Source organism: Tasmannia lanceolata, unplaced genomic scaffold (assembly GCF_043159265.1).
Source record: "Tasmannia lanceolata isolate RefF3 unplaced genomic scaffold, GAP_Taslan_0.1 ptg000037l, whole genome shotgun sequence".
NCBI lineage: Eukaryota > Viridiplantae > Streptophyta > Magnoliopsida > Canellales > Winteraceae > Tasmannia > Tasmannia lanceolata.
Window position 1 is genome coordinate 9,189,308 of NW_027518714.1, and position 60,948 is coordinate 9,250,255.

A 60,948-nucleotide genomic window follows, 5' to 3' on the forward strand; every position below is an offset into this window, starting at 1 on the left:
AATGTGGTGTGGAGGTTATTTCCAATCACTTTCAAATGAAAGATATATAAAGGTGTCGCTGAAAAATTGCTCAATTATAGGAAAAAGATAAGACTTCATGATGCACTAGATATTCTTTTGTCTCTCTTTGGGCTGTCACACTTCATAAATGATAAGAGACTGATAAAAAAAATCATAACAATTGGGTCCAAAGTCTCATCACCGTCCCTTTGTTCGTGGATTTTTCAAGCACACTTATTGAAATAAAGAAATGTGCTGGGCGCTATGGGTCTGTTCACCTGGTTTCTGAGGTGTGGAAAAGAAAGGAAACGTACATTAGCTTTCCTCCGGTAGCAAATAGGAATATGCCTTTTTTTGTTGGATTCTCAACGAGGGAATGATTTTTTATTTATGAGTAAGCAAAGGCTTTTTGTAGGAAAAGTGTATCAAATGGTATTCTTGAAAATTAAATTTGTGACTTTTCATATTCGTTGGAACTTCAAAAATCATGACGTGGATAAATGACTAATGAATCTATTTAATTGTTCATATTAATAGATTCATGATACATATAACTATGTGAGCAACTCTTCATATTCCATGAACCTTTGGATTACTCATTAATGGTGACTATTGGATTTGAGTGCTCTCATTAATGGTGACTCTAGATTTAAGAAGTTTCAATGAATATGGAGATTAATGCATGACTCTTAGATTAAGTATTCATGCGTGACTTTTGAAATTCTATGATTCCATGAATATTCATATTGAATGGGTATGTTTCTTCAAGGAACCTGTATCTTTTCAAATGATCAAATGGTTTGAGTAGGGTATGAAAAATACTCCTTACATAGAATTTATTTTCAAAGAGAAATATCATTTGAACAAAAACTTATTTCACTTGTTTGATCGATCGGAGGTGGATATACGATCCATTGAAAAGAAGTGTAACTCTCTTGGATGTACAAGAAATTTGGGCTTGGTTGAATTCCGAAGATAGTGATGCCATAGTTGTCTTCCATTTGCACATGGGAGAGGCTTCAGCTATCTTCAAGAAGCGTTTACGCGCTTTAAGTCTTGGTTCTTTCTTGATGTTTTCTGGTAATATCTTATTTCATTTTGTGCACTTGTTCCGACAATTTTGCAGGGACCCCGTTAACCCCTATGAACTACATAATCAGCTATTTGTTAGGGTTATACTTGGCTATTTGCGAGCATCTTGGCCAATTTTTCTTTTGAACTTCCTGTAATGATTCATTTGATTCCTCAAGTTCTAAGTTCTCTTATTCACATTTATCCTCTTGCTCGGCACGGATCGGGTGGACTTGATTACGTTTGTCCGCCCATGATACTTTCTTTTTTTGAGATTCTTTTTTAGAACCCTTTGTGTTTGTTGGATCTTCTTCCTTGTCTAAGGAGGATTCAGATGAGGGAACCTCTTCATGAAATCATTAATATTTATAAAAATGACGTATAAAATGTAGAGTGCGTATGTGAGTTTTCTATTGAGTCATTTTCCGTCGCTGAAAGGCTCAATTTCGCTCGACGGAAATCACTCACACGACAGCTCGACTCGTTGTCCTCTCTCTCACGTGAAAAACAGGCAACCTCCTCATGTGAAAACCGGTAGGTGACCTCCTTCCCACTCAAAAACTCGAAAACCCTTTGCAACACTTCCCCCGGTCCCTTCAGCCGGCCCTTTTAAAGACAACAAAAATTGTCATTATTGTTCCGTCGTCTTTAAAAACTGCACAGTGATAGTTAACAAATGTTGACTCTATTTGTAAACTTTTTTTTGACAATTTCTTTTGGTTCGCCACCATCTATCTTTAGTACATGCTGAGCATATTTCTTTCCATTGTCAATCGCTTTCTTTCCAAGAAGATTTTTTATTTAAAATCATTTTCTTTATACCTCATGTTTTGTTTTGACAGAATGCGCTGTCTATAGCATGGGTGGGCCCTCTTTCTGCACCTCATGTTTTGATGTGGTGGGTCTACCATCTCCACCCAAACCATGCATAGGGTAGGGCCTACCATTTTACATCTCATGTTATTGATGGGATGGGGCCAATGCTTTACACCTCATGTTTTCTACAGGATGGGACCCGCCATTTTACACCTCGAGTTTTGGCGGGTGGGGTCACCATCTCTACCCAAACATATCCGCGTGAAAATACGTTGATAATTGGCCCAACCCACCTCGTCGTATATGTTGATAATTGGCTGTTTATTGGGTGAGTTCACACCCATATTCACACCGAAGACTCGTCTATATACACGGACAAAAACATATTTTTGGCATTTTCTGTGGTTTCTATTTCTATTCTACGGTAACATCATTGAAAAAGTTGAAATATAAAGAGGGTACGTATCTATCAAAGCTAGAAGTGTCAAATATGGGGTCTCAAACCCAACGAGATCGAGGACGCATTGTTTTGAAGGAGAGAATGGAAGGATGTGTGCATCAATCAGTCCTCTACAAAAACAAAATGATAAGAACAAGGAGAAAGGTCAATTCCCCTCATTGTTAATTCCCAGTTTTTGTATGAGACTCCTTAGCGTAGCGTCTCCGATGGACGACTATTTTTGATGTGCTAGATAGAAGAAAAAAAGAAAGGACAAAAAATCATTTTCATATCACATAGAAACTACCAGAAGAGGAGACTAATCTCAGTAGGAAGCTGATATGCCCACACTTTTTGTTTCGTTATGGCCAGCCCCTTTCTATTTTAAGAGCAATGTTTTTTTCTCTTCCAGCTAACGGTATCTATTTTAATCATTTGGTAGGCCCATTTTACTAGTGGTGATCAGGATTGTCCATCTTGATTCATGGAGTAGATGAAATGTCTATTTCGCTACAGCTCTAGCTAATTTTTCACCCTTGCCAAGTGTGATTTCTATGTTATGTATGTCCGTGCCTGTAGGCATATCAGTTGAAGTAGATTCTTCTTTTTATCAATAAAGATTTCTTTCCAAACTATACAAGCTTCTTCTAAAGCATACAGCTTTCCGGATGTATATGATGATATCTAGACAGATAAATCTTATACGAATTGCATGATGGCGTACCATATGAATAGATATATATAGGAATCCAAATTTGCCGAATCACTCATGTTATGATGTTATATATCCTAGGTCTCTTCGTCCTGTCATTTGGCTTATGTTCTTCATGTAGCATTCAGACCGAAGCTGGTGATTACTTATCTACGACCGATTGCTCATGTAAAGGGATGGGTATTAGTCTGGTAGCCATTCCTGGTTATCTCTTAGATATTGTGTCTGAGGATTCCAATGGAGACCTTCATACTCGATTGTAATTCTTATTCCTTTAAAACTTGGGTAGGGATCTTGCCTCACACTAGTTTGCCCACAAAAAGAAAGAGATTTCTATTTCACTCTGGACCATACATTTATGGTCACATGTCTAAAAGATGGCCCGTCCTGATCAATACCTACCCAACAGTTAGGATTTCACTATTCTCCCCTCATATTTTAAGCTTCTCGACTTGCCTGGCTTTTGACGTATTGTCTGAATGTAAGCTAGTGGGGGCAGTTCAAATATACAAAAATAAGTGTGCTGATAACAAAAGAAGAGAGTGCGCAGTTTGTGGGGTGAAGGTTCTGCAAGCACGCCCGCTATGGTAATGGCAGTACGCACGTGAAAATAAATCTCTAAGAAAAAGGTGAGAATTAAAGGTGAAAGGGTAGTTGCATCAATCCCAATGATATCCAAGGAAAATGATATCCACATGCTCTTGTTTTATTAATGGCACTCCTTTTTCTATCTATGTATCCAAATTACAAACAATTTTAGACGTGTAAAACAAATGGCGCACACATCAAATGATCCTAACCATAACCTGAAGAAGACCCAAGGTGGGCCCCACTAGATGGACATTCCAGATTGAACATATGAGGATTGGGTCCTACTTTCCATAGGGGTATTTCCGTCATTTAAATGAATCCACGGGAACTTCATCCATATCGTAATGTTAATGGATAAACCGCGCACACGCAAAGAATCATACCGCACCAAACCCATGCATTACTAAAATACCCTCGAAACATCATTCTAATCACGATATACAGCCACTGCCGTATACCGTAAATTCCTCCATATATACAGATTGAGTGCAGACAAGTACAAAAACGCCCAAGATTCATGGCAAGAAACCTCCATTTTTTCCTCTGCCGTCTCCTCTCTGAGAAACTCCCCTGAAACCTACGGTTTTGATTCAAATCTCTATCTCTTACTCTGCATTTCATTTTTTCTCTTCTTCTTCATCTCGATCTACTGATCTTCGTCATTAGACCGCTCTATCTCTCTCCGGCCGCCGTTAAATCGGCGAAAGATCGTTTTTCTACATAGATCTCCGCCTATGAGAGGCATATGTTGTTGAATTCTCGGATCTTTGATTCCGTGATGTTGAAATTGAAGCGGATTCTCTCTCTATGATTGTCTTTGCCGTTGGTGCTAGGGTTTCGGGGATTTGGAAGGAGTGAATGAGGGATCTGGTTCGATCTCTATGTTTTGTGAAGAATTCCAAGAGAATACGGAGGGATTGCGGGCTTGTGATCCGGAGCAGGAGTAGATGGGGGAAATGTGGCTGATTTCCTTTACAATCTAGATCTGATTTCTGTGATTTAGATTTCGATCGGATTGAAAAAGAAAGAACAAAAGTAGGAATTTGGACGGTTAGATCTTTAGAGATAGACGGAGAAATGCAGCAGCAAGATCAGAGGAAGAAGGTTAGGTTCATAGATCTTTCACTTTCTATTAATTTTTTCCCTTTTTTTTGTCGTCTAGGCAACAATATCTGTTCTTTCTTCCTTTATTTAGATGATAATATCTGTTTTTTTTTTTTTTTTATCTTCTTTCTTTTTTTGGTAGTTTAGACGATAAGATCTGTTTTTGTAGGGTTATAGTTTTGGAAATTTCTTACACTGTAGTTTTGAGTGTTGGGATTTATGGACCACCATAGCTGTCCGACTATAACTACTCTTTGCCAATTAAGAGCGATCAAAACCCCCAGCGAATTGCTGGCAGTGAGTTTCCTTTATTCTCTTTTTCATATTCTTTCTTTTCCTTATTCTCTTTTGGTGTTTTCTTTTCCCTTGTGGAAAAATCATGTTCTCAGTGGTTCACTTTCTTCTTCTTCTTTTTTATTTCCCGTAATTTTATGCCCAGCCGAATTGTTGGAAGGATTCCTTCTTCCATTGCAATTTTCTTTCTTTAACTTTGGACAATGGGATTGAAAGTTGGGACATTCCTTTGCTCTGGGTCGTTTTATTTATTTAAATTTTGGAAAGCGTTCTTGCAACAGATAAGTACTTATACATCTATAAGAGTATCTAGTTCCATGTCTGCGACTTCATAACCATGCATTATTTCACCAGTCATATTGCTGTAGAACCCAATTCTATTTCCAAAAGTGGTAGTTTTGCGATTTTTTTTGTACAAGAGATAGTTGCCTAAAAGCCGCCTGTTTGTCCATCTAGCAGTAATTAGAATTCGGGAGATGATTTTTCATCCCCCTCCCCCGTAGGATTAAGCTCCCCCCTTTTAACATGATTTGACGTCAAAAAAGACAAAGTGTTAAAGTAATTTCGGTTATCAAATTTCGGTCTATTCGGTTTGGTTATAACCGAACGAACGCCCCTATCAAAAAGTGTTAATGCCTGTCCACAATTCCGTTAAAAGGGGGGCGCATAATCCTATTGGCGCGGGGGGTGGGGTGGGGTGGGGGTGGAGGGGAGGAGAGGAAATCATCTCCCTTAGAATTATCTGGTCCTGAAGTTTTGAATTATGTCAGTACTGTTCGTACTGTTGCAGAAAAGCATTTTGCTCTGGTTGCTGTTTTGGTGACTTGTGTTGTATATCATGAATACGTATCTTTCTTTGAAAACTTCTCAACTGGATTCAATGTACTAGTTGGTTTGTTGTTCAAAGTGACATGACAGATTGGAATGAATCACTTTTTCGCCATTACAGTAGCAGGAAATTTTCCATTTATTATTAGTAATGACATTTACATATGAATTTTCAAAGACAAAAATACATTTGAATTCTTTTATTAATTGTACCTCAGTATGAAAATTATCTGCTACTGTTCTGCAGCCCGGAGAGGAAGGGGGGGAGTAGGGATCATGTGATTTGGGTTTAATCGATGATGCAATAAGTTGTCTCATTAACAAAATTTTACTATAAGTTAGCCTATGTTTTTTACACGGTGTGATCACCAAAATAAGTCTATCTGTGTGCTTTTATTTTAGCCTTTTTTCTCTTCTTGATCTTTGGTTCTTCCTTTTTGCCCTATTTAATTTTTTGTTTTGTCTTTAAATCACTTTGAAGTGTCTTATATCTACAGGAGTTTTTAAAATGAATTTTGGACATAGAAAAACCAAAAAACCTATTTTATCTTCATGAAATAAGCCTTATTCTGTTCATTTTTTATTCATATACTTGTTATTTTATTGGTGTAGCCATTAGTTTAATTGTTGGTATCTAATGATGTGTTAATTTGTTAATTTATTATTTTCTTGTTCTATAATAAGGAGAAAGAAAATCTATTAAATAAATATGGTTTCCTTGGGGAAACTAGCAAATAGAAATTAAACCTAGGTTTATCTATATTATTATTTAAAAATATCATAAGAAGTTCTCATTATGTATTCATTCTGAAATAAGTCCCATGTTTGTTTTTTCTCGTTCATATGGTTCAATTTTTGTTGCAATTGCTTGACATCAGCAGCTTCTGATTAGTCAGGCATAATCATGAAACCTGTATCGCTTTGATTATGTTTGCAGAGTCAAGCAGAGATGGACTTCTTCAGTGAATATGGAGATGCCAACCGATACAAAATTCAGGAGGTCATAGGGAAAGGAAGCTATGGCGTTGTGTGCTCAGCTATTGACACTCATACTGGAGAAAAGGTGGCAATAAAAAAGATACATGACATTTTTGAACATATCTCTGATGCGGCTCGAATTCTTCGTGAGATCAAGCTGCTCAGGCTTCTACGCCATCCAGACATCGTTGAAATCAAGCACATCATGTTGCCACCCTCAAGAAGGGATTTTAAGGATATTTATGTTGTTTTTGAGCTCATGGAGTCAGATCTCCACCAAGTCATTAAGGCTAATGATGACTTGACGAAGGAACATTATCAGTTTTTCCTTTATCAGCTGCTCCGTGCATTGAAATATATTCACACAGGTATGTTTGCTGCATATTTTTCTCATATATGTTGTTTAGGCATCATGGTAATGAACTATGAAATAGTTTTGAGGATATTTTATGTCCTTGCTTGAAGTTATTTTAATTTATGATGCATATTTCTTTTTATTCTTTCTTCCTTTTCTGAAGAGCTTTCTTCTTTTTGCGAAGAATATTTCTAACAGTTGGGATTGACTATCATGATCTGTGTTGTAGCTTCTCACTATGTGTTTATTATCGTTTCAATATAAGGCTTTCAGTTAATTTCTTCTCACTTAGTGGTATTTGTAATTGTTTATTGATGAAAATTTCTTTTCATCAACTCATATTTAGTTTTATTCAGAATAATATCCAGTCAAGATTCTTAATCCCCAGCCTTTTCTTTGGTAGTCTTTTGTATATGCATACTGGGTTGAATCCATTTTACTTCTTAAAGCGTCTTCCTTGAGATCCATGATTTTAGACACATGTTCTTATGAGAACATTTGCCTTTCTATTTTTTTTTTCAGTTTTTCTTCTTTTTTTATTTTTGTTTTGGTCATGCCCGAGTTGAAAGTCCTCAATTGGGCCCGAATTTTGGACGTGTAAAGCATTTGAAACTTACGTATTGAAGTTGACCATTTGTGTGCGTCTCATTATCTGTTTGTTAGTATCATCATAACATTTGAGGCTCTCACACTTACAACATGCCGTGAAAATACTTGTCTTTTATCCTGTGTCATTATTTTGATATGCAGTGTTAATAATCTTGAAGCCGACCCCAACTAGTTTGGGACAAAGGCTTTGTTGAGTTGAGTGTTAATAATCTTGAGTTGGATATTCAGAGTCTCGAGTAAAAATTCAAGTTTCTAGATGAATAACCCTTATATCTGGTCTCATGAGCATTTTTTGTTTTTTTAACCTTTTTTAAATTATAATAAAAATTCAGAATAACTTGGTTGTAATGGTGATGAATGAGAATCTGTTCCACTGCAGAATTATTGGGGAACAATTTCTTCAAATATGCTGAGCATTTCGATAATGCACTTCCTAATTTGGGTTGTGATACGTTCGTAATAAGAGAGCCACCTGCATGGGTTGTTGAAGCTTTCAGTCGATACTCGATTTAAATTTGAGTGTTCTACAAGATGTAGTCAAAATATCTAAAAATAGCGGTCTAGGGGATTGATCCTCAGCACCAGGGTGGTCACTCAACTACGAAAAAAAAAAACTGCTGAGTAAATGTGTTTTTAACAAATATGAACACACATGCGTGCGCGCACTTACACACACATATGTTAAAAACACAATTTACAATTTTTTATTTAACACATTTTACTTGTTGGGTATATGTAGAACTGCTGAGTAAATGTGTTTTTAACAAATATGAACACACATGCGCGCGCGCGCACTTACACACACATATGTTAAAAACACAATTTAGAATTTTTTATTTAACACATTTTACTTGTAGGGTATATGTAGAACACATTTATTTAGTGTGCGTGTGCGCGCACGGGCTGGCTGATGGGCGCGGGGTGTGGGCATGTGTGCGTTTACTCAACATTTTTTATTTAAAAGACATTTTAGCTATGATTTGGCCGACACTTTGAATTTACTGCAGACACACGTGTCGTGTTGTGTCCGACAAGACACACGTGTCGTGTTGTGTCCGACAAGACACCCGTGTCGACACTCCTTTAGACACTTTTAAGTGTATTGCTAGAAGTGTCAGCAACTTTGTATGTATGTACGTGTATGAGTGTGCCACTATTTCTAGATTCATACGGGTTTCCAGGTCAGATTCCTCGTATCTGTGTCAAAACTCGGCACACGAATCTGTGTCCAAAAATCATGATTATATGCACTTCTATTTTAGCCGTGTCACCGTTTCTAAATTTTGGGAGTTTGCTGTGTTTGACACTCCGTGTCCGTGTCGACACGCGACACTCGTCTGTGTCCACAAATCATAGCATTTTAGTTGTTGGGTATATATATGTAATTGGTCTATACACACTCGTACAAACACATAATATCTGTATGTTATTATGTGGAATGATCCATTGCTTCTTTGATGCATTGTACTACATGGTTCCTAGCTTTGTCATACACAGGGTTCCTACCTTGATATGAACCATTCACATGGTGGGCTCCACCTTGGATTGGCCACTACCCAAAGATCAACAATTTTAACTATTTCTTCAATACCCCTTTTGGCCAATGAATCTGGATCATTGCATCCTCATACTTCTTTCCTGCTTTCTTTTTGGATTTTGATTTGCTAGGATCAATGGATCGCAACAATTTTTGGGTTGTGATCCATGTAAGGTGAGATCTAATTCTTGAAAGAGTAAGATCAATCATAATTGGGTCCATATGTACAATAAATATTATGAAGCGTGGTAATACAATCATGCACAAATATGTTACTCGAGAAAAAGTGATTTTTTGTCCCTTTTTGTTATGGGCGGCATTTACTGCATCTGCCCTTAGCCTAGGCAAGTGCTAGAAACCTAAAATGGCATTTTGGACCTTGGATGCTAGGTTCCCAGGAGAGAAAGCTCCCATGCATATATGGATCCTAGGCCTATGGCTTTGAGTACAGTGGATGTACCGCTACCACCAGACACATTCATAAGCTGAATGTATATTTCTGATGGTAAAATCTGTAGTTGAGTGGGAAAACATGTTTTATAGGAATTCTTTACTCATTCCTCATGTGCTATGTAGCCAATGTGATGATTTGCATCATATAAGATTAGGAGCTTGTATGAATGCGGAATGCCCATAATATTAGGTATTTCCACTTATTGGTTTATTATAGAACATACTTTTACTGTTTTGCATATGTAGGACAAACTGACATGGATTGAATGCTTAGATTTAAGGCTGGCAATACCAGATCCCCTATAAAATTTTGACTGTTTTCTTTATTAATCTCAAGTTTGTATTTCATTGAAAAGATGAAACAGTTACTTGTATGGTTAATTTGTTGCGAAGTTCATTTGACCTGGTTTATGATACAAAATCTTAAGTTCCTATATTCTGTCCACTGTGGAGTCATGGTTAAATATAAATTTTGAATGTGTTTGTAGGCCGAACCGATGTTATTCAATCCTGGATTTTGAATTCTAGTTTTCCATGTTTCTTGTTTTAGTAATTCATTTCTGTGTTAGAACACATGCTAATGGCTATGGTAATATTTCCTGTTGTAGTATTAGATGGGTTCTTCTGTAGTTCTTTCTTGGTGCTTTGAAGAACTGTGTGGGTTTGTACTAATACCAGAGATTCTTGGCTGTAGCTAGTGTATATCATCGAGATTTAAAGCCCAAGAATATATTGGCAAATGCAAACTGCAAACTCAAAATTTGCGACTTTGGATTAGCAAGAGTTGCATTCAGCGATACCCCAACAACCATATTTTGGACGGTACGTATATATATTTTGAGAGCTGACCATTAATTTTTTTTGCCCTGCTAAACTGTTCTCGTTCCAGTGCATTATTTTTGAAGATATTTTTTCCTTATCATCTCTGGGATTCTTGCGCTATTTTTTCGTATCCCATTGTTAGCACAATGTTACATTTTTTTTGCACCTTTCTGAGGCACTTAAGATTTGCAGGACTACGTTGCAACAAGATGGTATAGAGCTCCGGAGCTTTGTGGATCATTTTTCTCTAAAGTATGTTTTAGCCCGCTCCTTGACTTGTACTGCATGCTACCTTTTATGTGTAGATCTATAGGAAGGTATATGATTACTTAGATTGAACACCGTTTCACTGTTACATTCATATTTGAAGTTTAGCTTATTACGATATGAATAATTACAGTAGGATACAATAAAAATCATTTTCTCCCTTTTACTTTTTGGTGTTCAATATCTTAGATAAGTCTCTGCTTTATGTTTTCCTGTCCTTCAACTTAGATGACTCGGTTGCTTTGAAGGAGAAGTGTGATCATGAAGTAAGGTTTTAAATTTTGGTTTCGGTTGGAAATTTCAGTGGAAATCCCTGTAAAATTGAAGAAACATATGCAAATGATAGAATTTGAAGATGAAACTGTCATGCCTCGACCCCACTGTAAATATTGTCCGGTTCTAGATTTTTTCCTACCCTCTCCAGTTTTGTTTTCCCACAGCACTAACCGTGTCCGACCCACTTCGTGGGGCCCTTCCCTTGGAGATGCTGAAAACGTGTCTACACATGGAGGAGGAGAATTCACATATGTAGCCCAGGAACTTTCTCTCTTTCCGATGTAGAATCTTACAGAAACTTTAGGAAATGCTAGAAGAAGCTCAAATACACACTTAGAAACCATGACACAAGCCAGACAACCATCCATAATGGTTTAAAAACATCAAACACTTGGTGATATGCACGGCCACACATGTCTGATAAAGTACATATCAAATTTCACATGCAATTCATATAAATATTTATACATAATACATGCTCCATATTTTGCATGCAATTCATATATATGTAATTATATAATGCATACTAATGTAGTATATCACTATTACACTTACGATTTTGGTTTACGCATTGCGGCCGTTTCAGTTTTGGTTTCTGTGGGGATGGAAACGAAAACATTTTGGTCGTTTCGTGTCGATTTTGGCAGAAATATAAAACCATGGCATAAAGTTGAGTCCATTTTTTTTTTTTTTTTTTCTGATTCGTGTTGGGAGGACTGTTTTGGTCATGGGGAATAAGTGTTGTTGTAACACTTCTTTGGCAATATCATAGTTTTGAAATTCTTTCGTGTCCGGGTCGACTCCCTTTTACCTTGACCGCGTTCCACATTGTGCTCTTGCATCTCTGAGAAGAAAGGGGGCAAATAAGACTTGTCTTCTAGTCAGACTTTCAATTTACTGGGAGTCTGATGCTGGGAACCTCCAATTAATTTTGGATCTGTTGACACAGTTGTCAATATCATGATAGGGAATGATAGTTTTAATTGCATAATTGCAATTTTTTTGGAGAAATATCAGCTTCATATTTCTCAGGAAGCAAATAATGCCTAGTGATTAAAAAAATGCTTGTTCAGGGAGGAATATTGATCTCTCCTGCAAGTTGAAATATCTTACAATTCAGGTAATTGTTTTTCTGTGTCGGGTGTTAAGTTTCTCTTGGGCTATTGCTATACACTGGAATTTGGTTTATGGTTTTCATAACATTATTTAATTGGTAAGGGGTTCTGGATCTGCAGTATACTCCTGCAATTGATATTTGGAGCATAGGCTGCATATTTGCTGAAGTATTAACTGGGAAGCCACTTTTTCCTGGTAAAAATGTTGTTCATCAACTGGATTTGATGACTGATCTGCTTGGCACACCTTCATTAGATACCATTTCTCGGGTATGGATTATTACTCTCTGGTAAACATTGGATCTTATCGATCAAGTTACCCTTGCACTTTTCAAACAATAATTTTAGTGTCTATCTCTATACTTTTTTCTGAATCCAGGTCCGGAATGAAAAGGCAAGGAGATACTTGAGCACCATGAGAAAGAAACAGCCTGTCCCATTTGCTCAGAAGTTTCCAAATGCAGATCCTTCTGCACTTAAACTTTTGGAAAGGTTGTTAGCATTCGACCCTAAGGATCGGCCTACTGCTGAAGAGGTATGCCTGTGAGTTACAGGGAATACGAATTCTTAGGTGTTTTGACAATATGTATTTGTCAATTTGTCATTGATCTGAAATTCCAAATTCTCACTCTGTTATGGTGGAAGCATGCTGGTTATTTGACTGGAAATAAGAAACGTTGTGAGTAGCTAAATCTGTTCACAAACTGCATTCTCAAAGTGTCTCACCTGCACATTTTTATGTTTTTGTTGTTGTGTCGTACGTTCTACCGATTTGGTTTGCTTTACTGTTTTCACCCGCGGGATGATACCAGTCCTAGATTTCCTGGATGATATATGGTGCAATCCTAGCAGTCTAATATCTTGACAGAATGCTTTCATATCGTCTATGTGGCTGGTGATGTTATTAATCCTGTAGAAATTTGTGTTCGGTTTATCAGGCATTGGCTGATCCTTACTTCAAAGGCCTGTCCAAAGTGGAGAGAGAACCATCTTGTCAGCCTATCACAAAGATGGAGTTTGAGTTTGAGAGGCGGAGAGTGACAAAAGAAGACATTCGAGAACTTATTTTCCGGGAAATATTGGAATACCATCCTCAACTGCTTAAAGATTACCTTAACGGAACTGAAAGGACAAATTTCCTCTATCCAAGGTTTTAATTGCTGCCTATTTACCATTCAAAAAAAATAAAAATAAAATTGCTGCCTATTTTTTTTTTTTTTTTTGGCTTCTTGTGTTATTCAAATTTTTTTTTTTCCTTCTGAGAAAATTGATGTTTTCTGCTTATTTGTTCCTATCCAGTGCCATTGATCAATTCAGGAAGCAGTTTGCTCATCTTGAGGAAAATGGTGGTAAAAGTGCTCCAGTCATTCCATTGGAGAGAAAGCATGTCTCACTTCCAAGGTTTTGATGAGTTCATTTTCTATCAGTTCATTATCCATTTTTATTATTTTCTAGTGTAATTGTGAAATCACCAGTTAGTTGGAATCATCTCTCGCAATGGTGCATGCACTTTAGATGTACTACATGATACAACTTGTTTAATAAATACCACATACATATTTGTGCAATTGTGCAGTGGTCCATACACCCATTATCCAAGTATGTATACGCACACTACACATGGTTATTTGCATCCACTCTCAAACTGCATCCATATGCATATTTCTGCAAATTTGCATCAGTTTTCAAGTATGTATATGCAGTACATACCCAAAACACATATGTTCATGAAGTACTGGCACTGCATCCAGATGCACACATACATCCACCAAACACATCATGGTATTTAGTTTTTGCACTTCTGTACATAATACTTGCAAACTTATGTGCACATGATGCTTCAACAAAAATTAAATTCCTCCAAAATAAATAAAAAATCTGTGCACCTGCTGTGTAAATATTGCTGGCATATGTACTTAGGGTTTAGGTCTGCTGTGTAAATATTGCTGGACATGACCTTCCCATCCTACAGCACTGAAACAGGAGCACCAAAAATGCATGGCTTTTCAACTCAATAATCTTTTGGTCGAAAAATGACAATTACCTTCTAATAATTTATGTACTTTTTAAGCAGTGATGTCATATCCTAGAACATTGGATACAGTGCTGTCATATCCAAGTCATGAATAATTAAAGAAGACATGGATGACTGCATTTTGTCCTACTCATAACACAGATATTTAAGGAAACCATGATAAAGCTGTGGGGGAAAGTTGGTTATAAGTTATAACCATAAACATTATCTATGCAACTTTAAATGATGCATGCACACAATTGCACAAGAGCACAGGAGTGTGCAGTGGCAAATAGCTGTTATGCTGCTTGATTCTACGTGTCCCGGAATCAATGTGTATGAATGTTTGTGTTTTGGTGCTCATATGATATACGATCACTTAGCTACGAGTGCCTTGCCTATGACTCATGCTACGTAGTTGAAATTCTCGGTAAAGATTTACCCATTCAGGGTTGTTCTAGTTTTCAATTCTTGGCTAATGAGTTGGCAGATGGTTTAGCAGAGGGGTTGTGAGAGTGACTCCTTGTATTGGTAGCGCTTTCTTTCTTTCTCTCTTTTCCCTTGGGGCTACCTGAGCCCCTTTATTGTGTTTTGAATTCTTCCTTTGCTCTAAATAATATTCACTGCTGCCCATAAAATAAATTTAAACCAAAACTATCTGATATTTGGTAAAATATCGGACACCACAAAATCCATTGTATTGCATGTTATTCTGAGACTCATATCAGATGATATGCTATGTTTTTTTTTTGGATTAACAGTGTCATATCCTGGAAGGTACTCCCACTTTGTTGTTTTTATTTTCCAATTGACAAGCGTAAGACACATGGGGTATTGTCTCAGTTCTGGCTGATACTTACATTTCATGCAAGCTGCTGTTTCTTTTGTGGATCTTCGGAGATCAGGATTGGAAATGTAGTGTCCCCGATTGGTGCTTTAGATGTATTACATCCTTGATTTGGTTAGTAGAGTGCCGAAATGGTGCTTGAGTGTTTTACGTTCTTGATTTCTAAATAAAGTGTGGGTTAGTGTAGATAATGATGCATTAGGGTTACATTCTTTGATTATGAATGGTGATTACATTCTTGATTATGAGCGTTGGGCTCACTTGGGGATTTCATTTCAACCACGAGAGGACTGTCAGGCTGACAACGTTGCAAAATTTCTTCTTTACCATGGATAGGATTGGTTCTTCAAAAAAAAAAAGGATTAGTTCTTCAAGCTCCCACACATCCTTATTTTCACATTTATAATATATGCAATACAATTGGCTGTGTAGAAGCATGCACATAGGTTACACATACAATTTTGATTTGCTCAATCTTAAATCATATTTCTTTGGCTGAATATTTTGCAGATCCACAGTTGTCCATTCAGATACAATCCCACCAAAGGACCAACCAACTTTGGCTTCTTGTAAAGATCGGCAAATCCGAGATGAGGCATTTAAGAACAGAGATACAGATGCGTTGTCTGGGAATCTATCGAGGACTTCACAGACATCACATAGGATCCCACTAGGTATAGAACACACCACAACCTGATTTGCCAGAGTTCTATTATATGTTTATACTAGTATCATTGCCAATCTCAATCCAATTTGAAATTATTTCATGTTCAGCTAAACCTGGAAAAGTTGTGGGACCAGTTATGCCCTATGAAAATGGAACCATCAAAGATGTTTATGACCCGAGAAGATTGACAAGGAATGCAGTACTCCCCGCTCAAGCCATTTCACCTGCATACCATTTCCGCAGGAACCCGGCAAAGCCAGAAAGGTCCGAGACAGATTCAACACGGAGCGATTTGTCATCACAACCCAAGCCCACACAATGTGGGGCAGCCAAATTGGCACAAGACATAGCCATTGACATTAAGGCTTCTTCATTTTATGTATCCCAGGCGACCAAGGTCAACGGAGCTGAGGATCGAATTGCAATAGATGCGAACCTGCTTCAGGCAAAATCTCAGTTTGGTGGGATGGGTGTCGGTGCCGCAGCAGCTCACAGAAAAGTGGGAACCGTTCAGTATGGCATGTCAAGAATGTACTAAAGAGATGGTTTTCCTGACTCAGTTCTTCAGTTGTACAATCCAGAGGAAGGCTTTTCTTGACTGAAGAAGTGATACGGAGAGTGGAGTGGTGCAAAAGGGAGGTGGGTAGAATTGGGGCATTCATGCCTGGGTTGTATGAGAAAGCAGAGCCCGGTCAGCCTTCCGGTGCTCTCGGAAGCATGGAGGAAGGAAATTGGTGTAAAATGAAGCTGTTTCTGTCACGTTGGTGTAACTAATTGTAGTGTGAAATTATACATTTTTCTCAAGGATAAAATTAAGGGAGATGAAAGCATAGGTTCCATTGTACTACTTTTGGGTAGTTTGTTTTTTTTCTCCTTTTTTTTCAGTACATTGGGAGCCAAGGGCTTAAATATTGGACCTAACGAAGCTCATGGGCATCGCATCAACATAAGAAGGCACCCTAAAATTACAGTCTGTTCATCATTCATAAAAAAAAAAAAAAAATACCATCTATTTTTCCAAAGAAAAATTAGGTCAGGCAAAGTTTTAGCTGGAAGTAAGGAGGGGTTTGGATAAAGGGGAATGGAATATATTATTGTACATGAAAAAATCTTCCATGGAAGATAAAATTTCAGGGTCTAGTGGGTTTGCAGTTTACCTTCAAAACTTAGATATTTTTTAATTCTCCGCAACTGGAAAATTCAATCTCTATGGACAAATTCCAAGAAAAAGCTTCCCTACATCCAAACAGCTCCTAAGAATGCACGTTGCAAAAGACACTACTAATTGAATGGTCAGGATTGTATGTTGTAGGACATTGTATGTGTGTGGGCCCATCCATCCTAAGGCCTAGCAGATCATAGGTTTGGGTCATTAACTCCTCACGCCTCACCTGTATAACTCTTCAAAGATGCCTTAACTTTTGCATTCATAATAACCTACACCATTTCTAAATGAAGCTGTTTTTAGTTTTGATATTTCTACTCCTCTATTAAACTTCTGAGGCTTAGCCACTGACAGATTTCTACATTTTGGTTTTGATCGTTAGCAATTGCACCAATGCGATATGTTTTTAAATAAAGAAGATTTTTTAATAATCTAATGCTATCAGATCATGGGAATTTCTTCATTTGAAATAAATGAGAGATATAAACATTAGATTTGCCCAGAGCAATTTGAAGGCGTGCCATGCATTATACTATAAGTGATTTCTTCATTAATCAGAGGATGGACCAGCAATCTGCATTATGCATATCTTATCAGAAGGACAAACGTTCAAAGAGCTATAAATTGAAGAATGGAGCTCATACGAATTGGGGGAGGTGGCATGGATGTCAACCCATTCCTTATCAACCTTCTCAACATGAGAATTTTGCTTCAGCACTGTGTAAAACTCGAGCTTATTGATCTGTTTCGTTATTTTCTTCAGAAATCTCATAGAGAATATCATGTCGAATTTATAATCGCGTTCTTCATCCTCCAAAATTTTGATCCCAATATCTGCTTCACGGGAATCAATGAACCCCAGAAATAAGGGATTTCCTATGGCAGATATATGACCCAAGCTGCGTACCTGCGAAAGGTATTATTGGCCAGATATGTCAAAAGAACAGTACAGTAGTGAAAATAAAGACTAGTTCTAGTAGCATATCAGTTTGTAATCTTTTTTTTTTTCTTTCAAACAGGAGTTTGCAATCCATATCTAACCCACATTAGGGTTTTCTTTCCTTTTCTTGGTTAATAGGCAAGAAAGGCAGGCAGAACCAAAACGATAACAAATAGAAAAGAAAAGCAACTAAAATAACAATGCCGAGAGAAATGCTAGACTGCTAGTAGTACAGTTATTTCAGGCTTCAACTGGCAGATGAATCAATGATTTCAGCAGGAAAACTAGAAATGGGAAGGAATTAGAGTTTTTAATGTTTCTTGAAAATAAGCTACAATGAAACTGAGTGATTTATATCTTGTTCCGAATATCAAATTGAGACCCACAAGCACTATCTCGACAGATTTTTCAAGATTAAATCATTTCAAGCCTCAAAAAGTACCTTAGATCTCAATGATAGGAATCTCAACTCAATTCAACTCACCTAAGCCTTTGTCCCAAACTAGTCGGGGTCGGCTAATGAATCTTTTAGAAAAATTTCATGAAGATGGTGAAAGAATCTACCCAGCTCAAATTGACTACGTCTAATCCTGACATTAGTTGGGTTCATCTACATGGATCATTTTCTTCCACTCTCCTATCCAAAGTCATGTTCTCTGTTATGTTCCTAGCCATCAAGTCTTTTCTCACTGTTTCTACCCAAGTTGTTTTTGGTCTGCCCCTACCTCTTTTTACTCCATCAACTTGGCACCGGTCACTTCTTCTCACTGGAGCATCCAAAGGCCTATGTTAATTATGCCCAAACCATCTTAAACGGCGCTCTCTCATCTTCTCCTCAATTGGTGCCACTCCCACCTTTTTACGGATGTCTTCATTTTTAATTCTATCTAACCTTGTGTGGCCGCACATCCATCTAAGCATTCACATCTCCGCTACACTCATCTTATGCACATGCTGCTTCTTGGAATTGTTTCTAACTTATTTTAGAAGACATTACACATGACTTGACATTAAATTTGAGTTTTGGAATTGTTTAGAGAGTATTTATATTATGCTTTGAGAGATTTTCAGCTAGGAAAATGCTATGAGAACACCCAAAGACAGCGTCACAGCCGGGACAACCACTCCCTGAGCACTGAACACATGGGCCAGACCTGACACACACATGACATGCAGGGAATGATTGTTCCGGCCCTTGCATATACATGGGTGCCCTGCTAGAACTCCTTTTAGTTATTCTATTTTGTTTTGAGATTTGGGAGCTCTTGCTTATTTGTGATACTTGATCATTACTTTTATTGTTTTCTCTAATTCCTATGCTTGATTTTCAAATTTAGCAAATGTCTAGAGGAAAAGACCAATTGCAAGGAAAGTTGCAATCATGAATCTCAAAGAAAAGCATAGATGCAGAACCTCTTGGCACCAAATCGAGTGGATCATAGGTTGGAGTGTTTGCGATTTCTAGAGCACAATGATAGTAATAGCGTAATCGTCTTCATCCATGAAATGAAACTACCCATTAGGATAGTGAACCAATATTCAACAAAGATTGAAAGTAGAGAACATAACGGAAAAGGTTTGAAAAATTGTCTTCGATGAAGATAAGTTGTTGCCTTTTATTAACACATCATGTGATAAAAAAAAGATTTAAGATAAAAGGGATATCTTAGATAAGCTCACAGATATGTTTTCTATTTCGGTAAGTCCCAGTCCCAAACTAATTCTTTTTTATTTCCATTAGAAGACTTCAACTCTTTGTCAAAGGAAATGTTGAGAAGTTGCAATCTGAATCAGTGGAAATGGGATGCTGCTGCCACTGATACAGACCAATGACAGAAAAATGCATAAGGTCTTGACTAGAAAGTGCGCAAAAATTAGATCTGGTCTCTATTCCAACTATCTAATTCAGTGAAAAGGATTTTTTACAATAGTTGTGTCCAAAATTAGATAAAAAGAAGAAGAAAACCTTGGGAGATATAAAGTCGAGGATGAGTTCTTTCAAATCAGGAGGGACTGATGCAGTGCAAATCAAAGTATTAGACGACTTTAGATATCTTGACCTTTCAGAGGGGGAAAATTTGTGCCCAAATTTTAAGCAATTTATATCCTGTTTCAAAGATCTCCTAAAGACCTACAACTGCCATTTCCACATTTTTTTCATAATTCCATCATTTCAGCCCTCAAAAGCACCCCCAAAATTCAATGGCGGGATTACTGGCGAAATTTAGAGTTATAATTTCAATTTTGTAATGCCTTATGTCTTTTATGAAATGGTTATTACGCTATAATGAAGGTCGAAGATTTTATGTTGTCGAGATAAAAAGTATGCTTTAAAGGATTTTTAGCTATTCTGTCGATGTGTTTCGATCCTTGAAGAATTAAAAGCCCTTGCTCCTTATTTGTGATCTTTGCCACTCCTTATTTGTGATCTTTGCCAGCTTATTGCAGTACCTCTACCTCTATCAAGTAAATCTATTGCCTACTGCATGTATGTTTTGGGGTGGATTTAGCATGCACACAAATCATACAGGTGGATGGTGCATGGTATGCCTCAGTGACCTTTTTTTTCATATGTCCATTGTCGGGAGCGATTTAATCCTCTTGCAGATTCCAATTTTGTGGCTTGTTTTATTACCAGGGATATTTTAATCTTTTACACTCGCTTCTAGCGGTAGGTCAATAATTTCTAAGGACATTTTGATATGTTGATTACCCGTAAAGGGGTCCTTCAAGGTTTCCTGAGGTCGTTCTCTTTCAAAGTTGTTGTACCCATAAAGGGATCCTTCAAGGTTTCCTAAGGTTGCAATCACTTCAAAAATGTTGCTCATCTATAAAAGGGGTGTCCTGGGCTTCTGCTTTTGTTTTTTGCTGAGTATGAATAATATCTACTCCCATTTGTCTTGGATCTCAGAGGTTTCAAGATACTTTGATCTGTTCTTGGAGCTCTGTATTGATGTGAATTTCTCTTCATACTAGGTGGAATTTACAGTCAACATATATTATTATGCAGGTTCATTATTTCCACGAATATATTTCTGTGAGCAACTTGACCATTCCATTTCAGATTAATTTGTCAATATCATTTCCTTAAGTAAATTTTGTGTTGATCACCAAAACATCTTTATGATCTAACATTATGGAACACTCGTTAGGGATCAGTTTTCCTCACATTAAAAACTTTTGAATACCTTGCACAATAAACTTCTGGCAGGAAATATGAGTTAAAAATGTAGTCTAGAAACAGAACACTTACAGCAGTCACGATATCAACTCTTAACCTGAAAATAGTACGGCTAGATTTAGCAAGTAAATTCCTACAAAACAATTCTAGTTTGAATTCACTTGGTCAAGCAAATTTAGCTCGTTTCATTCATTGCATTTTCCACAGCAATCCTGGCAGAATATTTAGGAAGATGTAGATAGATTTGGCTTAGAAGCAGGAACCTCCTCTCGGGGTGCCGCTCCCACCTCGGAACCTCGATTCAGCGCTCCTTAGGAAGGAGCTTCCAGGGAGCTCGACCCTAGAGAGAGACGGGACCGCTCTAATGATGCTCCCAGCCTGCTTCTATTACTCTATAAGTCCCACCATCACCAACTTCCTTATATCAAACTCCTCCAACTCTTTAAAGTACTTCGTTGGAGCAAGCACAAAGGCTTGTGCATCTTCAGAAGGCACGAGTGCACACAAATGAAGACCGTGAAGATGGTTAGAAATTAGCTTTTAGATGTACTTAAATTTTGAAAGATACATATGAAAATGGTTAGAAACTATTATTTTTTGATGTATTTGAATTTTGAAAGATATATAAAGAAAATATTACATACACGCTCCCATGGCGCTCCCAAACTTAGACTCTTCTAGATCCCACGCTTCCCCGCCCCCGCTCCCGCCCCCGCACCTGCTTCGTGCTTCTAAGAGATTTGGTGAGCTATAAACAAATCATGACTGGTTTTTACGAAACACAAATGTTCTGATATGGAAAAGTTAACATGCCAACATATGTTACACGCATTGACTATACACTGTATTTAGAAATCAAACCTTTTAAGGAATTAGAATCAAATTCAGTTTAGATATAAAGCCACAAATTCTAGTAAAATGTCTAACCTCCACATACTCTACGCCCATTTCATTGAGATTCTCTAAAATATCATGGGATGAGAGTAAGCTGATAACTCCTCCAGATCCCACAGGTGACTGGAGTATTTTCCACGGAGATTTTAACAATATCTGGTGCCTGTTCTGTTCTGTTAGCGAGCTGCTAAAAACAGGTAGCTTCTCTTCTTCCAAGAACCAGACCTGTAAAGGGGTCAAAGGAAAAGATAAAAATAAATATAAAAATAGTGCCCCATATCCAAAACACAGTAATTCTGTTAATAACGATGTGGCTAAAGATGCCAGAAGAAATCAAAATGTAAAAAAAAATGTTAGAAGGCATATCCACTAAAAACAAATTACCTCCAAACTATATTATCTAAAAGTCAAATTAATGTACAAAATAATGGGACTAACTGAATACTAAGCCCACCCTCCATGTGAGGTGACCCGGCCAATTAAAATGAGACAACCAGAATTAAATAGAAACACTTTATGAGTTTAAGAAAAATACATCACAGAATAAAGGCATATGTTAAAAAGAAAAGAGTGTAGGGCCAAGTAAATATACCACATTAGGATTTGGGAAAGCTAACACTTGACTTGCTAAAGTGTTGTAAAACTTGAAACCAATTTTGAATATTTTAGTTTGTACTTTTGTACACTAGTAAAAAATTAATAGTATTTAGATAAACAAGTGTTGAAACTAATTTTGCATATTTTAGTTCGTACACTAGTAATAACTTAATAATATTGAAATAAACAATTTGTCTAGCATGAACTTGATAAGGTATTGAAGCAGAAGTATATATTTCGAGAAATGGGTTAAGAAATAAAAAACTGATGGTTTAACTTATCAATAAGAAAACATAACTCACTGCAGACACAGAATCAAACTCGAGAGTAGAAACTTTCAAGTTCCGGTAACGTCAATGCTCTGAGTTGCCATTTCTAGCAGAAATGAAAAAAGCACTCTTAATAACAAAAGCTAAAACTATACAACCAAATGAAGATGCCATTTGCCTCTAAAACCATACAACTAAATGAAGATGCCATTTAACTAAGGGAAATGATAAATGAGACCATTTCCATCACGTGGGACACCCAGCAGCAGTGCATCAATGACTGCAGAGGGGCTGATGTACTTCACGTCAGAAGGATTCAACGGATTTGATCGCCACGTACACTGCAGTTGGGTGTCCCATGTGATGAAAAGGGGCGCATTTATCATTTCCCTTAACTAATCAATAATAAACATAAGTTATTCGATGAACAATAAATCAAACTCAAGATTAGAAACTTTCAAGTTCCAACATTTAACGTCAATGCTCTGTGTTCCAATTTCTAGTGGAAATTGGAACCGTAGTCACTACTGGAGTAGTCGCACTGAGTTTGCAAGGAATTAAAAAAGAGAAGACTGATTAAAAACAGTAAAAGAAAATGCAAATGAGTGAAAAGGACAGGATGTTCACAATAAAAAAGAAACATACAGCTTAATTAGTCCACATTCTATAATGGAAAAGGATGGGGTGGTCACAATAAAACAGCAACATACAACTTAATCAATTCATGTTCTATAATGGAATCTTATACCAATTAAAAGATCATTCCAATCAATTCACCCAATCCATCTGCATCATCATTAGCACTTCTTGGGATATGCTTGAGGCTTAGAGACATCTCCTTACTAATATCAAGGACTTCTAGGATATAATTCACTAATTGCCACGGCCCCAGGGGAGGTCTAGAGACATCTCCTTACTAATATCAAGGACTTATGGGATATAATTCACTAATTGCTATGGCCCCAAGGAAGGTCTTGTATCCCATGCTAACTGCTAACAAGTCTGAATCCATTTCCACTACCAACAATCTGGATAGTTCATCTATAAATATATGTAATCTGGTCGGTAAAGCTCATAATTTTGTTTCATTTGAGTTCGACTACCCAAATAAGTTCAGAAAATGCATTTACATCTTCTCCCACTAATATCTAAACACACCTCCATTATCGACTGGGCCTGGGTTACCCCGTGGAGTCTAAAATGGATATTTTGATTTCCAGTATTATTTCCCAATCAATTTTCTTTCATCGTTAAGTACTCCCTTCTTCCCACCCAAATGGACCAAATCACCACATATGGTTTTTTTCAATGGCAAAACTATATAAATGAAGAGAAAATACCTACAATGGCAAGATCGAGATGGTCTCAAAAGCCAAAACATATAGACATAGTAAAGACGCAACAACCCAATCAATGGGCAACAATCAAAGGATAGGATTCAAAATGATCATGGCACAAGAGAAGTCAACTCGGATGAGTTGAATCCCCCCAGAGAATTGGTGAGTTTCAAGTCGGTTCCGCTCCTTTGAACACTGAACATGGCCCAAGAGAAGTCAATGAATGAAACCCATGTAGGAATGAGTTCAAAGAAAAGCATATTGTAGTTTAAAGCATATTGTAGAATAACCTGCAAATTAACAATTATACCAACCTTTTCTCCATTGAATCCAAAATAGTCATGATCTGAAAAAAATTGTTGAGAAGACTGTATTTCATGAGCTGGGGAAATCATAACCAAAGGTACTGAGTAACACCATTCGTCTTCCTGTATTGCATGAGTATAATTCATCAAAAATGTTACATGAATTTAAGTAAAACAAGATGGATTTTAATCCCACATTTCATTGTCAAACTATGTAACAAAATTATTTGCAGCAATAATGAAATGAAAGAATCAAAAAAGGAAAAAAAAATCAAAATTAGAGATGTCCGTGAGATGAGAATTAGGGAGAATCCATATGTCATGACCTTTATTAAAAAGGAGCAACGTATAAAAAATTACAAGAGTTCCAACTGTGAGTGATACTTTAATAATCCCCACTATATAAACATAAAACATAATGACACCATACAACAAGTTAACAATCAGATATCATTCAAGAAAAAAGATTAAGTTAACAACCAATCTACTTCATATCTTCCTTCCATCAAGTTGGAAGGAAGATATTTTTTTGTCCCAGACTCATAAAGATTATTCTGAAATGAAACTCTTTCCAAGGCTCTAGTAAACAGCAGAGCCAACAGTTCACCACAATCCACCTCGAAGTGCTGAAATGTCTATGGGAGCTTGATTATCACAACAGATATGTATAGGAGGATCAACTTTGACTCCAATCTTTGCCAAGAATGTGTGAACCTCAATAACCCACAAGTACCAGGAGTCGTGGCTCTGGACTTTGCCTCTACACTCGATCAACGCGCTATAGCCTGCTTTTTGCTCTTCCACGTCACCAAATCTCCACCAACCAAGGTGAAGTTGAACTAGACTTTCAGTCTATAGGTGAAGCTGCCCAATCAGAATCAATAAAAGCAGACATGTAAAGGTGGCCATGATTGAAGAAATCAATCCCTCGTCCAAGTGTACCTTTGAATCAAATATCGTAAAATGCATGAACGGCCTTCATGTGTGGATGACTGAAATTGGATCACCACTCCAAAAGAAAAGGCAATATCTAAGAAGCCAAATGTTTGGTAATATCAACTATCCCACTATCGTTCATACCTTCCTAGAGCTGCAAAGAATCAAACACACATCCAAACTTAGACGAGAATTGGAACCCATAAGGGTTGTGAAACAACCAGTTACTCCAAAAGCTTAAGCTGTCGGAGAAGCGTTATTTAATCTTTTATACTTTAACACCCCCCCTCGCGTGTGGCCCCCCTTTTCTGGGTTGGCCTACATGTGGCACATGTGGCCCCTCTTTTTGGTTTGGCCATTGCATGTGGATTTTTACTATCAAGAAGGTTTGAACTCGGGACTTTTGCTCTGATACCATGTGAAACAACCAGTTACTCCAAAAGCTTAAGCTGTTGGAGAAGGCATTATTAATCTTTTATACTTTAACAAGAGTATCAACAGGTTTTACCCCCAACTTTATTGTCTCTTCAAGGATGTCTAGGACAAACTTCCATTGAGATGTGAAGATCTTCTTTTCAGTTGATGCAACCTCAATCCTAATAGAATATTTGAAAGGGGCAAAAACTTAACCCTGTACTTACATCTCAATGTAAAGAATAAGAATAGTGAATAAGAATAGTGAGGGTACCATTAACCTCCTTTCACAAAAAACAGAGTGATCATGAAAGCCCATCTGCAACAACGCCTTGCTAAACTTCTAAAGACTGACTCTAGGAGACTACTACGACTCATAGATCAATCGCTTTAGATGGCGCATATTTCATTTCTACAACTGAACCGAAAACCTAGAAAAGTGACCAGGTACACTTTTTCTTTCAAAATGCCCCAAAGAAAGAAGCATAATGATACATAGTAGAAGATATAAGATGGTGCAGGTGACAGTACCAAACACCTATGACATAAGCATAAGGTTACTTAGTAAAGAGAAATGAAACGCAAAAAAGATTTGATACAGATCCAATGCAAATTCTCACACTCGCAATTTTAGAAAACAGAGAAAAATATAAACAGGAAACTAAAATATGATATTACCTCAGAAAATTTCTTATCATCAAGAAATAAGGCCAGGAGATGGGATGCATTGGAGGGATTGTCAACACTTTCAGAACCAACAACATGAGTTTCATGCCCACTTCCCTGATCCTTGTTGTCATCCTTTACAAGAATAACGGCGAGTTTCCCTTTAGACATGAGATTAAACCCCCTTTCATGTAGTTCACGATTTATATCTGGATTCTTTTTGCTTCCATAATGAGTAAGGCATTCTTTTGATATTCTCAAAGCATTCTTCAATAGTTTAGGATTAGAATCGATAAACTCAGTCAAGTTACATCTGGTTCCACATGCCAAACACAAAAGTAAGTACATGTGCATCTGGGTTTAATATTTGAAGAAACATGGAAGTTCTCAATAGCAAAGGAGAAATCATTAATCTAGTAATACTTAGAAAAAGAAAGTAGTTCCTAGATAAACATAAGAATTATCATTTCACATGTAAAAGACCAATAGCCAAGGTTTCAAGTTTTCGGTTTCAGTAAGCGTTTCAGTCATGACAGAAATAGAAACATATCGGTTTCGGATGAAAATTTTGGTAAAATCTTGTAAAATCATGAAAACGTATGAAGGCTTTTAAAATGAAAGTTCTGGAAGTACTAGAATATGCAATTTACCATCTTTTATAAGATGTGAAAAATAGATATCTTTCACTCTATAGATATGCTTAAAATCTCATAAATGATGTACACATCTCCTATGCAATCACATTAGAAGAAACCCCTCAACGCCCAAGTTGTGACCCAACTCTACATGATAGATTTGATGGCCAGTAGGGAGAGACTGAGCTTCAGTCTTTACTATTGAACCGTATAAGTGTATAACACTTTCAAAATCCTAAAGACTTCCCCATACCCACAAGGGGCTTAAGAACACCCAGAGAGCTACCACCAAAATTGACCTTGATCTCACTAGGGAAATGAGGGATCCATTTCCCACATCTTCTCAACCTCAAAGGATAGTATGTCCATAAATGACCTCTTTTATTTTCTAAAAGGTCTTCAACTCACAACCCCATTTCTTAGTAGTACCCAATTAATGACCGATCATTTAGCAACTTTAATAATCTTCCCAATGGGAGAAACCTTAGCCTAAAAGATTATTTTCTTAGTAGTACCCAATTAATGACCAATCATTTAGCAACTTTAATAATCTTCCCAATGGGAGAAACCTTAACCTAAAAGATTATTTGGTTCTTCACTTTCCAAAATGGGATTTGCTAGTGTCCATCGCAGAAGGCATTTCGCGGATGGCCTGTTGCATGTGAGAGCAGCCACCTCATGAATGAAGACAGAATCTGCTGAAAAGTGAGCCTGTGTGGTTGCTCTCACATGCAACAGGCCATCCGCAAAATGCCTTCTGCGATGGACGCTAGCAAATCCCTTCCAAAATTTCTACAAAAACCATATATGGAGCGGTCACCTATAATATTTGACTTGTATCACCAAGATGATATTCGTTCTGTTCTTAAACAAGATCTAGAGAGAAAAAGCGGGAAAACCCAACGAACACCAAATCACTTGCAGATCGAGCTCCAAACCTTTTTTGCGGTTTCATAACGGAGGAAAAGATGGTCTTTTTTTAATGGAGGAAAAGATGATTACCCACTAAGTGACCCTAAAATCAGATAATCATGCAAAGTAAAAACAAGATCCAGTTCTATATCTACCTGGGAGAAGGCATATTGATATTATGTATTGCCTGTTGCAGTAATTTGAAATTAATACCCACAATCTGATTTGCAAGCAAGGACTTTTGGGCCTTCTCCCCGAATGAAAACCCTTGTAGGACATGTTGCTGCCCCATTTCACACAGCTTCTTTTTTGCAGCAATAAGACGTTTTTGGTACTTCTTTCTTTCTTTCCATTCCTGAAATGTTTCACAGGAATAGTTACTTTTCCGATTCAAAAATATGTCAACGTGATGTGCAACCACAAATTGTGGTCCACTTCTAAAAGAAATCCATCTCATATATTGGAAAAACAATGGGGCTACCATCCCAGTCAAGCACCTTTCTTCTATCAGAAAGTTAACATTTTTATCAAATAAAAAGCAAAAGAAAGGGTGGGGTAACAGAACCGCCAATGCCCACCATTCAAATCATATTCCCGGGAGAGGGAAGCCAGAACTGGTATGATTGGTGCATATTTGCATAATAAATACCAGAAAAATCTCTTTTGTTTTATGGATGAATACCAGAAAAATCTTATAGGCATCATTAAATGAAAACAACTGCACATATGATCTGCATGAAAACGTAATAACCCATCAGATTCGAATGTAAAGTTTAACTGATAATAAAAATAAAAGAATAAGAAGGCCAAACCAGCTGGCGTCTTTCCTTCTTGGATCTGTCATCAGATCGTAGATTCAATTCAAGAAGCCCTTTAGGAGGTGTAATCTGCATTTCTCTTGTCTTCATATCAACATCTGGAACAATTGCTTCGACAAACGGGACCCACACTAGACGGCCAGAAGTTGCTGTTTCTGACTTTAATAAACCAGAAGCCGCTGTTTCTGACTTTAATAAACCAGACTGATCCAACCTTTCTTCTTCTGAATGAACCATCACTTGTAAAAGATCGTTTGCCCCAAAGTTGAACACATTCACAACAGTCCCCACTAGCTTGCCCGTTTCCTGAAATAAAAAAGATTGTCATTGACTTCTGAAAATGGAAACCACTAAGGTATTATTTTCTTCATAGGAGACAACGGAGAAAATAAGAATATACATTAATGGAAAAACCAAAGAGACACAAAAAGGGGAAAAGTATGCGTGTATACTACTGACTTAGTAAGTATTCCAGAGGAACATTATCTCTTTTTCAGTGGAATACTCCGCACAAGGGAAGGTAAGGGTAAAGGCAACCACAAAACTGTCCTTCCTTTCATATGCTCGTTTTGTAACTAAAATATCATGTAATATACAATACCATACCAACAAGTCCAGACTCCATACCTTAAGAAAAACCCTCATGCCAACAAGATCAGGAATATAAAACTGTCCTTCCTCCAATACAGGCCTCTCACTTTCCCTTACAAGTATAGTTGATCCAACAAATTGTTTGGCCTGAGAAAGAGTACGATACATAAAGCATGTAGTTAGGCCTATATGTAATCACAAACAAGTAAATTTTAATAATACATAGAAAAAACTAGAAAGTAACATACAAATGAAGTTATTTAATTCCATCTCTCCTATGAACTTTGAAGTACAAGAACAAATTACTATCCCACAATGAATGAGAATATGAGATATAGCAAATTTAGCTAAGAGATATACAGCATTATAACTATGGAATGTGGAGTTCAGTTGGTTCTACAATTCTTGATATGAAATAAACTCGGATCTATGTTTGAGCAAGTTTTCAAAATGTTCTTAGACGAATAAAAGAAACATGTTTCGGTTTCGGTATGTGTTATGGTTGTGATGAAAATGGAAAGTAATATGATCTCTATAGATCCCAGAGTGCGGCATGCTGGTCCACTTCACCATTAGACGAATGCCATACATTTCGAAAATCCACATTGTGACTCGGTCACATCCAGAATTTCTTCAATGACGTCAGCGAATGTCCAAGAATAGAAAATACTGTCCCTCACCCATCTGACAACATTGAGGCCCTGTTGTTTTAGATTTCGGAAACCAATTGTGAGTCCTAAACCGATTATTGGACTCAAAATTAAACAATTTTAAGTCCAATTGTTTTACTTAGGTTGTCAAAATCTAAAACAAATAGGGCATGAAAGAATCACCCTCCGTGATGAGACAAACACATTCTGATCAACCAGTCTAATACTTCAGAGAAGAATCTGGACCTCTACCTCATTAGAATCTTTCTCGCCAATGGGGCCCAAAAAACAATCTAACCTTACTCGAAGAGCTCTTGAGAAGACCTCCAATGCTAGCAAGGCCCGAATTTTCAACCCTCGACCCGTCGAAGTTCAGCTTCAAAAACCCAAGGAGAGAATCCCATCTTGGACAAGCGTGATCCTTTTTTTTTTTGGGTTAGGTAAGCTGAGATCGAACCTGCGACCTTCTAGGTTGAGGTACCAAGTCTCAACCATTGAGCTACAGGCCCAACCCCAACATCAATGGAAAAGGGTGATCCTTGCCACAACTGCTCAGCCAGATTTCTTCCTATAACCTGTAGAACAAAGAGACCGAAGTTCCCCTAAACTGAGAGCTAAGTTATCGATTCCGTTTTGTTTTTTCGTTTTGGTCAGTGGAACAACCTGTTTCGGTGTTTCGGCGGATTCGATGTTTCATTTACGAAAAGACGCTTCAGCCAGAGAATTTTATGTAATAGTTAAAAATTTTAAATATATATATAAACCAAATTTTATGTAATAGTTAAAAATTATATATATATATATATATGAGAGAACTGTTGAGCTCACCATTTTTTTGGTGCGCTTAAGTTGTTATAACGCCTCCCATTCATTTAAATGTTTGGGTTCCGCTGGGTCCCGCTTAAGCGTACCAATAGGAGGCGTTATAACAACTTAAGCGCACGCTTAAGCTCACCAACAGTTCTCTCTCTCTCTCTCTCTCTCTCTCTCTCTCTCTATATATATATATATATATATATATAAGAAAATAGAAAATTGCAAGAAAAATATAAGAAACTATTATATGAACCAAATTTAACAAAAAACACATTTTATTACTTAAGCATTAAATTTATTACTATACATCAATAAAAGAAAGAAAATTAATAGGGTTTAGACGTTTAGATGTGTTTATATAGGGTTTTTAATGTTTGAGGAGGAGAAGGGATGGAAAATACCCTTCACATGGCTATAAAATGGTCAAAAGGCTAAAAATAAGGGTAAACCCAGAAAAAGGTCATTAAGGGGCGAAACTGTAAAAAAAAAATTTCAAAAAATGAGTGTTTCGGACGAAATAGGGGAAATGAAATAGACGAAATGAAATGAAATGAGACAAAACATGCCGAAACGGAGCAGAAGGTGTTTCTGTTATGTTTTTGAGACCAGAATGAAACGTTTCGGCCATTTTGACCGAAACTAAACAAAATTGATAGCTTAGACTAAGAGAGATTAGTTGCCCGCTGGATCACCACAAAGAAGATCTTCCATTGGATACTTCAAACACTCATCGATATCCCTTTAAAGATGATTCGTTGAGAGTGATTCTCTTGAGGATGTTCTTGATCGGATTGAAGGGCAAAGTGTGTTTTTCCAACATGCCCTTCGGTTGGCAAATACAGAAGCCAATGAACTTGTCCACCATGAGCTTGTGTTTATAAGATCTTCTTTTCTCATCTCTATCACTTCTTTTGTATTTTCGGATTTCTATATTTGGTTTTTATTTGACCACTTTTGTAATGTTTCTCTTTTGAATGAAGTTTTTACTACCATTAAAAAATAATCAAATCTGCATTATAGCAGTGTATCGGGAATTCGAGGCTAATCTTAGTCCAGACTTTATAAATAAGCCCATGTAGCTCAATGCAAGTAGGACTTCTTCTTCTTTTTTTTTCAATTATCATGAATACATCCCTCCGCCTTGTCCAAAGCAGAAACTAGAAGGATTCTACCCACCAAAATGAAACAAATCGATAAATAAGAACAGAAAATGCCAAAAGAAACTGCAATATCCAAAAAGCTAACTGCTCAATTAACTCACCTTATCCACATTATCAATCCCACTGAAACTGAGAATCCAAGTCTTCTGCCCGGGTTGGCCTCTTCCCTCAGTCAGCTCCACTTCTTGAATTGTCTCTTTACCCAAAACTCGCATCCTCAACCATCTTCTTCCAGGCTACAAGAGCACATTTTCAAAAGCAGAGAAAAAACCCAATTGAAGGAGGAAAACCTCTTTAGCTTTTAGATTTATCAGTGAACACATAATCCAAACCAAATCATTAGAAAACACAAAAGCAGAGATAAATAGATAGATAGAGAGAAGGAGATTATGAGTGGATATTGTAAACACCTAATTTTACCTTTGAGAATCGCAATTCAGGAAAATCGGTGCTGGGTTTGACGCGGAGCTCCCCTTTGAGGCCATGAACCTTAGAGATATACCCAATTTCAATAAATTCTGATTCATCAGGGATGGTCTCAACAACAGCTTCAATGGCTGAAGAATAAGCAAGCACACCTCAAAAAAATCAAAACCCATAAAACAAAAACTACTAAGAACCAATCCCATAAAATAAATTTTAAAGATAAGCTAAATAAAATCAAACCCATCAGATAAAAGGCACAAAATCAAAATATATTAAAGAAAAAAAAAAAAAAAAAACCCACTCTATATCAAGAACCCAATAAAAATAATAACCCAAATCCAGAATCTAATAGAATACTCGAATTTAAACATCAATATCAAACCCTTCAAAGGTAAACCAACTCGGGTGATGGAGGAAACCTCACCTGTGGTGTGAATAGGAGAAAGGGTATGCTGGGCAAAATGCGAGCAATTCAAGTGCAGCTTCGTCCATGAAGGAATATTAGAGTAGCTTTTGAGGTGTTTTGGAAACAAGGTTTCAAAGTGTAAACGGTTGGGAAGAGTAGGGACTGGAGGGGTCGAGGAGGAGAGAAGGGAAGGGCGTTGCATCGTTTCCCCCCTCAAAATACAGAGAGAAAAACAGTAGAGATGCACAAAAACAACGGATAGAGTAAGGGTGTTTTGGTCGCTGTAAAATTAAAAGGGCGTTTTGGCACGTTTGGCTAGGCTGAAATTTTTTCATGGAAAACATTTTCCCCTAGGCAACCTTGAAAAAGTATTCAATGAAATATTTGTGGGGGCTAGGTGGGGAATAAGAGAGGTGGGAGATGAAATAATTCATCTCAGATTTTGTCTTATTCATTTAATTCATCTGGGTGGCTGCTCTCTCATGCAAGAGCCCGCCCTCAAAAACTAGTTTTAAGTAGATATTTTTTGGCGCTGATATCCCCATCCCCCCCCCGCCCGACGGCTGGCTAACGTTTTCCCACCATTTGACCGGTCTCTCTCTCCACACACACAATAGGAACAGTTGGTGGGCCCAACAGAAACCGTTGGTGGAATGGTGGGCCCATCTTTGAACAACGTAGGCCCCGCTCATACCACACCATAGGATAATCCAAACCGTCCATTTGATGGGCCATAAACGTAAATAGGTTGCGTCCCAAAATATTATTTCCATACGCTGATCCTAGCCCTCCGATCTAAATAGAAACTACATCTTATGCAACCTCTATAGATTGTAGGGTTGTGATCATCCTACGGAAATGATTTTTGAGGCACAACCTATTTACATTGTGGCACATCAAATGGACGGGTCAGATCATCCTATGGTCTGGATGGTACACTTCATTTTTGAAAATATGGGTGGGGCCTAAATTGGTACGAACCACACCATAGGATGATCCAAACAATGGACGGCTTGGATCATCCTATGTTGTGGACGGTACGCTTCAATTTGAAAAGTATCGGTGGGGCCTACGATTGGGCCTTAATGTTAGTGTACGACCAATTCCATAGGATTATCCAAACCATGGACGGCTTGGATCATCCTATGTTGTGGACGGGCCTTAATGTTACTGTACGACCACAGGATGATCCAAACCATTCATTTGATGGGCCAACCCTTTTGGGGGCACAACACATTTACGTTATGGCCCATCAAATGGACGGCTCGGATCATCCTATGGTCTGGACGGTATACTTCATTTTCAAAAATATGGGTGGGGCCTAAGTTGGGCCTTAATGTTACTGTACGAACCACACCATAGGATGATCCAAACCATGAACGGCTTGGATCATCCTATGTTGTGGACGGTACGCTTCAATTTGAAAAAGTATCGGTGGGGCCTACGATTGGGCCTTAATGTTAGTGTACGACCAACTCCATAGGATTATCCAAACCATTGACGGCTTGGATCGTCCTATGTTGTGGACAGGCCTTAATGTTACTTTACGACCAACTCCATAGAATGATCCAAACCATTCATTTGGTGGGCCACAATGTAAATAGGTTGTGCCCCAAAAATCATTTCCATAGGATCATCACAACCCTACAATATATAGAGGTTGCATAAGATGTAGTTTCTATTTAGATCGGAGGGCTAGGATCAGCCTCTGGAAATGATATTTTGGGACGCAACCTATTTACGTTTATGGCCCATCAAATGGACGGTTTGGATTATCCTATGGTGTGGTATGGGCGGGGCCTACGTTGTTCAAAGATGGGCCCACCATTCCACCAACGGTTTCTGTTAGGCCCACCAACTATTCATGTTGTGTGTGTGGAGAGAGAGAGAGAGAGAGAGAGAGAGAGAGAGACCGGTCAAATGGTGGGAAGTGACATATACGTTAAATCCTAACGTTAGCCAGCCGTCCGGGGCGCGGGCGGGGGGAATGGATGGATATCAGTGGCCTATTTTTTTGGGAAGTGATAAATCCGCCCAGGAGTGTCTCAATAACTGCAGATGGGCTGATGTACTCCACATCAGAAGGATTCAATGGGGCACGTACACCGCTGGTGGGTGTCTCAAGTACTCAAAAAGGGCGGATACATCACTTCGCTATTTTTTTTGCAGGGATTTGCTAGGGACGATCACAGAAGGCATTTTACAGATGGTCTGTTGCATGTGAGATCAGCCACATAGGCTCACTTTTTAACAGAGTTTGTCTTTATTCATGATGTGGCTGCTATCTCATGCAACAGACCATCTGCGAAATGCCTCCTCCTTAGCAAATCCATTTTTTTTTTTTTTTTGGCTATTTCTTATGCTCTATCCACTCCACTAACTCCAGTCTTACTCTCCCTTGTCCGCCCTTCTGAGTTCTGAGACACACTTGGGTCCACAATTATTCTACGGAATTATTGTGGGGAAATGATATCAGCACAACCGTATTTCAATAATTGCACTAAACCATCTTGTCTTTAATTATTTAAAGTGCCGTAAAACATTATTACTGTTTCCAAAAAGATGAAGACCATTACAAAGGAAAAGAAAAGCTGAGTTTGTGCAATTGTTAAAACATAGTTGTGCTGATATCATTTCCCTTTATTGTTTTTTGGATGCACGACATGGCCTTAGCTTGGTTTTGTTCTTCAAAAGGTTTCCGAAAATTTGGTTTTTTGTCAAACGGTGACAAAAATATTGTCATATCGGAAAAAACCCAACTTTCCCGGAACTTTAGAGAGTATGCAAGCACGAGAGAGAGATTGTGCACAAGAAACACAGCTTGTGTTCTCTTGGGGGGCTATGAGAGGGAGAGAGCCTGGATGATCTTTCGGGTAAAGAAAGATAAAAACTATACTTTGTTAGATTAAGCTAAACAAATTTCAGGGCATGTTTGGCAACCATGAAAATAAATTTCATGGAGTATTTATTTACCCAAGGAAGGTGAAACCGGAGTAGAGGACTGCTTGAGCAAGTGACTTTGAGCATGAGTTGGAGCTGAAAAATAGAGAAAAAGAATTCCTGTTTATTTTCCAGCTCCACCTCTTAAAACTCTCTCCTCACCACCACCTCAAATCTATCCTTCTCTCCCACCTCTTATTTTCGATAATAATGCAAATAAAATAGACAAAAACCTATTAGTCCGATGATTATGGTCCACCATCAAAGATACAATTTACGGATAACATTCAGGCATTATGGATAACTAGGGGAACTAAGTTCACTCAGAGAGCCTAAGAAAATTCAGCTTAAGGTTTAAGGGCATGGAATAATCCAAAACAAAATTTGGGAATTAAAAGTACCAATCTAATGTAACATCCTTCTAAATGTGACATGAAACAACCCAAAACAAAATTTGAGAATTAAAAGTACCAATCTAATGCAGCATCCTTCTAATGCACTAGTTGCTCATTCGTCCTCCTGGCTGCGCAGCCTCGCCAGTTTGTTTGTAACAACAACATCCAGCTGTGCCGCTCGCTCAACGATCTCTTTCCTTTTCCTTGTAGACACATTGTGTGCAATTTCAGCACAGTAAGTCCTGAATTGCATCGACAGAGAACATAAATAGGTGAATAGAAATTCTACTGGTTAGAATAAAGGAAGTTTGTATGGATAGTTTGTTTCTCAAGAAAGTAAAAAATATAAGGTGAACCTGTTATGCATCATCAACAGTTCAAGCTCTTTGACATTGTGCACCACAAATTTCTTGAAACCGTTAGGGAGGTAGTGGCGAGTCTTCTTATCTGACCCGTATCCAATATTGGGCATCAAAGTAACTCCCTTGAACTTCCTCCTCACACGCGAATCGATACCCTTGGGTCTACGCCAGCTTGGCTGTCACAATTCATTCAATGTAACCACATATAATCAACTGAAGGGTCTCATTAGAAGAAGAAAAAAATCTCTGACAGAAAAATAATTTGGGTGTTTTCAACTTGTGTGTTTGAGTTTAACAAGCATTGGTAAAGAAAACCAAAATATATTGTAGGTTGTTTTGGCCTTTTTCTCGAATTTTCATCTCAAAAAGCACATGCCTATCATAAAAACCAACTTTGTTTAAAACCGCCAATAACCTCTATCCAAATCCAACTTATTCCCATGGCACAAGGAGGCCAAAAGACCATTAAGGAGAAACAGAAAAAATGCAGAATGGTCCCTAGAAACATCAGCTAAGGTGCATTTTATCCTCAACATATTAGCATTGCCCTGATGAGTAATTGGACCAAAGATGCAAGCTAGAGGAAAACTCTCTTCAAAGGGGGCATTAGTAGCCTATAGACTTGCACCTCAAATGCATCTAGAAACATCTTCCGCTACTAAAAAATAATGAAGCTGCTCTCCACAGAGATAGAAATCCTTAGATAAGCAGTTCCACAGATTGGCAACCATGCATGGATAATTTTAATTTGAATAAACCTCTAGGATTGGCTACCTTGGTTGTATAGTATACCTATACCCCATCCACTGAGGCTGTTCTCGACCTGAACAGAGGATAGGAAGCCTATCCAAAGGATAAAATAGACCTAGGCTTGCTATCCCATGGAGAACAGCTCCAGTGGGGCTGTTCACCGAGCGGATGGGATTCCTTGGGTAAGCTATTCCTGGGATTGGCTATCCTGCTTGGATAAGTTGAACTTGAAACCATAAGATAAAGAACTACAAAAATCAATGGTTTAGCCTGGATTGACGGATCAAAGACTAGGGTCGTCCATTCAAGGTGTTCTCAAGGGTATGTAACTGGATTAGACAACATCGGTCCGACCAATGGATCGTATCACATGATGGCACAAGCAAGGCCCAATTAATATCAGTTAGGAACAAATCTAACAGTCACCTTCTTTTTACCATTTCCCATTATCAACAACTGACTTGAGAATACAACTAATAAGCCATTTCAGTAAACTAATCATATAAAAGAGGGAACAAGATATGGTTAACAAAACCTGTCTAGAGAATGCAACAATCTGTATAGATTAGCACATGAGAAGAAAATATACCTTCACAGAGACCTTTCGGTCACTCTGCGGCCTCTTAAACTTCTTGACACGCTTCTTGATTATCTTCTTTGTGAGCAGAGGAACGGCCATGGCTAGGGTTTTAAATAAGAAAAAACCCATCAAGATTTCAATGTAATAAAATGGATACCAACTATACCAGAACCCTAATTGCTACAAGAAATGATCTCGATTTCACATAAAAATACCAAAAATAGAAATAAATGTCCAGAAGAATCGATAAAATCTAAGAGAAAAACAAGAGATTTGCCCAATAATAAGAAATGGGTTCTCATCTAGAAGAAAAACAAAGCAAAATTGATCAAAGAAATGAAGAAAAAACTAACCTGGAAGTAGTGGCGACTCTAACTTTGAGAGAAGCTTGCCCTAAGAAAGAATAGAAGAGGAGCTTGTCTAGGGTTTTTAAGTCCGCAAAGGAAGATTAGGGGTAAAAAGGGAAAATAGAAGTTAAAGTAAAAAATCGAGACCGTTCATCTGCTTATCTCTATTGAATGTGGATCGTTAGTCCTTAATTCCTAATTACTTTTTAAATATTTGTCTTACAGGAGCTTTTACAATCGGATGGTTAAGATCAACCGATTATAGCCTACCTAGGACCTGTTCGTTTTAGATTGTGAGTTTGTGAAAACCTATTGTGGGCCCTTGAGTCAAATATGTTCTTTATTAAAAGGGAAAAATACATATACACCCCCTCAACTATTGAGTAGGTACCAAAGACACCTCCTCAACTTGATGACATTTTTAAGTAGACCCCCTCAGTTGACGGTCCGTCAGTTTAACCTGATGGAATGACTAAAACTAATCATGGTTAATATTTTGAGGACATGAATACCCTAGTCATGAGTTTTAAGTCATTTGCAGATGGATTAGGGTTACGCCATTTTCCGCCGCCGCCATCGTCGTCTCCTCCACCACAACAATGAAACCCCACTCCATGGCTACATCAAACCCCACATTTCAAGAAAAAAACACTGATAAAAAAAAAGATCTAAAATATTAGAGTTTCCGTGCAAAGCATGATAATGATGTGAATGAAGACAAATAAAACCCCTACATCGAGGGTTTGTGTTGATAAATAAACAAGGGTTTGAATCAAACCCTAATTTTCAGTTTTCAGGCATGAAAACCTTAATTTTTAGTTGAGGAAGACGAGGGCCTTATAGTCGTTTCCTCCTCTCCGTCCACTCCGTCACATTAAAAAAACCAATGGATAGTTTAGGGGGTGTCTTTGGTAAGTTCGAAACCACGGTGTTAGAAGTGGAATTTGGCCATAGTTGAAGGGGTGTATGTATTTTTCCCTTGTTAAAAAGAAGAAGAGTAGCAATCAAAATACCTCTTTTTAACGATAAATTATTATAGGTGCAACTCGGGTCGGGTTCAACCCAAACCCGACAGATTCAACCCGAAAGAAGGTCACATCGGGTCAGATTGAGCTCGGGTTCGGTTTGACTTTCCCAACCCAGGTTGTTGGGCTCGGGTTGAGGGTTTGGCAACCCAAACGAGTGAAACCTGACATTTTTTTTATGATTTTTTATTTTTTAAGCTTAAAAACTCGAGTTGGGTCGGATTGAAATCGGGTCGGGTTTGGGTTGGAAAATTGGGTTCCTCGGATATGGTCGGGTTGAACCTCATCGGTTTGGAAATCGGGTTGGCCTCAACCCGACCCGAGTTGCACCCCTAGAAATTATAGGGTGCCCGTGAAGTCAAGTGTAGGTGGTACTGTAAAAGTACCACCCTAAAAATAGTGCCGTGTTGTTGGATCAAATATTAAGGGTGGCACCGCCCATACTTGGCTTCACGGCCTGGCACCATATAAAATCTCCTTTTTTACTGTTTGTTTCTCTTCTCTTCTTGTCATTTCTATTTTACTTCTTCTTGCATCTTCTTAGATTTTGGTATTTACTTGCAAAGCCATTTCCATTTATTTAAGATTTTCATGTAAATTCCTTGTTTGGATTTATTTTCCAGACCCAATTCTGACAAGATAAAAAGTCAATTTTTCAATTATAGTACAAAATTCGACCTTTTTGGTATTTTGGGGTAGGTAAAAATCTTAACTTCCAAGCAGTGGGGTATTTTTTCAATTTAAAAAATCATAAATTTATCATGTCCAAACATTATTAAATCCCAAAAGTTCAATAAAAAAACTCATTATTCGCTCTCTAAATTTTTTTCATCTAGTCGGACACTTGTCAACCAAGACATTTTAGTTGAGAGTGACTTTCCTTCAAGTAAATGCTGGATATTTACAACCTCTATGTTAAGATGGAGTGAATTGCAGCGGATAGCCATGTTGTTCCAATTTTTAGTATTTTTTGTTTTTCTTTTAATTTTAAAATATTAAAAAAGTGTCTTCGGTCGTAGCATTCTTTTTCGAAACGAAATGCCAAAATTGCCAAAATGACGAAATATTTTGTTCTACACCAAAACAAAACAATGAACAAAACATAATCAACAACCAAGTCGAGAATCAATTAATCTACAGTAGAAAATGATCATGGTAAGAAATGAGGATTTGCTATCTATTTTGATTAGTTAGCTTTGATGAAGTATGCGGTGAAATATGCAAAAATGAACAAGAAAAGCATTTAATTAAGAATATTGGTTTTTATCTCTAAGGTAAAACCCTACCCAGTTCTACCAATTATTTTACACTTAGAAGTATATTAGGACTATTAGAACTCTTTGACATCAAATAGATCTTTGTACTCTCACTAGTGCCTCATATAGTCTTCTATATAGATGCTATGGATGAGCTTACTAAGGATGGCCTTTCTCAATCCCTTTGAGAAGAGATTGGCAATTTGATCAGCAATTCTAATAATTGGTTTTATATATGACGATTCTGGCAGTGACCTTTTAATTGAGAAAATGACAATCAACTTCTATCTGCTTTGTTCTCTTGTGGTCAGGGTGCAGCCGAACTGGGAAGGGGGGCCCTTTCTTTTTTATTCGTACCAGATTAGATGATGATGAGTAGGCCAAGAGAGATGTGTCTCTATGCAGTATGCACCTTCTTACTATCAGCAAGGGGAAGGTTGGATGGGTTGCCTTTTCAATCAATCTCCGGCTGCTAAGATAGGAGATGCTATTGGTACGAGTTGTAAGGAGTCTTGGTCTCTAGTTGATTTGGGGTGTCATTTCATTTTTGCAATTTGAGTGAGTGCATTGCGAGACCAAACAAGTTGCTTCCTTGCCCCATAATAGCATCATCTGTTTCCTAAAGGCATAAAAATTTGCACACCTAAGGGAAGTACATAACCAACTATGAGGATCACTCAAATGAGGGGTTGCTCAAGGTTTTGTGCACCCTTGGGAGAGAAATCATGACATGGAGCATGTACACTTGGTGCTATGCTTCTATGATTCCTTAGGCCCACCACTTTTTCTAAATTTAAGAGAGAAATCATGGCTTTACATGAAGCCTTAAGGCTTAAGCATAGTCGCTTTGGAGTTTCCAAAACATATAGAATTTTGAAGGGTGAACAAAACCCACTGCTCATAAAAGAATTATTTGACAAAATTGCCAATAAAAAACATTTTAAAATCCAAAAGAAAGGGACAGAATGGAGAATTGAAACTCTATAAAGGCTTTTAAACTTAGAACATTTTCAACAGAATTAAGATAGGTGTTTGCTTGACAGATGGTGAAAAAAGAAACTCAAATTTGTTGCAACCTTAGCATTGGTGATAAAGCTTCGAAAGCTAATTAAGTAAGTGGAAATGGTTAGCTGCATGTTGAATAAGATTAAACAAGCTAATTTGTTTAGATTCAACCAGAGGAAGATAGACAGAGAAGAAGCATTCAAAAGGCAATCACCATATTGGCTTATGATTGCCTATGAAAATGGTTCATTAAAAAAGTGATTTGACCCGCAATTTCTTTGCTACTTTTCCTATACTCCCGTTGAATTAGCAATTATCAAACCCAAATAAGTCAAACGTATAGAAAATAAATTAGAAATGACGTTTTCAGTGTAACAACCCATGCTAGCATTGAATGCTAGATTTCTTCAGTTTCAGTGTCTGAAACTGATTTGTTCCTTACATTACTCCAAACCCATGTTACATTCAATGCCAGAAACCCATTATTCTATTTTTCATTCCTTACATCATTTCTTCAATTTCCTTTACCCCCTTTTTTTATGGGGTAAATCTAGAATCATTATCAATCAAACCCTGGACATTGAACCTTACAAAACTTTCTAGCATTAAGCTGAAATACTCAAAACCACACATCGATCTCTTGAACGTTAGTTAGCATTTTATGTAACATGCACTTATTCTACAGGCACACACATATACACAGAGAAAAGAGTCATGGGCTATTTTGTAAGTTGCTCTTTCTAACTTGGATTGGCAAGGAATTGCTGATAGGATTGGGTCCCGAATGGACTTCATGCAACTCCACCCTTGGAACATTGCCACCTCCTCTCATCAATGACTGAAAATGGTAAAAGAGATTGTAAGAAAATTTTAAATAAATCGAATATTGCAAAGAAAGAGGAGGAACACATGAAAAAAATGCCAACCTGATATGTCAACCCCACCAATGATTCACTTTTTATGTGAGTCTCGACATCTGAAAAAGAAAAAGCAAAAACCCCCAATTAAAATTAGTGCATGATAGAAAAAGAGAGAGGAAAAGGAAAAAAAAAAAATAACCCTAAAATTTCTTTTCTTTCTTACCTTTGAGTGTTCTTATGGATAGAGATGGATGGATGAAGAGAGAGAAAAGAAGGAAGATGAGGAGAGGGGATGAGAAAGAAGAGAAGAGCCTCAACATGTTTGATTGCATTAGAAAGATGAAGATGAAAGTTGGTTTTGAAGGATAAGGAGAAAGGGTTTTGGATGGATATATAAGGGGAGAGAGAGAGATCGAGAGGTTGAAGAGCGGGGAGCAAGGAAGATCGGAGTGACGTGGGGTTGGAGACAAAGTCAGGAAAGAGAGTGTATTTTAGCTGGAGGAGAGGTGGACAAGTCTGAATAATAAGACGAAGGAGTTGAGTTGATGATATGTAGCCAGTTTGACACTCGTCCATGGACGAGGTGACTAAGGCCTGTTATTTTTTCATCAATAAATCATATGATAATCATCACTATACTCATTTTTCTGTACCAAAATGCATGCTTTCACAATAGGGAAATTTTTAAAAAGCCACTTTTACACTAGTCCTTGCCAAATAAAATTATGCCCATATTTCCCTGCCCATACCCTTGCTTTTACAAAATTTAGGAAATTAAAAAAAAAAAAAGCCACTGCTCATGCCTAAAAGATATATTTTGGGGCCTAATTCTGAATCATTTAAGTGATTAGATCCATTGGTCCGGGCAGCCATCACATGGCCAACCAAAGCCGACCAAATTCCACGAAGAACACCTTGATCAAGTGATTATCTAGATCTTTTATCTACAGCTGGTCTCGAAGCCGCTCTATCATTAGAAGTACAAGACCTCGAGGTGTATTTTGACTCACTATTAATCATTTGTCAAACAAATGGGAAATGACAGACTAAAGAAGATAGGCTGATTCCATACAATTCTCACCTCACAAATCTGGTTAAAAGCTTCCGCAATATCAACTTTACCTTTATCTTTAGATTGAGAAACAAGTTCGTTGATGCTTTAGCTACACTCGCCTCTATGGTTGACATTTCAGTAGGAGTAGAGGTCCGTCCTTTGACAATAAAGCGACATGTGATCCCAACACACCTACACATGATTGAAATAGCAGCCAGATGTCCAGATGGAAAACCTTGGTATTTTGAATCCTTTTCTTTTTAGGAATATAGCCCGTCATGATCATATCTCAATTCCTTAAAATGCAATTCGTATAGTAACCACAAAAGTCATTGTGTTGTCAAGCCCAATTAACCACACCAAATCTGATGTTCCAAGCTAACGTGTGAGTAGAGGAAAGTTTTTCCTCAAAATTCCAAGCGTTCCTTTCCATCCAAATCTCCCGCATAACTGTAAAGGGAAGTAGGGAGCGTAAAGATATTTTTTCCAAGAGATCCAAATTAACTTGTCATGTTCCAGCTAAACAATATATAGATTCTTAATGGAATACACAATACCCAATGAATGCCAAACCAATCGTACCCTTGTGACCAAATACCGTGCACTTCCTTCCAGTGATGTTCAATTCATTATCCGTTTGTAGTTAACTGTCTTAATTACTTGTGGGATTATCCGTTTAAGATGGGACCAAGCGCCTCATAATGTTCGACGAGGTTAATGTTCTTGAGATCACATGCATGCCCTCATATGCTTTCTTGTAGGACCCAAAGTTTGTCTGATACTCTAAATCATAAAACTGACATTCTGCACACTTGTTTTATAATAGAGCTTGAGCTAGAGGAATGTTATAGTGAGATGCTGATTACACGAGACACATAAGACGCTCCCTAATACTCTGGGTTGTTTCCGGGCAGGTCGTAATTCTTTGCTAACAGAAATGGAGAGCTCTAGCTTTTGATCGAGATATATACTAATTATCTTATGATATATACTAATTAATTACACCATGGGGGCCTTTCTGACCATTCGATCTTTCTTCTTTTATGATTCAAATTATATCTATATATTCACCGATCCATTCATTCAACTGAAAAAAAAAATAATACCCGTTTGGAACTTTGAATTGCAAGAAGAACATTTCTCATGGAAATGATTTTCTTAGGAAATTTTTTCTTCCCACGATTTAGAGAATAATGATACGATTATATCTAATTTAGAGGGATATTCACTCTAAGTAAAAATTGAATTGAGTTGGTTCAAGTTAATATATATATGAGGAAACTAAACTTGTGGTGAGCTAGCTTGCCCAATCATATGGGTCCCACATTTTGGGGAGTGATCCAAACCATTCATTTGCAAGGCCTTATCATAGATGAGGGGTGTACCAAAAATCAGCTCCATAGGATCATCCTAACCCCTCCATTTGTGGAGGACAAAAATGGGGCAGATTTGTAAGGGACTTTCAAATGAATGGTTTGGATCATCCTAACAAAGTGGGCCCCCATGTGATTGGGCAAGCTAGCTCACCATAAGTTTGGTGAGCTTAACAGTTTCCTCTATATATATATATATATATAGAGAGAGAGAGAGAGAGAGAGAGAGAGAGAGAGAGAGAGAGGAAAAGGAGTGTGCGGTCGACCGCAAATAAGGTTATTTGTGGTCGAGGGGCCAAACACATGGTTCCCACATTTTTTGTGGTGATCAAAACCATTCATTTGCAAGGCCCCATCATAGATAGCGTGTGTTCAAAAAATCAGCTCCATTGGATCATCCTAACCCAACCAAAAGTGGAGGGCAAAAATGGACAGATTTGTGGCAAACCGTGTCTGTCCATTTTGCCCTCCACTTTTGGATGGGTTAGGATGATCCTGTGGAGCTGATTTTTGGTACACACGCTATCTATGTAAGGGCCTTGCAAATAAATGCTTTGGATCATCCTAACAATGTGGGCCCACATGAGTTTTGGGCCCTCGACCGCACCTCAGCTTGGTGCGGTCGAGCGCACAATCTTATTCCTTATATATATATATATATATATGAGAAAACGGTTCCTACACACTTGTGTAGATAAGTTATTTACACACTAGCTTAAAATGCAATGGGGGCCACATTATTTGGGTGATCCAAACCATTCATTTTTAAGGCCCTCTCATAGGTCCACAAAAAATTAGATCCATAGGATCATCCTAACCATTCGAACTGTGGAGGCAAAAAATGGACTAATTTGTGAAGGTTTAAAGACAACGGTTCATACACACATATATATATATAGAAAACGGTTCATACACATATGTGTAGAGAGTTCTCTACACACTAGCTTAAAATACAGTGGGGCCCCACATTGTTTGGGTGATCCAAGCCATCCATTTTAAAGGCCCTCACATAGATAGGGTGTCTACAAAAAATCAGATCCATAGGATCATCCCAACCTTACGATTTGTGGAGGTAAAATGGATGTCTTTAAACCTTCACAAATTAGTCCATTTTTTGCCTCCACAATTCGAATGGATAGGATGATCCTATGGATCTGATTTTTTGTGGACACCCTATCTATGTGAGGGTCTTAAAAATGAATGGTTTGGATCACCCAAATAATGTGGCCCCCACTGTATTTTAAGCTAGTGTGTAGATAACTTATCTACAGATATGTGTAGGAATCGTTTTCTCATATATATATATATATATATATGAGGAAAGTGTCTCTAGTCTCTCCCCTAGATAAGCTTATCTACTCCTCCCTTTAAAAAAACACAGTGGGCCCACGCTGTTTGGATGATCCAAAGCATTCATTTGATAGGTCCTAACATAGATAGGGTGTGCCCAAAAAATCAGCACCAAAGGGTCATCCTAGAACTTCGTTTTGTGGTGCCTTGTGGTACCTAGAATGGACACGGTGTGCCCAACAAAATGAAGTTCTAGGATGACCCTTTGGTGCTGATTTTTTGGGCACACCCTATCTATGTTAGGACCTATCAAATGAAGGCTTTGGATTATCCAAACAGCGTGGGCCCACTGTGTTTTTTTAAAGGGAGGAGTAGATAAGCTTATCTAGGGGAGAGACTAGAGACACTTTCCCTGCTGTTTTTCCCTCAAATTTTTAAAAAAATATAAGCTTTTAAAATGACAGCTATTTTGGAAAAAATATGGGTTTGATGAATATGGGCCATTGATTTGCTCTGATGTGATGCTACCAGTCGACGATTCCCTTATGAGAGCTTTTTGAGAATTGTAATAAACTTCTGTTTTGGTAGGCAAGTTGGGATTGAACTTCCGATCTCAAAGTTAAAAGAACAAAGCCTTGACCAATTAAGCTAAAATCTCGTTAATCCATTCATGCTCGTCACTGATTAGATGACAATGCATTTGACTACCTTTACTTATTTGCATGAATCCTTTACTTATTTGCATGAATATGGAGCATCCGATGTTTGAAAGTTGAAACCTCTTGTTCTAATGCCTCTGCATCTGATGATGGACTGTGAACCTTTGGTGAAATTCTGGTGATGGGCTAGAGCTACTGGAATCTGGTTAAATTGTCCTGAATTGATGTAGATAGGTAGTTAATTTGAATCCCCTTGTCTCTGACTCTTGCTCAATCCCCATCCCTCAATCTCTAGTGCTTGATTGTGGTACCAATCTATCAGATGCCTGATCTGGACAAGCCCAAACCAATCTACTCCGGGTTTAAATTTGCATTGTTTTATATCTATCTATACCGTCGAATTTGCCTCATGTGGCATAATTATAGCAGAATTAGAGTTGTTAATGGATTGGTGATTACCACTTGATCCGGGCTGAATGCTAGCATATGGTCCGATCGAGTGCATTCGCTGCCCAGCCGGGGTACCGGAAGGTGCAGATAAATGGTGATCTCTCTGATATAGTGGATTATTGAAATTTCTAGGGATTTTGCTTTGATTTAGGGCCTCTATAAAGTGTGTTAAATATAACTTATAATACAAATTCACGACTATTGTCTTGAGTCTCAACATGAGGATTTAACGAGAAAATATTTCTACAATGTGCTGTCCCTCTGCAGATAGGAGGTTAGGATCGTCATATATGGAAATAATCCACTGTGTACTTATGAACGGTTTGAATCATTCTTGGAAGTGGGTCCACTGTACCTTCAAAAAATCTCAAAAGATTTTTTTAAAATACAGTTGCATGTACGTGCATGGTTGGATTGGAGACTCTTGAGCCAATCGTTGTAAACACTAAACACCACCATGGACTCAACACTTAGCTGCCTCCCTGTCCTTTTCCTCTACCTTCTTTACCCCTTTCAGGTCATTTTTCCGGCCAATGCAGCTCATTTCTTGCCGGAAGAAGCTCTCCCTACAAAATCTGGTTACCTTACCATCAGCTCTACTTAGGGCACTGCCCTCTTCTTCACAATCTATGAAGCCCAAAAACCCACTTCTCCTCTCTCTCAAACACCCCTCCTTGTCTATCTCCAAGGTGGCCCTGGTTGCTCTTCCATGCTCAGAAACTTCTTCGAACTTGGACCTCGGCGTGTAAATTCCGATGGCCTAAACAATGAAAACCCAATTCTCAAACCAAATCCCGGTGCTTGGAATCGTCTTTTCGGCCTACTTTTCATTGACAACCCAATTGGAACTGGCTTTAGTATTGCCTCCACACCCGACGAAATCCCTAGAGATGAGAATTCTGTAGCAACTCACCTTTTCATCGCCCTCCAATCGTTTCTTTCTTTAAATTCATCATTCAAATCACGCCCTTTGTATATCACAGGAGAGAGTTACGCCGGGAAGTATGTTCCGGCGCTCGGGTACTATATCTTGCAAAAGAACTCCGGCCAAGAGAGGATGAATTTGAAGGGAGTTGCAATTGGGAATGGGTTGACACACCCAGTGGCTCAGGTGGTAACCCACGCAGAAACTGCCTACGTCTCTGGTTTGATCAATGAGAAACAGAGGACCAAACTTGAGGAAATTCAGACTGAGGCAGTGAGATTGACCCAACAAGGAAATTGGCATGAAGCAACGAATGGACGGAAAAGGGTGCTAGATTGGTTGCAGAAGGCAACAGGGTTGGCTACCCTCTATGATTTGGGGAGGAAGAGACCTTATGAATTTGAATTGGTCAGCGCTCTTTTGAAGGAGGAACAGGTAAAGAAGGCTTTGGGTGTCAAGAAGGGGAGGGTTTGGGTGGCATGCAGTGATGTTGTCGCGGATGGTTTTGAATGAAGATGTGATGAAGAGTGTTAAGTTTATGGTTGAGGAATTGGTGAAGAAGACAAGGGTTCTTTTGTACCAAGGGCAGTTTGATTTGCTAGATGGTGTGGTTTCAACTGAGGCTTGGATAAAGGAAATGGAGTGGGAGGGATTGGAGAGGTTTTTAATGTCGGAGAGGAATGTCTGGAAAGTTAATGGAGAACTTAGTGGGTATGTGCAGAAATGGGGAAGCTTAAGCCATGTTGTTGTTGGAGGAGCTGGGCACCTTGTTCCTGCTGATCGGGCACTGAATTCTCAGGCTATGATTGAAGATTGGGTTTTAGATAATAATTTGTTTGATGTAAAGGAAAAGCAGGCATCAAATTTCGAGAAGTGAATTAGTATGGATTTTAGGCTTGTTGAAATTGATATGCAGTGTAGTAACAAGTAGAATTGGATCAATTTAGTCAAATTAAGGTTTTATCGAGAAGTGAATTGCCCAATTAGGGAAAGATTTTATTTTCCTCTGCTACAATCACCAATAGTCAGTAGTGTAATTTGTAAAAGACTGGTCATCTAGGTAAACTGTCTACTATATGCAGTGAGTGAATCTGATAATCACAGGCAATCTTGCCCTCAATTTTCTCAAAGACAGTAAGGCTCTCTCCTCTAGTGCAATTTCCATCTTGCATGAGAAAGCTTATATATTTTTTAGCTGAATGTGATCATATTTTTTTTGCAACATTAGAATGTAATATAACTACATTTCCTTGGATCTGCAAACATGCGTGTGGTAGAGCTTTTTATCTGTATCACCTTTGACTTGTTTCAAAGTTCTTGTTTTTGGTTAGAAAACCTTGAAACATAGTACATGAATTTTCACACAGGCCATTAATTGCAGAAGGTTAAAGTCTAATACTCATATAAGTAAAATCTAACTGTAGAGTTACATACATTTTCTCACTGTCGACTCGCCCAAGTCGACTCCTTTTTAGATTGACCGAGTTCTCGCCCAACACCGAGTTATGCATCTGCAATCAAAAGCAGAAAGGTTCCAATCATTTTCAGTTTTTTCTTTGTTTTACTAAGACAGCAAAATTTTGATCCAGCTTCCCCGTATTGCCTTCAACCCTGCTCTTGCTCTCAGATCACCAATATCCCCACAAGAGCGTGCAACTTTTGCTTTCGTATTTCTTCCTTACATTTTCAGTTTCTTTTTTTATTCTATTGGACGACAATGAGAAAACTTTATTGAAAGAAAAGAAGCGAAAATTACAAGAGGGACAATAGCAATGACAAGCTCCACTCCAAAACACCTTGCCTAGTAAGATTTCCACCAAATCGCTGACATTGCTATTAATATGCACAAAGCAAAGAGCAATCACACTCTCAACCTCTAGAACCTTGTCCATAAAGGGTGCAATTTTCCAAGAACCCAATCTCCGGATGCAGGATGTTCGAAGCAGTCTCCCTCTACGAACAACGTTCCTCCAAGATCACCTTAATGATTAGGAGACTGATCAGGAGTTCCAATACTTAATTTTTTTTGAAAAATGTTGACGGGACAATTTTTTTTTTTTTTTTGAAAACATCTCCTTTGTCATCTCTAAAAAACCCCTCTAATATTCCAGTTCCCGAATTACAAAAAGAGCTACCATCAAAGTTTAATTAGAGGGAATGATGAGGAAAGTCCATCGATCAACTCTTATGTTCACCTTAATAGGAAACTCCCAATTGAAGTGAAGGTAATGCACCAAGGTGACCAAACACTCTGTATAGAAACAGTTCAATGAAAGATGGAACCCTTAATATTCCCAACAGTTTCCCACAGCAGGTTAAGTTTCTCCAAGAAAAACCTCGGATTCTTTCCATTTGATAGGCTCAAAAGCACCGCAAGGGGGCAAATATTCCACAAATCTGCCCCCTCCATTCGCCGAAAACACCCTCTATATTGGTAATGACAACCCTACATCTTCCACTAATCTTCTAGAGGATTGCCAACCAACCAAACACTACATACCACTCTTCCACTAATCTTCTATACATCTTCCATGCTTGTCTACTTCCCTTTGACTTCTTCTTCTACTAATCTCCTAGGCAACTTTGAGCAACCAAACAGGCAGGGAAAAACTCACTTCATGCCCAAACTTCTAAGAATTGAACTCCACACCCACCTCACCACCTTATATCTTCCAATTTCTGGGACTCATTGCGATCCAATCAGTGATTCAAAGCAACATTATTTTTTAAAGGTCACAAATTTTATTCGATTATAAAGTTGCAAATACACGGAACAAGATGTCCCTGAGTGTGGGTCATAAGTCGACCTCCCAACAAAAATCAAATACACTTAGATTTGCAAAATGACTACCACCAAATCAGCTTCCCCAATGACGGTAGCGTTCCGCTCCACTCTGTTCTTGGCTAAACTATCCGCCATAGAATTCGCAGTTCTCCTCCTATGGTTAAGCTGAGGCCAAATAACACGTACCGAATCTCTGATCTCGTCAATCTTGGGAGCCAATCGCCAAGGCCCGCAACAACGATTCGCAGCCCATGCGATGATATTGGTAGAATCCCCTTCCACAATTAAAGTGCCCAGATTGTGTGCTGAGTACCTTCTTAAACCGAATTGTAAGGCCGTAGCCTCCGCTCCATTGGCATCGCATTCGCCGGCCGGCCCCGAATACGCCATTATTATGTTGCTGTTATGATCATGGATTACGCCGCCAAAACCAGCTTGACCCAGATAACCAAAGGAGCTCCCATCAAAGTTAAGTTTATGACATCCCTCTGGCGGTGGAACCCAACAAGGTGAAACTCGATGCCGATTCCTCTTCTCATTCACTACATTATTATGTTGCTGTTATGATCACGGATTACGCCGCCAAAACCAGCTCAACCCGGATAACCAAAGGAACTCCCATCAAAGTTAAGTTTATGCCATCCCTCTGGCGGTGGAACCCAACAAGGTGAAACTCGATGCCGATTCCTCTTCTCATTCGCTACCGCATTCCAATTACGAAGAATTGTTCCGGCAGAATGCAGTATACCACCCTTTGCATGCGCCCAAGCGATGATGGAGTGTTTCATTTCAAGAGTTGTGTACTGATGTACGTTCGTCTTCTCGTTAAAAATTCGGTTGTTTCTCTCGATCCATATGCCAAATGATAGCATATGGAATAGACATCCACATATCTTGCCCAAGACGTCCAGAGAATGCGCCATTCCAGTCCAATATAACCTTCGATATCCTTTTTTGAAATACCCAGGACATGCCAAAGAATTTTAAAATGCCCATCCATACCTGATTTGCTTATGCACAATGTAGTAGTAAGTGATCTAGAGTCTCCTCTGCAGTGAAACACATCACACACCAACTGGCTAAACGGAATCCACGTTTTTTTAATCGATCACCAGTGTTATTCCGCGGTGAACTACCGTCCACGAGAATGCCGTGATGCGAGGTGGGGCTATGGGATGCCAAACAAGGGCTCTTCTAAACACAGTACCAGCTCTATCATCATTAAGTTTCTGGAAGAAAGATTTCACTGTGAAACCTCCTTCCGGGTCCGGCATCCACACCCATTTGTCATCCTCGTACAGCGATAAGTAGCAGGATGACAAAACTTGTATAAGGGATTCGAATTGATCCATCTCCTTGTCTTTGATTCAAAGCAACATTTTAAACTGACAATGCCATCACTGCAGTCTCAATTGTTGCCTTGAATCTGCCTTCTCTTAGCGGGTTAATCCTAACCTGAATTTAGAGGCACTCTCCCAAAGAATACATGATTCTTCTATAGCACCATCCGGATTGTGTTCATCTGGGAACTACCAACTTCCAGGCATCTATCACATCATTGAATGTATATAAAGTAGTCTTAAAACTAATGGCTTCTGTCAGTGGCTCAACAGTTGTAACCCTTAGTCCCCTTAGACTCTACTTTTAATGCATTACTTCACCTACTTCGTTCTCACCAGTAATCCCCACAAGAACACAAACCATCATCAAAATGGTGAAAACGGTTAGAGTCCCTTAAAATTATTGACCTCCCGACAATTTTAGATATGTGCTTGATAGCATTGTGGCAATCTTCACACACTCGGAGATTTTTTATCACTCGAATGGGTGTACCTGCCGGCACATGTAAAATCCCAAATGCAACAGCTAGTTTTTCACTGTGATGCTTTAGCATATGCTCCTTCTCCTCCTCTTCCACATCATGCAACACCATCTTTGTTGCAGACACGTAGCCAGCCCTCTTGATTCGCATATCCAATTCTTCTAGGAAAGCATAGATCTTCTCCCTATCGGGATGCACCGAGTCCCCAACTGAAAACATATGAACTCTATTTTTCACTTCAATCCAACTAAAGCCAGGTACCTTTTTCACGCCTCTGTCCCGCATTATGACTCTCATCTTACCAACATCACTCCATCTACCTGCCGCAGCATATAAATTTGAGAGAAGAACATACATTCCTGCATTTTCAGGCTCCATCTCAAAAACCCTCTCAGCTGCCTGTTCACCCAATTTGGTATTGCCATGAATCCTACTCGCACCGAGTAAAGCTCCCCACATTGTTGCGTCCGGTTCAAATGGCATATTTCTCATGAGAGCTTGAGCTTCTTCCAGGCGCCCTGCTCTGCCCAGGAGATCGATCATACAAGTGTAGTGCTGTGGCTTTGCCGTTATCCCATAATCTTGATTCATTGAATAAAAGTAATCCATGCCTTTCTCTACCAAGCCAGCATGGCTGCATGCAGACAGAACTCCAACCTGAAAAGATGCAAACCAAAGAAGAGAATAAGAAAACATGAGATTCTGAGAGACTGACTAAATTGCAGACTGAATGAATTAGTCATCAATGCTTGCATTAAAAAATAGCACATATTCACTTTATATAGGCAAGGTGTATATAAATATACAGGAATTACAAGGAATAATTTAAACAAAATATATTGTCATTCAAATATTCCCTTTCAAGCTAATAATTCCTCCTTTTTTTTAAATGAGCTAATAATTCCCCATCAACAAACTGCAAACTTTATATAGAATAATGCTCAGGCAAATGGGAGAAATACTTTCATTACATAGATAATTACCTTATATGCAAGAGCAAGGAAGAGAACAATGCAACTCCTTTCTTTATAATTACCTTATAACAGTATAGTATCTTAGAGGAAACTAGAACTTCATTCAATAAAGCATACCGAAATCCCTTACACCGTGTATAAATTAGACCCTCCAATACATTGAATTTTAGACACACTGGTCTTCTAACCTAACCCAATCTTTATCACAAACTGTAACAAATACCTGAATCTAAGAAAAAACTTCTAAAACGATCAAACTGCAACTCCAAACCAATCCATACTTGAAACCTCTATTAGGACTCTTCAAAATATCCTGAAAAGAGCATAAAAATGATATTAAGTTCAAAACGGCACGGATGCTACAGTTTCTGAGCAAATGAATCACTGTGGCCCCCTTGTTGACAAAGTATCACATCATCAATACGGCCTACTAAGGCCCTGTTTGTTCTGGATTTTGTGTCCAAATCTGATTATGTCCTATAATCAGTTTTGGACTCCCAATCGGTTCTCAAAATTCAAAAGAAACAGGGCCCAAGTATGTAAGTTCTTCCCTCTTTGTATGTTGTAAGTCTTCATGAATGCTGGCTCTTGAGTATAATTTCTGCTGGGGGTCATGGGCCCAATGGAGTTACATCAAAAACCCATTTGTATCTTCAAGTATTCCATAGATAAAGCATGCGAAGAGTGAGAATGCATTTAATATAAGAACATATATAACACAAGTAAAAAGGAAAAGAATAAAACAACAACAACGCCCTCTGTTCAACACATGCAAGGATTAAATACAAAATACAGTAATAGGCAAATTAAGAAATATCAACATAATTACCATTGTGATATTGTCTGGTTTGATATCTGTCATCCTCATTGATTCGAAGACTTTAAGAGCTTCCTTGCCAAACCCATGCCTGGCATAACCTGAAATCATAGTGTTCCAGGTTACCACATCCTTCTCTGGCATCCCCTCAAATGCATTGTATGCTTCATCTATGCTCCCACACTTGCAATACATTAAAAGAAGCGCATTCCCCACAAAGCATCCGGTTTCATATCCCGCCTTGACAAGCCGCCCATGCACTTGCTTCCCACACTCTAAAGCCGCAATATCCGCACATGTGCTCAAAGCACATGTTAATGTTGACCTAGACAACTTCTCTCCTTCCTTCTTCATCTGTATAAAAAGATGCAATGCCTCTTCGCTATAACCACCCTGAGCATACCCAGCAATCATTGCTGCCCAAGAGATCGTGTCACGCCGTGGCATTTCATCAAAAAAACTCCGAGCACGATCTATATCCCCTTTTTGTGAGTAACCAGTAATCATCGTATTCCAAGAACTAATATCTGGACACGGCATAGCCTTGAACAACTCATTCGCATCATCCATTCGTTTACATTGTGCATACCCTGCAATTAACGCGTTCCAAGAAACAGAATTCCTCTCCGGCATTTCATCAAACACTTCCCGTGCTTCGGCTAACATCCCATTCTGCACATACCCTGAAACCATGGCAGTCCATGTGAACACGTCCCGTTCTGGTGATTCTTCAAACAACTTCCTTGCCTCTGACAATTCACCATGCTGTGCATAACCTGAGATAATAGTACTCCAAGACACTACATCTCTATCAGGCATTCTATCGAACAGTGATCGGGCATCATTCAATCTCTTCTTATGCACATAACCAGCCATCATAGAGTTCCACGAAACCGTGGGCCAATCCGAATTTGAGTCAAAAAGCTGTCGTGCAGCATCAATTCGCCCATTCTGTATATAAGCATTAAGGATCCCATTCCACGAGATCGAATTCTTAACCGGTATCTGATCGAAAATCTCCTTCGCTTCCTCAACATACCCATTCTGGGCATAACCCGAAATCATTGTGTTCCAAGAAACAACATCTCTTTCAGGCATTTTATCGAACAGTTGGCGAGCGGCACGCAGATTACGATTCCGAACATACAGATTGATCATTATGTTCCAAGAAATCAAATCTCTTTCAGGCATTTTATCAAACATCCTGTGAGCTAAATCGAATCTGGAATTCATCAAGTACCCAGATATCATTGCATTCCAAGAGACAGTGGTACGCCGAGGCATTGTTTCGAACAGACGGAGCGCTGACTCACATTGGCCACTTCTCATGTATTCACTGATTGTCATGTTGCATTTAATAATCTCAGAGTCTACAAATGAAGATGGGTTCTTCTTGGTGCCTTTATTTGATGGTTTTGAATTTCGATTGAGTCTTCCGTGGGGTTTCTCGACTGCTTCTTTTCGCAGTAAACGAGCGGCATAGTGTAAGTATTTGAATCCGTTCGAGCGGTTGATCATCGTTTTGCTCTAATTTTTTTGAAGCGTTTCAAGATCATTAAGTATAGGGAGAAACGTGCCCACAGAGCTAGACAGAAACCCGTTTCGATCTCATTAAGAGAAGTGGACCCCAGATACTCGTTTCTCAGGAAAAGGGTCCTCCAACGAAGGGACATGTCCAAAACATTCACCCACGACGGAGTTTTAGGTTGGGGTTGGGTCAACCGCGGGTGATGCGGGTGCGGGTCAAACGGGTGACAAAAATGACCCGCATCCCTACAGGTGAGCACTTAGGTGACCCGCACCCATTGCGGGTGGGTTGGGTCAACCTGTGGGTAACCCGCAATTTTTTGCCAAATAGCTTTTTGTTTTTGTTTTTTTGGTGAAGAAGGAAATTATAGCAATAAAAACATAAGACAAGACTTGGGAAAAAGCCCTGGAGGATCCCATTGCAAACAAACCTTGTCCCTTTTATACTAGGTTGCATTTCCTCTTAATCTAGACCGTCCATTTCTCCTTGATCTCATGGTTCGTATGGATTGCTTCTTAATGAAGTAACACAAAATGCCTGGAGTACCTTCTAAAAGAGAGAAATCCCCTCTTTTATCTAAAAGCTATCCTTTATTACGAGGTAGGAAATGCGGCCGGTATCTACTCGAACCAAAAAACAGAAAAACAAAATGCGGGTACCCACGGGTTCACCCGACCCAACCCATGTTTTGGCAGGTCAGGTGACCTGCGAGTCAATTTTGACAGGTCACTCGAATGCCAACCCATACCCGCAAATTTGTTAGTGGGTTGGGTCTACTCGCGGGCACGGGTCGATTTTGCCAAATTTAGTTTTAGGCTATGTCTGGCCACCAAGAATTTGGTTTCAATGACAAATTAGAGTCTCCAAGGAAAAAAGAACCATCCTATTTTGAGTAGGGTTTTTTGTTTCCTGATTTTTAGCATGAGAAGAAGAAAAAAATAACAAGAACACGGATCATAAAAGTTAAAATGAGAGAGACCGCTTTTCTCTTGAATATTAAGCAAAGAATTTGTACCACATTAAAATTGGGGCGATGATTCTTTCAACCCCCTTGAAGGATAATGCGCCCCACTTTTAACGTGATTTGACGTCAAAAAGCGTAAAGTCTGCCCACAATTCAAGTTAAAAATGGGGGCGCATTATCCTACAAGGGCAAAAAAATCATCTCCCTAAATTTGTCTCTCACGTTTTGCACTTCTCCTCTATTTATAAAAAAAAGTTAAAGAAGCCATGTGGAGTCAAACACTAATATCCTATTTTAAACTTAACTCAAAACAATAAAAAAAAAACAACCACATCCTAATAGAGAAGATTAACAAATTAATAGATAAGACAAGGATACAGATAAAGATAAATCTAAACTAACCTTCTAGAAACCTAATCCTAATCTAATTGGCCCCACTGGCCCTACCCCTCAGGTGAACAGTCACGATGAGTCTCAACACTCCCCTCAGTGTTACTTTGTTCATCATGCCGAGCCGCCATCAGAACTTGGAGAACTTCGGATAAGACAATCCCTAGGTGCAGATGTTCACCATATGCTCATCCATGTTAACTGGGACAAGGGTGATGTCCCCTTTGAGACCTTTTCAAGAATGAAGTGGTGTTGCGCTTCAATATGTTTTGTACGATCGTGAAAGACTGGGTTTTCTGCCAGTCGAATTGCGCTCTCGTTGTTCTAGTATAACCCAACAGAATAGTTTCCCTGCTGCTTCATGTCCGACATAAGCTGCATGAGCTTGCTCACATTCTTGTGCAACCATAGCCACTGCCCTATACTTAGCTTTAGTTGTAGAAAGTGAAATCGCTGTCTGTCTTTTACTACACCAAGATAACACTCCCAAACCGAAGCTGAACACATACCTAGTAGTGGTAAAAACTAGACCTGGCAAACGGGTGGGTCGGGCCGGGTCAACCCGCGGGTGATGCGGGTGCGGGTCAGGAGGTGACCCGTGGGTCACCCGCAAACAGGGGGATTGTAATGATTCTCATGATTTGACCGCATCAGTTTTTTCCCGTAATTGTCATAATTTTCTCTACTTTGTTAGTATTTTTTTCGTAATTTTAAAACTTTATAACAATTTCTAGGTAATTTTTCATTTAAAACTTTATAATTCAGCTATTTTACTTTTTTGGTGTAATGATTACTTTTTTTCTTATTTTTCTTTTGCTCGCAACCTTTTACATCTGTGCGCATCTTTCACCAAAGATGGCCACATGCCAAGAAATGGCATAGGAGAAGTTTACTAGCAAATTCCTATAAAAAAAAATAACGGAAATGTTATCAACACTACTGTTTTCTTATGAGTCACTCTCACTTTATTAAAAGTATGGTATGGCCCACACCATAGGATGATCCAAACCGTCCATTAGATGGGCCATAGCCTAAATAGGTTATGCTCTAAAAATTATTTCCATAGGATGATCCTAACCCTCCAATCTCCATGTTAGAGGGTTGATCCTAACCCTCTATAGATCGGAGGGTTAGAATCAACCAATGGAAATAATTTTGGGGCATAACCTATTTAGGCTATGGCCCATCTAATGGACGGTTTGGATAATCCTATGATGGGGCCATACCGTACTTTTTATAAAGTGAGGAGTGCCCTCATCAAAAAACAGCAGTGCTGATAACATTCTCCAAAAAATACGGTGAAAATGCGGGTGCCCACGGGTTGACCCGACCTGACCCGTGTTTTTGCGGGTTGGGTCACCCGCGGGTTACTTTTGACGGGTCACTAAAACTCGGACCCGTGCCCGCAAATTTGCAGGTGGGTCGGGTCGACCTGCGGGCACCAGGTCTAGTAAAAACAGCAAAAGAATGGTAACAACATTAAATTTCATTTCTTCTCTTTTTTACGAATTTTTACTGGTTTGAAACATTTTTACTGGTTTGACCGAATGTTTTATGGTAAAACCTTTTTTACCATCTCAATACATGGTAACTTAATTTCTCAAAAAAAAAAGAGAAAAATACTAAATATAAGAGTTTTCCTCTTTGATGGTGCCCCGACGGTCTCCCGCTCTTCTTTTTTAGCAAAAATAAGTACTATAAGTGAGAAAGGATAGGTGAGTGAGCAAAGCTTGGCCAACATACAAGGAATCTTGCAAGGCCCCTAATTTGGCCAATTGATATGCAAGATTGTTGGCACTCCTAGGAACATGGATACAAGCAAAAAATGCATCATGACTAGCCCATGTAGCCACATTGAGTTTGATTTTCCAAGTTAGAAGTTATGGCAAGACACACTTATCCTCAATGATTTGAGCATTTCTTTCAAGTCAAATCTCACCTAACCCAGTGTTCCCACTTAACAGAAGATTGCTTAGTGAGTACCATGCCATGCACTCATTGGTATCCAAACCATATCCATAGGCTTGGATCCGGATCTTGTAAGCTTCTCGACAATGTTAGGCTAGTCTTCTTCATCACTCGTCTACTCTTCTTCGGCTAACTTTTTATGTTACCCCGCAGCACAAATAGTCGATACCAACCGACACTGGAGATCGCCAAAAAGGAAAAAGACAGAGAAACGCCACCTAAAAACTCAATAAACATGTTAAAAAAGCCACTTTTGACTTTTTCCACCTATACACCTATAGGCTATAGCTGACAGGTGAGATATAATTTCAATGTGCCACTCACATGTCCTTTCGAAATTCGGAATCTAATTAATTCTTCTTTTCCCCATTTTTATAGAATTGAAATCTAGAGCTTGAAGCCTTGAAATCGTTGGGTTAAGGCCCTACCTGGGTATGGGACTGGGTGGGACCCAGCCTGGTGTGTGGCCCCACTCAGGACCATAACAGGCCTCGGGAGCTGCTGCTGCTGCTTTGTTTAAGATAGTGGATGCCAGTTTAGAGATGTTTGAGACATTGGATGCCAGTTAAGAAATGGACAAATTATATGGTGCTGCTTCTCTTTCAAATACACCCACAGGTTGACGATTCAAAAACAGGAAGCTTCTTCAACTTCTCTTAGGACCAGATAAAATGTGGTTGGTGAGTATCGTGGGTGCCAAGAGGTTGGAAAGTGATTTTTACGTTCATTGGTTAAACCCACAGGGGGGTTATGTATATGTGTTTGTGAAATCAAGACCATTTATCTTGTATACTATCATTTACACATCCATATGCTCTCTCAACGCCCATTGGACCTTCCAACAAAAGTCCTTCTCTAATGGCACAGAAAAATTATAAAATTAAAGAAATAATTAATGCATTTGGGCCGAGTCTTCCGCTTAGTATTCCTCTCTCTCCTAATGCCCTATTTGGATTGCAGGAATTTACTAGAAAAAGTTCCGGAGAGGAAATTTTTCCATAATTTCTTAGTTTTTCACTACCTGATTATAAATGAAAAAAAAAAGTAACTTTTACCACAGCAGTAGAAGTTTTATTTAGAGGGATCTTCGATTTATAATGGCATCGTCCAAATAAGCTATAATTATATCATTTCCCTTTGGAATAATTGCCAATGGGGGACACCAAAATACAAGAATTGTGAAAGGGGGACATAAATTTGAAAATTTGTTGAAGAGGGTTGATCACCCCCTTTTGAGAGTTTGCTAACCCCATTCAGAGGGTTGATAACCCCTTTTTAGAGACTTGATAAACCCCATTTCGTCCCTCTCTGACAATTTTTCATAAGTGTGTTGCACGTTCACAATTCTTGTATTTTGGTGTCGCCCATTGGCAATTTTTCCTTTCCCTTTAATTTGTGGACAAAAAAATTTTCCCAGGAAAAATTCCTCCATGAGACATTTTTTCCTGCAATGCAAAATGGGCGGAACTTCTTATACAATGCATGTCCATGTTTTTTACCAAAGAAATATGCGAGC

The 60,948-nt window shown here is 38.5% G+C and overlaps 4 protein-coding genes, 1 long non-coding RNA gene and 1 pseudogene across 8 annotated transcripts; 2 read left to right on the forward strand and 4 right to left on the reverse strand.

The window, feature by feature from the left end:
* Window positions 1-4,114: 4,114 nt before the first annotated feature.
* On the forward strand, window positions 4,115-16,642 carry LOC143860169 (mitogen-activated protein kinase 10-like). Of its 2 annotated transcripts, none has more exons than XM_077370722.1 (10): window positions 4,115-4,733; window positions 6,793-7,201; window positions 10,482-10,609; window positions 10,802-10,861; window positions 12,388-12,537; window positions 12,647-12,802; window positions 13,206-13,417; window positions 13,567-13,668; window positions 15,639-15,802; window positions 15,903-16,642. In XM_077370722.1, the coding sequence occupies exons 1-10, from the start codon at window positions 4,707-4,709 to the stop codon at window positions 16,331-16,333; spliced, it is 1,839 nt and encodes a 612-aa protein (XP_077226837.1). In that variant the 5' UTR covers window positions 4,115-4,706; the 3' UTR covers window positions 16,334-16,642. The 2 variants fall into 2 exon arrangements, with proteins under 2 accessions (XP_077226837.1, XP_077226836.1); XM_077370721.1 differs by lacking the exon at window positions 4,115-4,733 and adding an exon at window positions 4,938-5,030.
* On the reverse strand, window positions 14,032-33,184 carry LOC143860168 (16S rRNA processing protein RimM family). Of its 3 annotated transcripts, XM_077370718.1 has the most exons (11): window positions 32,932-33,184; window positions 32,502-32,638; window positions 32,183-32,317; window positions 29,492-29,602; window positions 28,859-29,170; window positions 28,202-28,401; window positions 26,512-26,812; window positions 24,493-24,606; window positions 22,009-22,200; window positions 17,605-17,867; window positions 14,032-14,241 (listed from the first exon to the last, which is right to left on the reverse strand). In XM_077370718.1, exons 1-11 carry the CDS (start codon window positions 33,113-33,115, stop codon window positions 14,184-14,186), a joined length of 2,007 nt encoding a protein of 668 aa, XP_077226833.1. In that variant the 5' UTR covers window positions 33,116-33,184; the 3' UTR covers window positions 14,032-14,183. The 3 variants fall into 3 exon arrangements, with proteins under 3 accessions (XP_077226833.1, XP_077226832.1, XP_077226834.1); XM_077370717.1 differs by lacking the exon at window positions 14,032-14,241 and having other exon boundaries at window positions 17,488-17,867; XM_077370719.1 differs by lacking the exon at window positions 14,032-14,241 and having other exon boundaries at window positions 17,488-17,867; window positions 32,183-32,306; window positions 32,932-33,071.
* A 3,037-nt stretch (window positions 33,185-36,221) lies between these two features.
* LOC143860620 (large ribosomal subunit protein eL32z) lies at window positions 36,222-38,412 on the reverse strand. Its single transcript, XM_077371354.1, has 4 exons — window positions 38,294-38,412; window positions 37,950-38,041; window positions 36,605-36,786; window positions 36,222-36,490 (listed from the first exon to the last, which is right to left on the reverse strand). The coding sequence occupies exons 2-4, from the start codon at window positions 38,037-38,039 to the stop codon at window positions 36,361-36,363; spliced, it is 402 nt and encodes a 133-aa protein (XP_077227469.1). The 5' UTR covers window positions 38,040-38,041; window positions 38,294-38,412; the 3' UTR covers window positions 36,222-36,360.
* A 3,490-nt stretch (window positions 38,413-41,902) lies between these two features.
* Window positions 41,903-42,900, reverse strand: LOC143862139 (uncharacterized). The gene is made up of 3 exons (XR_013240174.1): window positions 42,657-42,900; window positions 42,500-42,549; window positions 41,903-42,411 (listed from the first exon to the last, which is right to left on the reverse strand). It is a non-coding gene; the product is annotated as an uncharacterized LOC143862139 (long non-coding RNA).
* Window positions 42,901-47,687: 4,787 nt separating this feature from the next.
* Window positions 47,688-49,384, forward strand: LOC143862037 (serine carboxypeptidase-like 50 pseudogene; annotated as a pseudogene).
* Window positions 49,385-50,907: 1,523 nt separating this feature from the next.
* LOC143860389 (Tetratricopeptide repeat (TPR)-like superfamily protein) lies at window positions 50,908-56,429 on the reverse strand. The gene is made up of 2 exons (XM_077370979.1): window positions 54,595-56,429; window positions 50,908-53,448 (listed from the first exon to the last, which is right to left on the reverse strand). Exons 1-2 carry the CDS (start codon window positions 56,098-56,100, stop codon window positions 52,642-52,644), a joined length of 2,313 nt encoding a protein of 770 aa, XP_077227094.1. The 5' UTR covers window positions 56,101-56,429; the 3' UTR covers window positions 50,908-52,641.
* Between the last annotated feature and the right edge of the window lie 4,519 nt (window positions 56,430-60,948).

What these genes read in the sequence shown, in the direction of transcription:
- LOC143860389 (XM_077370979.1), bottom strand. Translation starts at nt 56,100, where the DNA reads ATGATCAACCGCTCGAACGGATTCAAATACTTACACTATGCCGCTCGT. An exon ending in AACCAGACAATATCACAATG is followed by an intron (nt 53,449 to 54,594) that starts GTAATTATGTTG and finishes GCATCTTTTCAG; the next exon opens with GTTGGAGTTCTGTCTGCATG.
- LOC143860620 (XM_077371354.1), bottom strand. Translation starts at nt 38,039, where the DNA reads ATGGCCGTTCCTCTGCTCACAAAGAAGATAATCAAGAAGCGTGTCAAG. An exon ending in ACCGAAAGGTCTCTGTGAAG is followed by an intron (nt 36,787 to 37,949) that starts GTATATTTTCTT and finishes GAATTGTGACAG; the next exon opens with CCAAGCTGGCGTAGACCCAA. An exon ending in CTGTTGATGATGCATAACAG is followed by an intron (nt 36,491 to 36,604) that starts GTTCACCTTATA and finishes GATGCAATTCAG; the next exon opens with GACTTACTGTGCTGAAATTG.
- LOC143860168 (XM_077370717.1), bottom strand. Translation starts at nt 33,115, where the DNA reads ATGCAACGCCCTTCCCTTCTCTCCTCCTCGACCCCTCCAGTCCCTACT. An exon ending in TTCTCCTATTCACACCACAG is followed by an intron (nt 32,639 to 32,931) that starts GTGAGGTTTCCT and finishes CTTATTCTTCAG; the next exon opens with CCATTGAAGCTGTTGTTGAG. An exon ending in GGATTGATAATGTGGATAAG is followed by an intron (nt 29,603 to 32,182) that starts GTGAGTTAATTG and finishes ACTCTTTCTCAG; the next exon opens with GCCAAACAATTTGTTGGATC.
- LOC143860169 (XM_077370721.1), top strand. Translation starts at nt 4,953, where the DNA reads ATGGACCACCATAGCTGTCCGACTATAACTACTCTTTGCCAATTAAGA. An exon ending in CCCCCAGCGAATTGCTGGCA is followed by an intron (nt 5,031 to 6,792) that starts GTGAGTTTCCTT and finishes TTATGTTTGCAG; the next exon opens with AGTCAAGCAGAGATGGACTT. An exon ending in ATCACATAGGATCCCACTAG is followed by an intron (nt 15,803 to 15,902) that starts GTATAGAACACA and finishes TTTCATGTTCAG; the next exon opens with CTAAACCTGGAAAAGTTGTG.